Below are 70,579 nucleotides of genomic sequence, written 5' to 3'. Positions count from 1 at the left end.
CCCCATCTCTCCGTTGCCCTGGCAGCTGCGAGGTACGACCCGGGCCAGAGTTCATCACGCGCTCGTACCGCTTCTACCGCAACCACACCTTCCGTGCCCACCAGTTTTACTACGCCGACAACCACTGCACGACGCCAGCCTACACGCTGGTGGTGCGCGGGCGTGTGCGGCTGCGCCAGGCCTCCTGGATCGTGCGCGGCGGTACCGAGGCCGACTACCAGGTGCACCGCGTCCAGGCCGTGTGCCACGCTGCGGGCGCGGCAGAGGAGCTCAGCCGGCGGCTGGAGCGGAACTGTGGGGGCCCGGGCCCCGGCTCCTGGGAGCCCAACGTCAGCTATGAGCTGTGGGGCGAGGCGGGTGGGTGCGACTGCTCACGGGGGATCAACTTCGCCATGCACGAGCTGCAGCTGCTGCGGGTGGAGAAGCAGTACCTGCACCGCAACCCTGACCACCCCGTCGAGGAGCTCTTCCTGGGGGACATCCACACGGAGCTGGCCCAGAGAATGTACTACCGGCCCTCCAGCTATCAGCCACCACTGCAGAACGCCAAGGTTGGTGCAGGGGGTGGAACAGCAGGGAGTGTGCATGCGTGTGTGTGTGTGTGTGTGTGCATGCGTGTGTATGTGTACATGTTCCATATGCCTGCGTGCCGTTCCATATGTGTATATAAAAACACTGCAGGGGAGATGCTTGAACTCCTTAACTCGGCATTACTTGCACATGAAATCGTTTTAATATTGCACGTAAGATTGAATTCACATGTATATATGTGTGTGTGTGTGTGTGTAAAAGTGTTGCTGATGAACAGCCAACCAGCTACACTCTGCTCATGGTTTGTTCATAAATGGGCCTTACTGCAATGTGGTGCAGTGTGGCCGGGTGTGTGAGGACTCCAGAGCCCTATTCCCAGCGCAACATTACTGACAAAGTTCCAGTTCTGATGGGGGTTTTTTTTGTTTGTTTGTTTTTTTTATGATCCATTACATGCTGTCTTATTTAGTCTGTTTACATCAGTACATTTATAAAAAGAGGTTTACAATGAGAAATCTGGAGATCAAAGACCTCCAGTAAAAACATGGCCAATCCTGGAGTTCTTTTAGTAGGTTCTATAATGTGTCTGTTTTGAACAAACAGCACATCATGTCTGGATATTTTGTGTGTTTATATAAACATATTATATATATATATATATATATATATATATATAATGGGTCTATGCTGCATTCACAAATACATTTACAATGTAGACGTATATTAAAAGCACACAGCTAACACTTGCTCTTCGCTCAAGACCACGTCCCTCGGGAAAGAGGTTAGGAGCGGTCAGTTACAACTTACAACTCACTGGAAATGTATGTAATGTGTATGGCAGCCAGTTGGCTACAACTACAAAGTGGTATCTGAAAAAGTGATCGCTCAGTGTACACTGAACTTGGTACACTGGAACTGGTTATCCTTCAGGACTCCCAAAAATGAACAAATTGGACCTTCATTCGACATTTAAGATTCAGCATTTAAGAAGCATTTAGGACTTGGGTAGGTTTGGAACGGCAGATGTAGAACATGGGTAGGTTTAGGACTTCAGATGTAGAACATGGTTAGGTTTAGGACTTCAGATTTAGAACGTAGGTAGGTTTAGGACTTCAGATTTAGAACTTCAGCATGATTAGAATGTAGTCTCCATCCTTCCCGTGGGTGTGTTCGTGGCCAGCAGTTGTCTCTCAGCCCGTGTCGCTGCACACACCACTGGTGTAAACGGCTGTCTAAACAAACCAAGCCTCATCTCGGTGTGTAAAGCGTCTGAGCCGATCTTCCGCCGGTCAGCCCGGGGTGAGCAGATGCTCCCGACTGCGGAGGGCCAGTGCTCATGCGTCACAATGCCGAGCCGCTGCACCAGGCCTATCTCCCCAAGTGATCAACACGTGCTATTCCCAGAATTCTGAATCACGCAGCCTTCTGAATTATTCCGACGAGCATGTTCGAGATCTGATTTCATGCATGCCTGAGGGACTATGGGAAAGTTCAGATGAACCGAGCTTCTCTGTTCCTTAGCCTGTCAACAACACTCAACAACAAAAGCATAGCAACAGCCATTCAAGTTTACAGAACAGTCTTCCATGTGTTCGGCAAGAAATCTACAAATGGCCAGACTGTTATTCAACATTAAGACATTAAGACCCTGTTTTTTAACACGAAGAAAACTTCTAAAGAGAGGTGTAATTGGCATAATATGATTTTTCATTTAAGTTGCCACCTCTCAGAAATTTTACCCTGCACATTTGCTATAATTACATGGTTCTGCTCGCGCAAGGCCATAAAGATTTTCACAGCCCATACCCTCCTTGCTAATAGTTCACTCGAAGACCCGCTATTAAAAATAAGTGCACGAATCAGCCACAACGCGACCCCAAGCAAGAGCGCTCCGAAGACCAAGAAGCGGTTTGCATCCGAGCAACATCAAGAACAACAGCAAAAAAAAAAAAACACCCACAAATCACTACCGCATAAATGAGCTCCAAACTGTGTGACACTCATTTTCGCTCTAATCAAGCCTGGATGCTCCGTCTACGCCTTGATGCACGGCGACCGCATCAGCCAGGCGTGGTAGGGCCGCGAACGAAAAAGACATTTAATTAACAACTCCGCCCATACGCGGGAGGCGTGATCCTTCCTAATTTAGATGCTTTATTGCTATGATGACAATTCCATCCAAACACTGGGGATAGCGCCCCGGCTCCTGGGCCGCTTCCAGCGTGCCCGCCGAGTGCCGGACTTTTCGTTTGTGGTTGCTGGGTGGATCATCAGACGTGGCTGCTGCTTTGTTTGTTTCCTCCGTTTCCAATTCCAGTTTTCCATCCTCCCTACCCAAACCGGTCCAGGCCGGTCCGTGGCAGCAAGCTCTTATTGATTTGGTTATCGATTAGTACAGCAAGGCGAACAAACAATCCCAAAGACGGACGATTTGTAATTGTTTGGCTGGTTTCTTTTTTTTCGATGTCTTTCCGATCACGACGACCGCGATTCCAACAGCCAAACCACTTTGGATGGGTTTGGTTAAACGGAATAGCCAAGAGGAGAAGAGAAAAAGGGGGGGAGAGAGAGAGAGGCGCGATGAAGAGTAAGTTACATTTCCTAGCCTGTGGCTAGTCAGAAGGTCAGGTATTCATAAACTGAAAACTTTGCCAGAGAGGATGGGGTGAAAACATCTTGCAGTCATATGTACACATGCAGAGTCGAGCCTGCGGTGATACTGTAGCGGCGTCTTGTTCCAGCGGATAATTAAATATTCCCTCTTAACCTTAAGCACCGTTTTAACCATTACTATCCACTTGGTTGATTCATTCCTCTCACACCTCCTGTCTCTTCAACAGAGCTTTAATGCACATACAAGGAAAACCTTCTCAACCCTTTGTGGAGAAAGACAACCACGTCTAAGTGTCGATTCATTAAATCGCTTGATGGATGTGAACCCCAGTGAAATGTTTAGCTAAGGGAAAGTTCCAGAATGAACTAGAGACACTAGCGTGGCAGGATAGCGTGCACTAAGGAGCGGACATAAATACTAACATGGGTCAGAAGTAGAACAGACGTGAGGCCCCGCAAGCTTTTCCACTTCTCCGGGAGACTTGTCGAAAAATCAGTGAAAGCACATCAGACTTTTCTTCTCTCAGACTTGTTACGTATTCCGACAGCGTGGCCTGTGGAAGCGGTTTAGCCAAAACGGGGCCATTCCACTTCACAGGGTTAAAGTGTTGCCTGCCGTTTGCAGATGCTATCTGGGGCCCCTTGCTGAACATGTGGTCCGTTCAGTTCGATCCAAATCTGCATCTCACGCTTGTCTGCTCTGCTGCTATAATACATGGACCTAATAAAACATCAGCGAGAGACATTTGTGCCGATATTTTTAAAGGTATACATTATGCCCGTTTAATTTATTTATATAATCAGTTTCTTCCCAAATCAATAAGGGAACTAAAACGGTGCCTTCCCATCGTGAGGTAGCCTTCTTGCTAAACTGACCTTGAACCGAAAGCTGAACCAGGATTTGGGCCTACGATGGCCCATGATCCGTCTCATCGTGCCTGCTCTCTCCACCCCCACCCTCCCCAACCCCCTTTCAGAGTCACGAGCAGGGCTGCATTGCGTGCCGCATCATCACCCGCTCCGACGAGCTCCACCCCCCGATCCTACCACCGCGGGCGGAGCTCGCCGTGGCCCTGCACGGGCAGTGGGTGTCGCAGCGGTGCGAGGTGCGCCCCGAGGTGCTCTTCCTCACCCGTCACTTCATCTTCCACGATGACAACAACACGTGGGAGGGTCACTACTACCACTATTCGGATCCCGTCTGCAAGCACCCAACGTTCTCCATCTACGCCCGGGGGCGCTACAGCCGTGGCATGCATTCCACCCGCGTCATGGGTGGGACTGAGTTCGTCTTTAAAGGTGAGCGTTTTTTTTTGTACGTACTTCTAAAGTGGCGTTTACTTCCAGGCGACAGAGTAGTGGTGTCAGCAGTCCCGTGTCGGGGATGTGACAGGTGTTTCATGTCTTCTCGGGAGACGGGACATATTGCCTTCTCTCTGCGTGGTGCACAGCCAATCAGACTTGCTCCACCTTATTACAAAACTAAACAGGCCTGACTCCTGACATTGCTCTAGACAGGTTGAATTCTTAAGCCACTATGTTTTGCCAACATATTTTGCTTGCATGTGAAAGTCGGCGAGCTTTTCAAACATCTAACCAGACGAGCCTGGGCTGAAATACGGGACTCGCCGGAGCAAAAATGTTGAACAAGAAACACCTGCTGCATGACAATTTACTGCTGCCTCCAAATGGAAGCTTCTACTGAAACCAACTCAACTGCATGTGTGTGTCTCTGTGCATGTCCATCTTTCTGGCCTCAGTGAACCACATGCGTGTGATGCCGATGGACCTCGCCACCACGTCGCTGCTCAATGTCTTCAGCGGCGACGAGTGTGGCTCCCAGGGCTCCTGGCAGGTGGGCGTGGAGCAGGACGTGACGCACACCGATGGCTGTGTGGCGCTGGGCATCCGTCTGCCGCACACGGAATACGAGCTCTTCCGTATGGAGCGGGACACGCACGGCCGCTACCTGCTCTACAACGGCCAGAGGCCCAGCGATGGTTCCAGCCCCGACCGGCCAGACAAGCGCGCCACGTCCTATCAGGCCCCCCTCATCCAGTGCTCGGCCAGCAGCCACAGGCCAGAGGGTGGTTCGGGTCGCCGTGCCGACCATCCCCTCAAGCTGAGCAACGGCTGGCGGGCCAGCCGCCCACAACAGGCCGCAGAACTCATGGCCTTGAGTGCGATCATCATGCACCTCATTGGCTAAGTGGGCACAGGGAGGCAGGGTGGGCGGAGTCCACAGTACCTTATAAAACTGGAACGACGTTTCCGAACATTTCTGTACATAGACACAAGGGGAACCGGGGAAGCTCAGCAAAGCGCTCTGGCTGGCCGGGAGGAAGTTTACTTGACGACTTGGGCATTCAACTCGCTCATTTTCTTTCCTGGTTTCTGTCGTGCGGAAGCTGGATGAAACGGAAATAGAGAAACCAGAGGAGATACAAAGGTGAACTGCTATCCCGACTCCAAAGAACTCAACCTGCTGCACCACACTAACTGCACTTTAGTAAAGCATGACTGAAAATGTTCGATTAGATTTTTTTGTATGATTCTGTACAATTTTTACACCAGCCTTGGACAGCAATATATGCCAATATGCTTGTTCTCCAAGTCTTTTAAACCGATTTAGCTGTTGAGAGGTTTTTTTTTTGTTTTTTTTTTTTTACGATATGTGAGGTGAGTGTGCATCCAAAATGACGAAATAAATTTTCTTAGGGCTATTTAGAAAGTAAAACAGAATGACTTATCATCATCACTAACAATGTCTAAAATAAATTTGGCTGTTAAAAAACCCCATTTACATGGTAAGGGCCCTTAGATGTCTCGTCTTCTTAAAGCTGAATGGCATAACGATCATGTGTAGTTTGGACTTTGCCAGAGGGAGTTCTGCTTTCCTGGTTTCCTTCTCAAACATGTCCCTCATGTGAGCTGTAAGATATCACTTCTGCGTGCTGGATTGTGCTACAACGTGCAGAATAATTCAAAGCAATTGTGGTTTCGTATCTCCCACCAGGAAGTGCTGTTCTCCGTGCCAAACCCCAGTCTGCCCCAGAGCTGGACTGGGAAGGGTATGGAAATGCTCATTTCCTCCAGCGGTGTAGATTTCCAATAAAACCACGAGGGGAATAAAACGCAACACTGTGTGAGGGAGGGAGAGGTCATCTGTTTGTGTGTGGCAGCAGCTGTACGAGGGCGGGGCTAAAATCCATGCAGATGTACAGCTGGACCAATGGCATCATTGCCTGCAAGTGTCTAAAGTTATGCTCCATTAACTGGATTGTACAAACAGAAACTAAATATTGTAATAACTGGATTGGCTTATATTTAAGGAGCTTTCTGTATTTCTGACAAATGACTCTACAGTGCCATGACGAAAGGACAATAAAACAGGTTTACTGTTTACCCTAAATCAGATGCAGTAGTTGCTTCATTTCAGAAGTCTACCGCTCCTCCCAGTCACTGACATTCTGGTGATTTTCTGCTGGCCATACATGCTAGTCGTCACCGCTGGCATGGAAACCCCAGAGCAAGAACAGCTTCGGCATGACCCCAGCACTCCTCCTGCCAGTGCCTGTGGGCTTAGAGTGCCACCTACAGGCTCTACCGCAGAGGCGAGAGCAAACGCAGCAGAGCCTTCTGGACGCTCCCGCCCAAAGTGCAACACGGTGGTTTGTGCATTTGAAAGAAAGAAAAAATACATTTATTATTTTATATATATATATATATATATATATATATATATATATATATATATATATATATATATATATATATATAAAACAAAATACAAAAGGGAAAGACAGCTGTACAAACGATTCATTTATTCATTCATTTATTTATTTCTTCAATGTTGAATAGCATGGGACAGGACAGGAGAGGTGAAGACTCGAACTTCAGTCATCGTTTGCCTCAAGAGATAAATGCTTTGTACTGAGGGAAAATAAAGAACATTAATAATATTAATATGATAACGGTAATAAAAGTCTGCATTGGTGTCGTTAGGGACAGAAAAAAAGACATGTACAAAAGGCATTTTCTTTCCCAACTGTTGACGTTCCCGTGGAGACAGGGATGCAGCAAAGGGGAGACGCATCTGCCAACGTTCTGAGGCTGCCAGGCGCAAAGGTGACGAGGTCTTTTTTTCTTTTGGATATTTGTTTTGATGGAAGTTTCTTTTCCTTCACTTAAAAAGGATTAAAATTACATTTACAAGACACCTAACATTTCACTGAACTCTTAATAAAACGAGGAAGAGAGTGGTTGGTGTGGGGGAAGGGGGTCTAAATGTTTATATTACACCTTTCTAGTGAATGTCTCAGAGACGTGGCTCGCTCGTCTTCCTTTCATGTGACGGTGCATCACTCTGTCTGAACTGCTGCCCTCTTAAACCCAGTGCTGTGCAATAAACCTGCTTGATTTATCCTTCTGTCCATCGCACAAAGAAAAGAACAAAATGGAAAAAGACAGAGAGGGAGAAGGGAGAAATGTTATCTCCTGTTCTGCTTCTCTTCTCATCTTTCTCCCTCCCCCTCCTGTCGTTCTAACCGTGTGTGAGGCTGAGGAAGGTAAGGCCCACGCTATGATCCCACACAGATGCGTGCGCTGCCACTGGCCCAGCTACCAATGATTATGGCAAAGCCAACAGAAAGACATTCTCCTTTCATCCAGACCACGTGATGGATCACTCCCTCTCCCTTTCTCTCTCTGGAAGCGGTGGACAGGCTGGCAGACACGCAAGACGTCCCCCCCCCTCGCGTCCACCTACAGGACGAACTTGCCGAGGAAGAATCCGATGAAGATGGCTGCTATGACGACCAGGAGCGAGGGGAGCGAACTGGCGGACACCTCTCGGCCGATCAGAGAGCTGGAGTTGGGGGCTGTGTGCTCGGGCCGCTGGGCCTTTCTCAATCTCAAGCCGTCGTCCTGGCGGAGAGTGGAAAGGCACGACATGACCCTCACGCCTACATCTCCCACAACTCTTAAAGCCTACAGAGATATGGCTGTGATAAGAAACCAAGGAAGCTGCGATTCGGCGTGTCCGGCGTTACCTTGAGCTGCCGGTTCTCGTCTTGTAGCTTGCCCACTTCCACCTGCAGCCGCTTGCACTCCTCCATCACCTTCTTCATCTCCGTGTCGTCGAGGGCGGAGCTGGCTGGCTTCGCCGCGGCCGGCCCGTCCAGCTTGGAGGAGTTGAGCAGGGGCCCGGCTCTGCCAGTGGTGACGTCAGAGTCGTTCTGTGACGAAACACAACGTTAGCACATGTCGGGATGCCGAAAAGCGTGAACTCAAGCCCTCGACGTGTGACTGATCGCTTAACCACCAATCATAAGTAGAGGACGGCCTCTCGCCAGAAAAGCTCACCACACCACAGGGCTGAGAGCAGAATTCTGATGTACTGCCATTAGCAAGGGAAGCTGCGGTCGTGGCCGTTACAACAGCAGGCTACTGGGATGTGGAGGAGACGGGGGGGGGGGGGGGGGGGGGGGGGGGGGGGGTGTCTGAGTACACGTCGGGAAGCGTATGGACAGCTGGAGAGAAACTGGTCCATGACATCTGTCTGCCGCTGACTCCAAGCCGTTATGTCAAGCCCAATTATGGAAACGTCTCTTCTGCTTTTATAGCTGCTTAGTGAGGCAGAAAAACATGGCAGCTAAAAGAAACAGCTTCTTAGCTGCCCAGGGGCAAAGCACGAGTTATATTTAGTGTACTGTGTACACCAACTTACCCAAGATGCATAGTGGCTCAATGGCATTAGACGCATCAGGAAGGAAAATGGCCTTAAAAGATCCCACACTGTGGGGTTTTTGTATTGCAGCCAAGTCCTTCCTTTTCCAATGTGACTACCAGAGGATATTAAATGACCTTTGACCTACCCTGGAGCTGAGTCCCAGCTCAGGCCCTGCTGCCTGCCTGTGCGTCTGACCCTCACACACCTGCACTTTCCTGATCTTGACCTCGGAACTGGGCGCGGTCTTGAAGCCCTGCAGGTCGCTCCTGTTGCTAAGGCTGCCAGGGGTCGGGGGGAACGGGGGTCGCGCTCGGAGAGGGGTGCGGAACTCGAACCTGCTCGGGGTGGGTGCAGCCAAAACATGGGAAAGCAGGCGATGGGGCTTCTCAGTGCCAGAGTCCCCACACGCAAAGGGCACGGGCTGGCTCACATGCATGGGGATGCCAAGGCCAAACTGCAGGGGTTGGGATTCAGAGGGCATACTAAAGGAGATACTGAAAATGTGTAGAGTGAATGAGTGGGTGAGTGGGTGAGTGAGTGAGTGTGTGTGTGTGTGTATATACATACATCTACAGCATAGATTACAATTTATATTTATACTGCATTTCAGAATCATGACTGCAACACAAGTAAGACTGACATTAGAACATCCCTCCCTCCATCCCAGCATTAGTGTCGTACCAGCTTATCGTTTTCAGAAGGCAGCTCAAACACGCATCTGAGCTTGGAATCCATGAGCTCATCGGGCTTTGCGTCTTTCCACTGTAGGGATGGGGAAAAAAAACAAAACAAAGGCACGGAGTTGATCAGCCTCAACGACTAGCAGCTGGTGTTTCTCTCACACAAACACACACACAGCTTTACAGTTCGAGTGCATGTACAACGTAACACAGAGGCGCCGTACATTTACATCCAAGCCAATGCACAAAAGCGCATGTCGACATGCCCCGTGTCTAAACTGTGCCTGATGAACAAACAAGAAAGAATGACCACTGTCCACATCCACGTTTATGGTTTAAACACTGAGGTTGGCTTCAGGAAAAAGGTCCTGTAGGGACTTTGGTAAGGCATGTGCAGGATTGACCTGAGGAGCACCAAGCAAGCCCCACTTCTAATAAATCCATTTTAAGGCCTCGCTGATCCCAAACATGTGGTGTGGAAGTTTCATAAAACATCCCCAACCACAAGCAAACCTGAAGTCCAGAAGTTGCAGCTTAAAAGGGTCGGGTTAACTGACCCTTAAATAAAGTTATTAAGAGAAACACTAACATTTAACGCTAGACATTTATCTGCCTACTATACTCCAAGTAGGTAAGGTTTCTGTGAGAGGTGCTGTTTTACATATATTTTACATATATTTTAGCCACAAAAATATCATTACATTTTTTGTATTACCAAATGATTGTCCGATAACGTCAATATACATTTTATCTATAGGTCTTCTGCAAATAGATTTAAAGCATTATTTGTATTTACTAAAGTGTACATGAAAATCAAAATACCTTTCCTAAAACATATTTACCTTTATTTTAATAAATTGGTTTTGGTTTTTGGGTCAAAACCTTACCAGGTGATAGATCTCAGGAATTAATGAGCGTTATTCTTCTTCTGTGTCTACATAAAGCACTTTGATTTGCTACTTGACAAAAAGTGCTATACAAACAAATTTGCCTAAAACGCATGACCTATGGCAACAAGACCAAGCTTTGCTGCCCTCTAGTGTCTCAAAGAGAAAAGTGCAGGTGCAGGCACAGGGCAGGTGGCCTCCCGCAGTCACACGAAAAGAGAACGGCTTTGACCAGCACTTATGCTGGTGAGTCTGACTCTTACCATCGTCTCTGTGTCTGTGACGGCGCTGGGCGCAAAGATGGTCTGCACCATGAATTTGTGTTTACTTTTCTCATTGGGATCGTAGTCGAACGGCTGTAGCATAACTGCAAAACAAACAAACAAACAAACAAATAAACAAACATCAACGAGAACAACAACAACAAAATCATCACGTTCAGGGTTACATCACCGCACCTCAAAAATGCTTCGGTCTTCGCATGAATTTCAAAATGCTTCAAAAGTCATTTGCATCCAAAGGCGTTCCTTACTGTTTGTGAGAGAGTTATATCAACTGATCGGAGGTCAGATAGGAAATTTTAGTGAGAGCTGCTGATGGATTCCCAGAGGTGGGTTAAGGCAGAACTTCGGAAGCTACACTACTGCCCCGCCCTCTCATTCAGGAGACAGCTGTGGCAAAGGGTCACTCATGGCTGAATAACATTATTAACAGGGCTACATTGTCCAAAATGAGAAACCAGAGACAGGCACTACGATACAGGAATTTTCCCCGTAATGGCTGAATTACATGAATATGTAATTTAAAGTCATATACAAGTTAGCAACGATTACACAGTATAAACTTGCTATTCTCTTTAAAGACCCACAATGGCCTTAGTCAACACCGATGAGGGTGATATGCCCTATAAATAAACAGAAGCTGTTAGCAATTTCCTAGATGAGAACCTTACTTAGCTTTAGGGAACATACTTATGGCCACTCTACCTCAAACAGATTTTGTACCAAAACCCGTTCCTCAGGGCTTCTGAGATCTTGTATTTTACATATCCAACATTGTGACAAGAAATTATAAATCAGTTATAGTCAAAGATTAGCCACATTTGTGCACTATTCTAGTAAATGCACAGCAGGGCAGCTGCTGCACCTGTCCAATCACCACAGGAGCTCGGACCCAAACCGTTAGCATCGGCCATGGAACCGCGACTGACCCAGCTGCTTTACCAGCTCATCTGCATAGCTACAGGGAATCCTGGGATATGTAGTTCAAATGAAGGAAAGCTAAACGGGATTAAAGCGCAACACAGGTGCTGAATGTGGGGCGGCCACTCACCCGAAATGGTGAGGGAGGAGCCAGGGTCGATGGAGCCACTGTTGGGCCGCACACAGTACCTGCGGGGCGCTGTGGTCTTCACTTTGAAACACACCTTCCGGTCTGATGGGTTCGTCAGCTTCAGGGTGGCCGTGACCACGTCTGTGAAGGGACCTGGGGGAGACAGAATGCGGTGCATTTGAAACCAGGCCGGGCTGTAAACCAGGCCGGGCACACGTGAGCATGGTAAAGGTGGGGCTGATGGGGGATTCGATCCGTGCGCCAGCATGATTCTGCGGGTTTCCTCCATCCTGCAATCCATTTCTAAGACACAGGAACCAGCAAGTCTGGTGAGACAGGTTTGGAATAAGTTACGGTCAAACTTTAACCACTCCCTTTTACCTGCCCGGTCTTCCGGCTTCTCACACACACCTGGTATGACTCCATCCATGACAACAGAATTTAGCTTACATTAAAAGTTTTGTATGTCACGTGAAAAAGCATGTTTGTTTCTGAATACAAACATGAAGCTGTGTTCTGTGCTGGAAAGTTTTACAACAAAAATACAGCCTCAAATATTGTTGTCCATGTATGTAATTACATATTTTACCACCAGATTTGATAGAAACCACCACCACCTCCATAAAAAGATAGAAGGGGGAAACACCAGATTTGTGGGGGCCTGGAATCCTTTACCTCTAAGAGTTCTAGTAACGTCTAGGTGATGGCAGTCTCTACTTTCTGTAAGGTTGTCACGCAAGCATGCAGACCCTCCAAGGAAAAACCAGGCACTTCCAGTTTAAGGCCACTGACAAACGCACAGCCACACTGCATTGGACTAAAGCTACAGTACCAGTCAAATGTTTGGACACACCTGACTGAAGAGGTGTTTTGATAGTCTTATAGCCATTTTAATCTAATGGTTTATGCTTAAATGTATTCCCAAGACAAATATAAATAGTGAAGGCTGATGGCCTATATATCTGAACTGATTTACAAATTAAGAAAATAAAATTCTCAAAAAAAAAAAAAAAAAAAATCCTCTTTTTTAAAAATAATAAAAAGTAATCATTTTGAATAATTTTGTTGTTTTTTTATGTAGAACTTTATTCTCTAAAGCTTTAAGTACTCAGGATGTCTCAGCAGAATTTCATCCGGTCTGATAATGCACCATGGTTATTGGACAGTTACTCTGAAGAATCTAAAACCTAATAAATATAAATAAACAAGGAGTAGGTGTGTCCAAATGTTTGGGTGGTGTCATTATGCACTGCATGGGTATTGCAGAGAATGTTGCGCATTTCCATTTGCAGCCTTGGACGAGGATGTTTCCACCAGGCACACACCGCAACGCACCTCTTCTGCCACTCGGTGACCTGAGTGGTGGGTACACTGTGTTGGCACCACGCAAAGAGAGTCTTACATTCAGGACGTGATTTAATCACTGGAATTCCAGGCATATAGCATTGTGCAGGGAGAGTGACATCAGAATGCGCTGTCTTTGTAGCATGCGTTACTTGACACGCTGTCGGAGAATGTCCTTAAAAGTGGACTGACCGCAGACGTCGACGGTTGAGACTTAAAGTTGAGACTTGTGAAATACAATCCAATACTGGCTTCAGTAACACATCAATTACACAGCATTGTTGTAAAAACTGTTAGTCCCTCCTGTGACATGTCATGTTTTACTAGCTGTACATTTAAACATCAGACTATTTCAGGTCTGCTCATACAGGAACATGAGTTAATCAATGTGCCACTATACATCAGATTTTAAGATCAATTATAGTAAGGCCTAATATTAAACTAGTGCCTATACCATTTAAACACCTGTCATCAATTACCAGTGCTAAGAAAATAATTTAATAAAATTGTCCACCCTTTCAATACGGGCTGTGAAAGATGCTAGCGAGTGGTTCAAGCATCCAGTAAAGATGGCGGTATAGGCTTCACCCAAAGGTCGAACTCCGTTTAAAACACGCTGGCGGCTTTGTCAGGTTACAGACAAGGAGATGAGAGCAGACCAGCAGACCGGAGCTGGGGATCTTATGACTGGGTATGCGTGACATTGGCATGGCCGCCAACAGGAGTGTTCCCAGGCCATAGAGGAAGGCCAGGCTAGGTTTGGAAACACAGATGTACCCACAGACCACATTGTAACATCAGAAATGACAGAGATCAGAGTGTCATACGAGACATCCTACCTATAGGAAGGATAACACAATCAACTGAACATTAGGAGAGGCAATTAGTCTTTGTTAACTGACCCACTCTACTCAGTTTCATTTGATAATACTTTTTTTTTTTTTATACTGCACACCTATAAATGGCTAATTTCAGCTCACATAACCCATTTAATAAGATATACAGGCATGACCAAATAAAGTATGGAAGACTAATGTTTAAAAGAAATATATACATTTTGAGGCTGAATGTTTCTCCAACTCCGTGACAGAACAGTTAAAAGGTGCCTCCTGAACAACTTCTCTGGTGCTGGACCAGACCACAGTACGGTCATCTCCTGGATCAGATGCTCTGGTGCTGGACTAGGCCACAGTTTAAGCGCACCTCCTGGGAAGGTTGCTGGACTTGTTGAATATAGGCAGCAATTCAGCAGTCAAGGGCTCCAAGCTTGTAACTAGAGGACTGCCTGCTCACATTCCAGGTGTGGCAGAAAAGAGGCTCAGATCAAGTTTCGGGGTGCTGTCCAGGTCGCTGCTCGCTGCCCACCTCCTCCACAGCCCTCGGGTATGGGTGCCATGCGCACTTTCTGCCACCTCCCCATCAGACGGTCAATCCTGACCATATTTTCCACCATGCACCATCAACAGGGGAAAAACAGCTACAGAGAAACCATGTTTGGTAAATGCTCCCCCGAGCTGCACAGGTGCCTAAATAGCATTTCTCAACCCAGTCTACATTTTTGTTCCCATCTCAGCTGAAGCAAGTATTCAGTGTTTCTGATTACCTGGCTCAGGTGTGTTGGGAGCTGAGTCAACCCTTCCAAGAGAGTCCAAAAGAGAGGACTGGGTAACACTACCCTAAAGAACAAAAACCTTCACAAACACTAGGAGCTTTAAGAGATACAAGTGTTGTTGAAAAGGATACCACAAACCTTTTAAATTGAACAAAGCCTACTGTCATTTTGCAAACAAAAGAATTAATACAAGTTCCTTCAGAAGTGTCCTTTTCATGAACAATGCCAATTAAACATGACAAGTTGTGCTATCTTCTCAAATCAGGAATCTCACTAAAATGGTGCATTTTATATATACACAAATAGTATTCAACCCCCTGCAGATTTTGCAGGTTTACACATTTGGAGTTAACCTAGCATTGTGAAATATGGACTGTAGATGAGCCTGCACATGTGAAATGCACTGAAGCAAAAAAGAATGTTATTTCTCTGTTTATTTTAATTTTGCAAAGTTTTTTCAGGGGATCAATTATTATTCAACCCCTCAAACCACCACAATTCTGTTTGGTTCCCTCAAGTATTAAGAAGTAATTGAGGTATTAAGAACAATGAGCTTCACATGCTTGGATTAATTATGTTTTTTCCCCCCACCTATTCTGACTATAAAATCCCCTCCCCAACAAGTGAACACTCATACATGGTCAACATGGGAAAGACTAAGAAGTATTACAAGGCCATTAGAGACAAAATTGTGGAGGGTCACAAGGCTAGCAATGGGTACAAAACCCTTTCCAAGGAGTTGGGAGCATCATGCAGAAGTGGAAGGCTTCTGGAACTACTGTTAACCTTCCACAGCCTGGACACCCTTTCAAAGTTTCCTCTCGTGCTGAGGCCAGGCTTGTCCGAACGGTCAAGGCTGACCCAAGGACAACAAGGAGGTAGCTTCAGGAAGATCTCATGGCGGTGGGGACATTGGTTTCAATAAATACCATAAGTAACGTACTCCATCGCAATGGTCTTCATTCCAGGCAAGTCCATAAGGTACCTTTATTTTCTAAGCGTCATGTCAAGGCCTGTCTAAAGCGTTTGCTCATGATCACTTGGAGGACTCTGAGGCAGACTGGTTCAAGGTTCTCTGGTCTGATGATACCAACATCGAGGTTTTTGGTGCCGACCACACCCGATGCGTTTGGCGAGAGGATGACACTGCATACGACCCCAAGTATACCAACCCTACAGTCAAGCAATGGGTGGCAACATCATGCTGTGGGGCTGCTTCCCAGCCAAGGGCCCAACCATCTGGTCCGCATCCACAGGAAGATGGATAGCACAGCCTACCTGGAGATTTTGGCTAAAAACCTCCGCTCCTCCATCATGGAGCTTAAGATGGGTCGTCATTTCATCTTCCAACAGGACAACGACCCCAAGCACACGGCCAAGAAAACCAAGGCCTGGTTTAAGAGGGAAAAGATCAAGATGTTGCAGTGGCCTAGTCAGTCTCCTGACCTTAACCCAATTGAAAACTTGTGGAAGGAGCTCAAGACCAAAGTCCACAAGAGATGCCCAAAGAACCTAGACAACTTGGAGAAGATCTGCATGGAGGAGTGGGCCAAGACTACTCCAGAGGCCTGTGCCGGCCTGATCAGGTCTTAGAAAAAACTATTAATATCTGCAATTGCAAACAAGGGTCATTCCACAAAATATTAAACCTAGGGGTTGAATAATTCACCCTAATTTGTATGTTTAAAATGTATTATAATTTAAATGAGCAACTTGTACTTTTTGTTTGGAATATTTAGGCATCTGTTAATAAATGCTACTCTTGTTCAAAGTTTGAAGGCTCTAAATTATTTGCAGCTTGTTTAATTTGCAAAATCTGCAGGGGGTTGAATACTAATTGGAGGCACTGTGTGTGTGTGTGTAATTATTTTTATTTTATATATACATACACACCCACATATATATACATACACACACACACACACACACACACACACACTATATAAAATGTGCGTGTGCCAAGACTAACAGAAATTCTTTTTTTAATCGAACTAACAGAATTAAGTAGAAAAAAAGGGAAAAAAGAGAAAAATAAAAAAGTTAAGATGTTCACACTCAATTTTTTGTGTTCGCAGCAGTTTTAAAAGAAAGGCTTCCATACAAATCTGCTGTTTTATCAAAGAAAGCATGAGATTCTGATCAACCCATGGACATTCATTATGTGCTGAAGTAAAACCTTCACTAACTCAAGGTGATGCAGGGCTGGGTTCCATCTCAAAAATGTCTGAGGCTGGCAGTGCACAGTTCACACCAGTTGCCACTAGGGGCACTATGCAATTTTTTTTTTATTACATATTTTAAGGAAAAAAGCAAAAATCAAAGAGAGAAGACTTGCCCATTTTTCAGTTTACTGCCGCTTTCAGTCAGACTATGAAAATAACTGAGTTCTGAAACATGCACCTTTCCTAAATAGTCATCTCAGTCATCCTAATTTCTAATACAATTCCCATGTGGGGCCATACGTGAAACCGCTTTATTCAACACGGACAGAACCCACGGGTTGCTTGAGCTCCATCTAGCATCCTTGCTTGGAGTGTGGGTCTGAAACGCATGAACAGGACACAGGCTACCAGATCAATCAATTAATAGGCAGCAGATGAGATACTGATCTGAGCCTCAGATGGACTTCAACCACTTTAAAAGCTCTTCCGTCTCGGTCGTAAGTGCAAGAGGATGAATCTAATTTTCCCTCCTGACTTGTAGACTATGGACGACATGCACAGCACTGGAAGCCATTATTTTCATTTAGACTCACAGAGGAATGACCAAAGGAGGTCAGCATTACAAAAAGGTTTGTTCTTGGAAGCCTGTATCCTCCGTCCACTGTTGCCCCTCCCCACCCGAGGCTCCGCCACTTTCTTTCTGTACCAGTCTCCCAGGCCTCCCTGCCACTATAAATAACAAGTATGCGGGGTGGGGGAGCGAGGAACAAGACTGAGGATGAGAGAAAGCTTGACAGACTAGTAGGCAGAGAGACTGATAGACAAGGAAACAGAGAGAGGAAGAGAGCGAGCGAGCGAGCGAGAGAAACCTGTAGTTAGACAGGGATACAGAAAGAGAGACAGACAGACGTGGATAGTCTTTCCTACAGTGTAGGGACCCCAGCTAAGTTCGAGAAGCGGAGCGATACCCTGGTTCTGATGGCGGTTTTTAGCTCAACAGAAACAGGGCTCCGGTTAGCCACTTATAAACCTGGAGCCTTGCTGCCCCACGGCAAACAGGTATGGGCGCTGCTAGGATGGAAGAAAAGTTGAGCAGAGAAGAGGCTGCCCGAGTTTGCGTAATGGGGGTGAACTCCGTACTGTGCCAGTGGGTTGGCGCTCCTGGATAACACGGACACGCTTGGGTTGACAGGTGGAGGTTTACTAACAGATCAGGTGATTAGAGGAAAACATCACTGTAGCTCAAGATGGATGATGCAAGTTAATGTGTGACCACCAGGAAGTGCCGGTATTTTTCATTAAAGTTCTCTTTGCAGGAAGTTGTGGTGGACTCACGTCATAAGTGTTATGTCTGCCATATCTCTCAGAACTACAGACAACACAGCTTAAGGAGTACCTACGGTTTCAGTGCAACCTTTTAATTTAGGCTTTCACCATGTGCTCGGTACTGTTACTGTTTTTCGAGCACAGACACATTCGGCAGATGAATGCAAGCACCTCGTAAACTAGCTGCTGCCTTTTGTCGAGGAAATGGGAGTAGGCTAGAAAGCATAAAATAAGAGCTGCCCTGCATGCAAGTTCAGATGCAACGTCAACACCTTGGGAAGATGCAGCCGTCTTCGGTTTCTAATTAACTCATATTGACGACAGATGAGGAAACAAGCCCTCAAAATGACTTCATGATTTATATGACCCTCACAGCACATAGAATAAACCTGTCCTGCACTGTTAGAACAATGATGCAAAAACTGCACGTCTGGCGACATAAATACGGCTGGCAGGCACTACCAGCCTAGATGGCCTCTCAGTGCCTGTGGAAAAACAAGAGGCAGGAGCACAGCCCTGTCTAAATTATAGAATTAGTTCCGTAATAAGCCGTTATTGGCTCTGCATTATTGAACCGCACAAATGCTGCTAATGCCAAAGAGCAGGCCGTCTCACGGGACGCGAGCACCATCATAAAGGACATGTGCTGACTGTGGGGACCAAGATGCCGAACCATGTGATCGGCAGCCTGAATGAGACAGTACAGAGCATAGAAATCTCACGTTATCTGACATATGCTTAAATATCACATTACCGATTATTGATAGCCGCTGGCTTAGACTTTGGACCTCTAAAATCGACAAGGTCCCCTTTGATAAGGGGTAAGTAAACACGTAGCCTACACACACTTTGTCCACTACTTGTCATCTGTGCTGTATACATCATGTCATTACATGTACTCTGCAAGACGGGTCAATAGCAACACAGCACGTTGCAAGTACCGTGCTATTCTCGCTATCGAGCAAAACCTTCCACCAAGGGGATGCATTTGAAGCAAACTAAGATGTTTCTGCATTTATGCAAGTTACTTTAGACATCCACTTGCTTATTAGTGTGAAGACCTCCGCACAAAGTTTGATAAGGCGTTTATTGCGTGCGGGTTTGTTTGCTTTATTCCCACAGAAACCCACGTTTTTATTTAAAACTAAAACAAAAAAAAATGTAGCATCGATTTTTACATATGCCATTTATCGAGCTAAACTCCCATCTAGCTGGCGAACCCCGCCCTCCAACACGAAACAAGCCAGCCAGCCACATCAATGGGGCGAATGTTCACACCAAGCACAATTCCGAACCTTTTTTAAACAAGTCGTGAGACATAGCGAACAAAAAGCAGGCTTTCTAGCCAGCTAACTTCCCAAAGTTGGACACACAGCCGGCAAGGAATAATGGTTAGTTAAAAGGCTGCTCGTAGTGCACGTTGCTTATAAATCATCAAATATTTATCTAGCTAGCTCTACCCAGCTAACGTCGGCTAATATCCTAGTCATCGACCAAGTAAACCGTCCGCTGAACGCGCCGTGTTAACTGAAACTTGCGCGGTTATATTAGTTAGACGTAGTTTGGTGTGTAACGTGTGCCGCTAGCGAGTTTTACGAGTAAAACCTACGCCAACGAATCGGCTAGCCAGCTAGCGAACTCCAAGCAGACTTGCTAAAGCTAGGTTATCTAGCTAGCTTATTGCCAAAAAGAAGCCGGTCACCATAGTGACCGGTCCGTACGCGCTTTCCCAAAAGTGATAACGTTAACTCTACTGACTGGAATGAGGCAAAATGGGACAAAGACATCCATCAGTACCTGTGTACAATTACAGCCGGAGCGAAGCAATTCGCGGTTTATCCGTGGACGATATAACATGCAAACTATGTGGCTGGATATTCAAAGTAAGTTGTGTGCATGTCTGCAGATGAACGTCACTCTAGCACGGGGATCCGCAATGGCCCTCATTCCCCATCTCAAAATGGCGGCGTTGCAGTCGGTGTGGAATCTCCGCTTTCTGCTAGTTTTCAAATCGGTCACAAATGAATGTCAGCCACCGACAGCGCAGTTCCCTTACCTCGGAATTTGAGATCAGTTGGAGGATCGAGGACGAGGACCTGCTCCAACTTGGACATGTTTGCTGAGGGGATACGCAACGCTGGACCGCGAGTGCACAGAAATCCAAAACCTCAACTGACACAAGGACGTGGACGCGCGTCAGGGACGAGTTCACGGGTCCATACTCTGGAACGCACGACTATAAGGCGCGCTCACGATGGCAATATCAATGATCCACCTCTTAGTGGTGAGTTTGAATGGGTCATACTATGTCTAAGCTACATTTATTTATCCTTGAGCCATAAAATTCAGTATTTACAGCCGATTAATTATATGTCTGTGGGCATCATGTGATTAGTACTATTAATCCACATAAAAACAGAATTTGTTTCAATTTTCCAAGAAATTCTCAACACATGAGGCTCTATCCCTTTTTTGAGATAGCATTCAGCAAATCCATTTGTTTATAGACTGCTTTGCTTCATGTAGATCAATTTGTACAGCTGGCAGTAAAGAGACATGACCTATCTACAAAAAAAAAAAAATTATATATATATATATATATATATATATATATATATATATATATATATATATATATATATATATATAATTTTTTTATGCATTTTTTAATATTTTTATCAAACATGGCACCTCTCGCCTTCTTCAGTATTTAAATTTGAACAAACTCTGTTCTAAAGATGCCACTTTGTTGTTTTTAAACTCTTTGTTCTGTCTTTAAGGTGACAAAGTAGTCAAGCTGTCCCATGCACTATTTAAAAAGCTTTTTGATGTGAACAGATGGTGCATGTATTTTTTTCTCCTTTGACACATAGAAAACAATACAGTGTTGCTTTGATCATATCAGACATGGCTAACATCCAATCTAGACACTGAAGACAATTAAGAGGCATTGGCTGACATCCATCTAGGCACCGTACTATGGGGCTGTTCTCCTTCCTGTAAACAAAGCATAGAATTGTGGTCAGATGCCTTTGATGTTCACTGGATATAAAATTCCCCTCAAACCTATTTTGAGAACCTTTATAAGAAGGTCATCTTTTTGTATGAGTATGACTACTCATTTATAATTTACGACTCATAATAGTTTACTATTCAATATTGAATAGCAATGAATGTTTGCAAAAAGAAGAGATGAATTCACAACTCGAACATTTTCTGTCCATTTAATTTGGTTGTTTCCCTCTTTTTCGGAAACTTTGCTAAACCGCTGTTTTCAGTAGTTTGGGCAAAGCCATTTTATAGCCATTTATATGATTGTCAAATAGAGTAAAAATAAACCCAGTGTCACATCAGCCACTGTATTCTTCTTTGCTCCTAAATTTAATGACTGAACATCAAACCTTTAAGTTATTTTGGGGTATTGCAAGGCCTGCTTACATAGTCTTTAATATAAATACAGAAGATCATTGCTTGACAAAAAAGTATAGTAAGACACGGCTTAACTGGGTATCTAGTAGTTCACTAATGAAGAGGCATTCTTATGGCAGGTAGCATGAAGCACAGAGAATGCTACTGCTAACTCATTGCAACAGGACATACCGTCATTCCAGTGGCATATGCTCACCAGGGCAAAGTCTCAGATCTGTAGTCACTGTTCACCAGACATCTCCAAAGATGCATGCGCAGACGTAGAAGGCTTGGCGCACTAGAAATATGATAATGTCCCACAGTGTCAAATGCTTGCTCTCTTTTGTAGAATCAGCCCCCATAGCAGCATCATTACCCTTTCTTATCCCACATCACTTGGGGTTTTGAAGTCGCATGTCTATCCCATGATTCCCTGCACATTTGGCCAAACATCTTCCCTTATGTGCCACTAATGGTCTGCATATAGAGTGTCATGTGGAGTCCATCTGGCCCAGTGGAAGTACGGTGAGGACTGAAGAGTCTTCATAATTGACATTGCGCTATTGATTTTTATTTTTTCCTGCACAATTGCCAGGATGCTCTCTGAATATTCAGCAGAGACATTTGAGTTTGATCACTACTTAGCACTGCTTATAACTAGATAGCCTTGATTACCTTGAAGGTATTCACTGCATTAACTAATTGTATTAGCCAACTGCAGAGACCAAAACAGTGGATTTGAATGGAAGGCTCTTAAGAGTGATGGACTGTGCAGCGCTGCTATGCTCTCCCCTTACTGCGCCTGTAGCAGCTCCTAAAACTGACTATAAGAGACCCTGTGGAATGTGCTTCTCTCCAACATCTTTCAGCTATTTTCAGCAACCACACAGATCAACTACAGCTAACCTACGACCACTGGAGGGACAACTTATTGTTATACAGTCATTATTATATTGTATATGATAAAGTGTCACTATCCGCTCTTTGTTTACAGTCGCAAATTTTTACAAATCGAATCCATTTGTTTTATGGGTTGTCTGTTTGTTGTAAATAAGATGATCAAACTGTATTAAGCTAGCAAATATGTTTAAACATAGGTATTTATTCATCACTGGGAAAAGGTTATTGATAAATTGAAGAAAAGCAGCCCCAGACAAAACACAAAAAAACTCCATGTGAAAAGGATGTCAGACCGCATATTTCTTCCCTGATCTTTTAAAGTAGATGTCACTGTAAAACAGAACAGCAGGCAATAAAATGTCATCGCTTCTCTCATGACACTGAATCACAAATGCAAGTTGTGATCTGAAAGGGTCTTTGTTGCATTTCTATGCAGCCAAAGGTGTTATTAGGTAAATGAAAAGTTACTGAGCTACTGGGTGAACAGTGAGGCGGTGACTGAATTGTCCTTGTGCAAGGCTGACCGTTTACCTGCTGGCCACCTACACTCAATCGGGTAATTGCTCTGTTTAGTCGCAGCGCACAACGTAGTTTGTGTGAGAGGTGAAATACATGCTTACAGGCTCCCCGGTAGTAGGTTTAAACGGTCTTTGAGCATTTATTTTCATATGCAGTGAAATGTCTCCATCTAGTGAATACTCAGTTTTGAAACTGGATTAACAATACCTTATCAATTGACTTTTTTCTAGTAATAAAAATTGAGCATTTGGAATATTTATTAGGAATGCATAGATTACACATCAGAGAAAAGAACTATCAAGAACAACAAGGCGAATTAACTCACTTGCCCAAAAATCATATCAGAGTACTCATAAATGAACACCACACCCGATATTGATATCTGCTAAATATGTAATGCAAACATAAATTCACCTTGCATGTAAAAGGTTGATTAGAAACAGATTATTAACAGCCCATGAGATGTTATGGCAGGTACAAACAAAAAGATGCAGTTTGCAAAAGGTTGTTTGTTCCTTTGAGCCAAAATACATGACATAGATAACTATGAAATAAGCCAGGCTTCCCCTTTCTTCATTTTCATAATTACAGAATAACCAAATAAATGCAAAGATATTCAAATGTACTCTTACGTGCATTTTCATGCAGCCTTTCTTTTGTTCTGGCTGCAAGAATGGCAGTTGTTTATTTATTGAATTTGTTGGGAAAACTGATAGCTAGATTTTACAGTATAAGAGTCCCTCTAAGCAGCTGCTGTCACAGACTTTGTTACTGTACTGTAACAGTCATTTTACAGGTACAAAAATAATGTAATTTAATGAACAGATGCAGTCTGCTTACCAATGTTTTGAAATAAACTACAACCATTTCTGAGTATATGAACCGTGACTTTGTAAAAATTACTATTCATGATTTTTTCATTTAAAAAGAATGGGATTTAACACAGTAGCCTAGTTCAGTTCAGGCTTAATTGCCTAGAATTTTCAAAAAGAATATCAGGAAACTTTGTATAATTTTTAATCAGCTTGATTTTGCAGTGAAATTCTATTAAACATGTCAAGACTGAATTCATAATTGGGTCACACATCAACTCATCACTTGCAATGTTTAAAAAGATATGTTATATCATATTGCTGACGTGGGTTTGGCATTTATTGTTTACACTGTAGCCGGCACAAGAAATAACTTCATAGACCCTATTAAAAAGATTTTCAAAAGATTTTTTTCTATAGTACTTTAATACCCCAAACATTCTCAGTTCCTCATCATGATGTAGACTATGGATACAAAGCATATGTCCAATGGGCGTAATGCTTTCGTCTGGTCCAGACACTAGAGCAATAACACAAGATTCAGAAGTGAGATAAGCGCATCCTTTTACTCCAAGCAAGCACTGTTCTACTTTATACCAAAACCATGGGCAGATAAAATGGATGCAGCGACTCCACTTTCAATCAATGTGTTCCTGAATGTGGACAGATTCATGAGACCCAACAGCTTCCTTCTGGAGACATAAAACAGAAATAAGACACCAATAAGCAAACATACATATGTTCATAGAATGAGGTCCATGCTAACACAACCATATCAGACCTTAAAAGGAGTGGGTTTTCTCTTCACAGACAGTTATATCCACCCGTAACGGGTACCCAGACCTGGCTTTCTCCTGTTATGTCTCTGTCTTTTAATTTTGCCATTCAAAAGCAGAAATCAGCTTCCACTGAACCTATTCAACCTCTATATAAAATGCTGTATGAATATCATATAATTGTGTATAGTTATTGATATATGCAATAAAAAACACACCCATCATCTTATTTTTAGCTGCTTTGAATTTCAAAGGCAATCTGCCACTAGATTAATTCATATTTATATTCATACTAGATTCATAGTAATGTCTCATTACTGTAATGCTTCCAGAATATTCATGCTGTATTTCAGAATCATTGTGTGTTCTCATGTGAAAATCCTTTGACCTTCAAAAAGATTAACAGCTAAGCATTTCATTCCATTCACCAGAATGGCTGACTAGCTGGTCTCCTGCTCAGGATGGCTGTGTTTTTCCTAAGCGGGTCCGCCTGTCCACTTATTTGGTGCACTTCTTTTTCTGATTTTCTTTAGGCCTGTTTGTTTATTTCATGCATTATTAAAATTTTTGTCGCCAGCACTAGAGGGAGACAGACATGTGAAAATAACGTAAGGGGAAAGTTCTGCGCAGGGCAGATTGCCTGCTCCTTTGGCATGTCCCCTTTCAACTTCATTTTTAAAAACTATTTTAAAAGATTGAACATTAACTTTGGGTAACAGGATTAATTACTGAATTGTAGCTAATTCTTAGCCCAGTTACTGGCTACATCAGATTTTGCTAAGACAAACGTTACCCTGTACTAGACCTTTTAAAGGCTAACCAAAAGTTTTAGTAAAAATAAAAAATGTTAGTATCAAAGATTTTTGTAAAATTAATAACTAAGGAAAATTCCGTCTTAATCAAAGGCTATTTACAGCTTGTTTTTAAACTATGTCTCAATCATAACAGATTAACAAAATCTATCAAGGAAATAAATAAATGAATACATAAACAAGGCTTTTAATATTTGTAAATCCGTGAATTGATTTGCATAACTTCTGGTGTAAACTGATCTTAAATCAGCCTGTTTTGGGGTCAGTCCAAGAATATACTGCACCACGTGCTTATGCCAACTGACCAGCAACCTGCCCAATGGGAGCCACAGTTGAAGTCCCTGCTCCCCTAGTCTGAGATGTATGAGGAGAGGGGGGACTGGTGGGGCCTGTAACTGGAGCCTCAGCTTGCCATTCCCCAGGGTTTACATGTGTTAAATATAACCCACATTGGCCAGCTAAGCAAAAGAAGACAGAGTGGGGGTCTGCACAGTCATCCAGGACAAGCACTGAGATGGGAAGTTAAGAACGACAGGGCAAGTCCGTCTTAGTAGATGTCAATACCTCTGTTCCAGTCACCTGTCGGAATGACGCAAATTGCAATGTATATTTGGCAAAACAGCCAGTTTAATTAAAAGGCTTTTTATCTCTGCAATCATTTTCACTTCATGCATCCATTTTTGAGAACTTAATAACCAAGCTCAGGTTTGTCGAGTTTGTCATACACGGTATAGCCCGCAGTGAAATGGTTTGAAAGTGCTCTGTCCAAACTGAGGGAAAAACAGGGGTACATAAGGAAATATGTGTATGTGTGTGTGTGTATGTATGTATATATGTGTATATATATATATATATATATATATATATATATATATATATATATATATATATATATATATATATACACACACAAAAATATATATAACAATGTATGTACAATATATGTATAATATGTATATATACACAATGTACAATATATATATGGATATGTGGATATATGTGTATGTACACAATGTACAGAACATACAGTTCCGTCTTACAAATTTACATATTTACAGTCACATGGTGGTGGTGGTCCCCACAGTTTAGTTTCCCTGATTCAAGGCCCGAATGGCCTGTGGGAAGACGCTCCTCTTCAGTCTCTCTGTCTTGGTCTTCAGGGAGCAAAAGCGCCTCCCTGACCTCAAAAGAGAGAAGAGCCTATTGTTGGGATGGGTGGGGTCCTTCACAATCCTCCTGGCCTTGGTCTGACATCGCTTGTAGTAGATGGTCTGCAGGTCAGGAAGTTCCGTTTGAGTGATGCGCTCTGCTGAACGCACTACCCTTTGGAGTGCTTGTCTGTCCTGCTTGGTGCTGTTCCCAAACCAGACTGTGATGTTCCCCGTGAGGATGCTCTCGATAGTGCAGATGTAGAAGTTCCGCAGTACCTTGGAGGGCAGTCTGAAGTCTCTTAGGCGTCTGAGGTGGTAAAGACGCTGATGAGCCTTCTTTGCCAAGGGAGTTGGTATGGCGGGACCAGGACAGGTCCTGCGAGATGTCAAATCCAAGGTACCTGAAACTATCTACTCTCTCCACCGTGGTTCCACTGATCCTCACAGGTTGGTAGTGCCACTCCTGCTTCTTGCTGCAATCCATGATCAGCTCCTTTGTCTTGCTAACGTTTAGGAGGAGAGTATTTTCCTGGCACCAGTTTTCCAGGTGTTTAATCTCCTCCAGGTAGGCCCTCTCATCGTTGTCCGAGATCAGGCCCATGACGACGGTATCGTCAGCAAACTTGACAATGATGGTGGAGCTGGAAGTGGCTGTGCAGTCGTAGGTGTACAGTGAGTAGAGCAGGGGGCTTAGGACACAACCCTGAGGAGCTCCAGTACTGAGGGTGAGGGTGGATGAGACACAGTTGCCCACCCGTACTGTTTGTGGTCTGTCTGTTAGGAAGTTGGAGATCCAGTCATACAGGGATAGATGCAGTCCTAGATCCTCCAACTTAGTAGTGAGTAGGGAGGGGATGATAGTGTTAAATGCTGAACTGTAGTCGACAATTTAGATAACAATAAATAAATTCTTGAGATAACAATTTAGTTATCTCAAATTTTTGCCATCTTATTCAAAGGCCAAATGATTTTTCCAAAATAATAAACATTCATCACCAGTAAGTCCTTTAATGCTAAATAGATCTGAAAGGTTATGGATAAAGTGTTTCCCAATAATCGGGAATAGAAAATAGGGAGAGAAATTCAAGAGTCGGAGACCACTGTGAAAGGTAGTTGACGTTAGAACCTGTTCAAGAAAGCGGGTGCAGCCAGACCTTAGATGTGTGTGTGTGTGTGTGTGTGTGTGTGTGTGTGTGTGTGTGTGTGTGTGTGTGTGTGTGTGCGTGTCAGTCACCATAGTGACGTCAGAGGTTGGCATTTAGCGCGGTGAGGGGGGGGAGGTAAACAAGATGGCGGCAGCCTTGAAGCAGCTGCATCAGTAAGACTAGAGCAAATATTATATATATATATATATATATATATATATATATACACACACACACATACATACATGTGTATATATATATATATATACACACATACATATACGTGAATGCAGTGACAACACTTAGAGGAGAGGTGAATCGGAATAAAGTCGAGTCTACACTTATTTGTATCGCAATGCTGAGGTAAGATTTCTACATAGTTTAATGCCATGGCTTTTTACGTCAAGGACCCTAGCTAAGCTAACTGGGCTTGTGTTCCTTGACAACACGCCGACTGGCACTAATTTCAGCTGCTTGGCTTGTGTGTGATGGTAAGCCGTCGTGCCAGTCCGAAGATAAATTTAACCTTAGTGAAATGTACAGGCCGTAGCTGGATACTGCGGGGCGGACACAAAGCCGTATAAACGGGTTTGATGGTCTGTGTTCATCCTCCGCCGTGTAGACTTGAACTCGGACTTGTGGCGCGACGTCGACGTTTAGCGGTGCGGTTTACCCATTGAACCAAACGTGAAGGATTTAACTTGGAAAAAAACCTCCTGGGTGTATTTGTTATGCTGTCTGACTAATTTAGTGAAAGACATTGAAGGTAATAATAAACCGCTAGTTAGGTTAGCTATCTGTTAAAAAAAAACAAAAAAAACTGCGATGTTTGTTAGCTAGCTTACTACCTAATTTGTCACTTAGGGTTAGCTAGCTGTATCTTCACACAGGTAGTTATCGCATATAACCTTTTAATACGAGTTATCGTATATAACCCAATACTATAATGTATCGTATCTAACCTATTAATATGATTTGCATGTGACATTCAGTAAGATATTCTAGCTACTCTAGCTGTAGCTTGTTGCTAACTTGGCTAGCTTGTTAAACACTACAGTCTTGCCAGTATAACTGTAGACAGTTGGTTAAATTGGAGAAATTAAAATACTTTAGTTCTTGTGCAGAATAAAGTAGCTACTGACTGTCTTGGTATTCTTCGTATGTTCTGCTTGTACATTTTGTCGGTCAAAGCGCAGTCACAGATTGCTTGTCACAGATAACTTGCATGTTAGCTATTCGGTTATTTCAATATAACACTCCATTTACCTGTTCGCTATGGAAAAAGTGCCTAAATCGTGAGTTATGACTGGCAGAAGCTCACATTGGCTATTTTTATTTTGTTTATCGATAACATTTTCGCTTTTGTAAAGCTTACTTGTCCTTAGGTAATTATGAGGTGTCATTACTGTAACTTGGTGGTATCTGTCCTTCCGTCTTGTTTTAACATCGCTCACCATTTCCTATGGTTTTCCCTATTGCAGGTGTCTTGAGTTTCCCAAGATGAGCACTGGTTGGGGTTTGTTTTGGTCATAACGAGCAAATCATCTTGAAAGTGCGGTGTGCTATACCAAAGAAGAGCTGCTGTTGGTCTGGACTGGTGAAGATGTGTCCCAGTTGGTTACGTCTGATGCGCTAGAGCATATCACCTTGTCCAGAAGGAGAATACTGTGAAGTCTGGGTGATCTTGGAGACTAATTTACTTTGCACTGGATGTGTTGTTGGAGATGAATAGGAGTCCAGTCATACCAAATGTAGGATAGTACGAGCCTGCCTTCATCAGGACAGAATCTTTTAATTACAAAAGGCCTGTGCTCTGTGATTAAGAAAACTTTTCTTGTTTGAGTTTAGGATTTTTTTGGGTTTTTTTTTTTGTTTTTTTTTTGTTTTTGTTTTTTTTGTTTTGTTTTTTTTTTGGGGGGGGGGGCTTGTTTTTGTTTTTTGTTTTATTTTATTTATTTATTTTTCTTCTTATTTGCACTCAACATCACTGGCTCCTTGCCCAGTCTGAACTCTGCTGTGGACTCCTGGTTGCCCCTTTGGCACTTTTGCTACTCATGTTTACATACCCCTTTGATCTGAGCCCGTTTTCTTAGCAGTGCTGCCGACCTTGCCCAGGTATGATTAATCTCTGATACCTTTCTAGTGGGTGCCCCCCCCCCTCCCCCCTCCCCAGTCAAAACTGTGCCCCTGTTGCCCCGGGATACAGACCCCACCCCACCCCACCACCCCCCAAGTAGCACCAGCAACCACCCCAGGGTTGTGTTGCAGCCAAGTGAAGGAGAGGGAGCGCGAGCAAGAGAGCAAAGGGGTCTGGAGGGAAGATGAGTGTCGGGGAGCTTCAGCATCTGGACTACCTGACCGAGAATGAGCTTATGGGCATGGACATTTTCATCCACCGCATCGACTCCACGGAGGTGATCTACCAGCCACGACGCAAACGCGCCAAGCTGATCGGGAAGTACCTGATGGGGGACCTGCTGGGTGAGGGCTCCTATGGCAAGGTGAAGGAGATGCTGGACTCAGAGACTCTATGCAGGAGAGCTGTGAAGATCCTCAAGAAAAAGAAACTAAGGAGGATCCCCAATGGAGAAGCCAATGTGAAAAAGTATGTGGGAAATTGGGGAGGGGGGGGGGGTGGCGTGGCTCGGGTAAGAGTGCACAGTTCCTCTTTCATTCTGCCAATCTGTCCATCCGTTTTCCTCTTGCTCTGTCTGCATCTCATCTTCCTGTGCTATGCTTCTTGATGCATCTTTAAAAGAAAAACACAGTTCAGCAGTAAAATCCAAAGTGGCCAGCTGCACTGTCTGTCATGAGAGAGGAGCGGCAGGAGGTAAAACTTTTAAAAGGGAAACTGGTGTATTGTTTTGTCGTGCCCCCCTGACATTTCAGCGGGCCAGACTGGAAGCCAGTTATCTTCAAGCTGTCATTTCATAATGCAGTCCTGAGCAGTTTTAGCACATGGAGAAATGTAACAGCCCTTGAGATTTTAACCTGATCATAAGGCTGGAATAACGGCACATCAGTATTTCTTTTGCTGTCCTTGAACCCAAACGCAGAATATGTAGAATTTTCCACACAAGTTTTTGAAATATTAAGGAAAACAAAGTATTGGTGTAATGTGAGTAGATATCTAGTGGTATCTAAACTGGGAAGATGCTTCTAAAAAGTGTGTACCCCACAGCAGTGCAGTGACCTGCAACAGCAATTCATGTAGCTCACAGGGAAACTGTGTTTTTCTAGAGACAGTGCTTCTCTTCTTTCTCTCTCTCTCTCTCTCTCTCTTACACACTCTGCTGCATCTAATGTAGGCCATCGCGATTTCATTTTCCTACCCTTGTTTCTTTACATCAGTCTCTAATTCCTTTTACAGGGCTGCACAGGAGCTTTATTTCCTAAGGAGTGTGACGTCACTTTCATCCCCTCCTTATTTGGAGGGAAGCAGTTGAATTTTTTTTTTTTTTGTTTTTTTAATCACACCGTGCGGCTTAATTAAAATGCGGCAGCGTGCAGCCTGGGGGTGCCTCTTTGAATAGCGTTGTGGGTTTGGACCTGCTTCAGAAATCCTCCCCAGCTCATGTGTGTGAACGTCTGTTGTGTGCCCGCGTTTGCTGTTTATCCGTAATGCCTCCAAGGTGAGGGAACGTTTGTGGACTGTCGTGAAACTAGCCAAAGCTGGCCTTCAGAACAGTTGTGGCTGTCAATGTGTGACTCTTACTTTCTCATAAGTGTCCTCAGAAAATGCACGTGATGCAGTAGAATAACTCAATAGTGGTTGAGTTATTGGCAACTGCTGTTGTAAACTCACTTTTTCTTGTTTATTTGTGCCTTTTAAACTGTTTGGAAGAGTGTGTGTGTCCACATTGTAGGTATGGCTACACGATGCATCATTTCTTAATAATTATTGCAATGGTTTTTTTTTTTTGTTTGTTTTTTGTTTTTTTTGCAGTCTTGATATTGCAACAGGCTGCATGCTCACATCAAGCATTATAATCACCATGCAATATTGTTGCCCATGTGGTGCACCCCTATTCAAATCAAGGGTTTACTAGTTTTAGTCAAATTCAAGCCATAAACCAGTCAAAGTCCACAGCAACGTAGGCCAAAACCAAATACTGTAACACTGCTCATGTTGTGCAGCTGCTGTTTCAGGGCCAGGGAGATTGCGAGGGCGCGGCGAGACAGTGAGGCTGCGAGAACACGGGGAGGGGAGCGCCCGCTCTTCCACTGGCCTTATATGGCTACGGCTGGAACGCCATAGTGGCCTCCCCATTCACAGCAGCAATTAGCATTCCTGCTTCTCTGAGGCAGCATGCCCTGGCTGGTAGATTCTCACACACATGCACTAGTGGAGAGGAACTGGAATTGCATAACACACTGCTGTTCCCATGGTCATGTGTGTGGAATGCAGCAGTTGTACGTTTTCGTGTGTGGGGTGGGAGGGTGGGGGTGAGGGGACGGCTTGACCTCTGGGACTGAGGTCCATAGACCTTCATCTGGGCTCACACTGCTCATTATGACTTGAAATTGCCATTTTTAGTTTTGTGACATAGAATACAGCACTCCTGCCTCCTGAGGTAGTTGTGTGTTAAGACCATTAAGCCCTGTCTTAAGTTTGAACTGATGGGTCTGCTGATTTCACGGAGGTGGGCTGTAGCAGTGATTGGCCACTGTCTGCTAACCAGCTTCATGTCTGTTTGTGCTAGATTTCCAGTGATGGGAACAGACAGAGCTCAATAATGCCGTTCTGTGAGAGTGTGCCTCAACACCTTCCTCTTATATTTGGAGCTATTTTTGGCCTGTGCAAACACGCTTGCTCTGTTGTGTGAGCTGTTCAGAAAACGACAGAGATGCTCTTCCTTCTCTCGGTCTCTCCTTCCCCCCTGTCCTCCATGTCTCTGCTCCTCATGGCATCGTTTAATCCCATTTTAGGACTGTACGCCACACAAGATGCTGGTTTATATGTGGCCACGCGGGAGCTTTACCAGCTCTGATTTTAATCAAGTTACGTTGCTGCGGAGTTATTGTCTCTTCTGCCCTGGGCAGTGAGACTGTGCCTTTGTAATGCTCCCTGTCTCACAGCTTTCACTGCAGTTTACTTTCCGAAAGAACCGAGTCAAACTCGGGGCACTAATTGACTTGTCGGTGACCTTACGTGGCCGTGCTGAGCATCAGAGTGCACAGGCCCCATGACTTCTCCACGTGCTGCAGGTGTCTGTAAACAGGTCCTGGTTCTCGCATTTTACAATAAGAAGCAGCAGCGTGGAACTGAGCGGGCCAAGTCGGCACAAGGCCCTCGTTGTAGGTGTGCTATAGTTCTCTTTTCTGAGCTAGACAACATGCAATGTGCATCAGAAATAACTACAGGCAAATTATTTCTTAAATTTCTGTACAAGTGATTTTAAGAAGACTTGCTGCATTTACTAGTGTTTTGAATTTTTGCATACTTTTGTACAAAAAAGGTTAATTTGAGAATTTTGCTTACTTTCTGAATCTAACTGACACAGTAATAACTGACTTTATGGGGGGGAAAGTAACTAAGGATTAGAAATTAGGGCTGCATGATAATCATATTCTCATCATTATTGTGATATGGGTTTTCATTTTAAATATATTGTAAAGGACCATAACACAGCAATAACAAAGTGAATAGCAGCTCTACTCAAATTGCATTACCTGCACGCTGAAACAAAGTCGACTTTTTACTCTGCAGGCTACGTACATATGACTTATTGAAGCCGGAGCAAGAGTGAGGCAGAAAGCTCTAACCTTGGGCTGACCCATAAATGTATCAAATTTTGGGACAACTTAAATGTGACGATATTAAGCAAATTATTGTTCTATTGCTCTGTCACATACCATTGCCATGCCGCTTTTTAATGACTTGGCCTTTATAACAGCCATCCACCTTGTACCACAGATCAACCTGTTTGTTAGTTAAAAGGAGATGAACACTGGCATGTATGCAAAAGAAACGCAGAAACTCTGGTGCTTTTTGCCTGCTCTCTGGTAGAGAGAATCACATGTCCAGAAGAAGGCTGTCCGTGGGTTGGATTGGCACGGAAACTTTAGATGTGGAGGGTGTTAAAATTAAAATAGAGTCTCAACACAAGTAATCTACCCGATGTCTACTGAAACTTAAATTGCAGTTGTGAATAAGAGAAATACTATTTGACATGAATGGCTGAAAATGTAAACAGATAATGATGGTAGTAGGTTTGTGTCAGAACCAGCATGTGCTGATCAAACCTTGAAGTAGCCGACTAGTGGGGATCTATACACGAATCAAACGTGTTTTTCCTTAATAGCACATTTGTTTTTGTATTCTCCTCCCCCTCAGAATTAAGATTCATTATCTTTTTCTTTTTTTTTTTTTTATCACTCCCTAATGAGGTCAAGCAGTTCACTTATGTAGTAACTACAAGAAAAAGATTAGCTTGAGGGAAAAGAGAGGTGCTGTACACCTCACATGGGGTACTTGTCAGAATCTGCAACATGTCACTATAGGTCCACTTGCCAAAGAAGTGGAGTTTTTTGCCAGTTTTGGTTCTGTGATGTTGAGCTATATGATAAAGCTTTCATCAATTCCAGGAAAGTAGCCTTTTTTTTTTTTTTAGAGTCTTATTTAACTTGTATTTAAATTATTTACTGATTATATATATCTTATTGTTGGTTCTAGGAATACACCCTTACATTGTACAAAATGGAATTAATCTGGTTTTACTTCACACTTAAAAACAATCTTTTCCTTCTGAATGTGCTGCTATGTAGATATTCACTGGAATTCTGTTTTAGTCATAATTTAATATACTTCACATCAGTATCGGTATATCCAACATATGATGGAGTTATATTTTTAAAAAAAATAATAATTCGATACCCATGCCAGTCATATTTTCACACCAAAGAAATCAATGTGTGTGTGTGTTTATATTCATTATCAGTCATTATATATTTAAGCGATATAGATAGCAGTTGTTAAAGAAGCCTTTAATAAAATTACCACTATTTAGTCTTTGGCCTCCAGTCTACATACACAGACTTGGTCTAAAGGGAGATGGAATGTTGTTGGGTGTTTTTTTTTTTTTTTGCATGTCCAAGACTGATGTTGCACAACCTACTCTGACATCAGGATGCAATTTCCCTTTAGTTTAGACCACTTTTGGAATGTAACTAAATACAATATTGAATCATAAGATGGATGATAATGATGGAGATGTGCTTTGTTTATAATCCTAATCCCCCTGGTGAAACATCTTATTCAATCACATCAGAACTTTGTTATTATTACACACAATCACAACAGTAATTCTAATTATTTTAATTGTCGTGTGTTTCTTCTTTTTCTTGGAAATGATTAAAGTGCTTTGGGAACTATTAAATAATTAAGTCAGTTAATTAAATTACACATTGCAATAAACAAACCAATAAATGAATAAACCAACACCCCAGTCAGCGGCACATAGTTCAGTTTTTACTGTTCAGTTAGACCTATTCGGTACTGTAGCCACACCTCCTTTTGATTGCACTGTTGTGTGATTCGCCCATGTTATGCCAAGGTGACCGCAATAGTGACCTGTGAAGGAGACATGAGTCATTTCCCTTACGCAGTACAGAAAGACCAGCTGCAAATGTGCTGGGTTTTGGGCGTGCCTCACTGTCCACACTTTCTTCACTGGCTGCAGTGATGTCTGATATCTGCAGTCTTGCAGTTTGAGTCAACGCTTTACTGCCCATCTCAAAAGTTGCATGTTCATGATCTACTCATATCTATGGTTCAGCGCACCGATTTGTGCAACTGTGGGGAATTAATAACACCGGTAACCGAATGTGTACATGTAAACATTTGAGCGGTTCTAGTATTGATGTGGTGTTTTTACTGAATGCTACAAAATTAAGAATTTTGTGTTACAGTGCAACATGGTGTATGCTGACATACTGACATAATGAGACTGCTATTGTACTGACCCAGTATGGTTGTTGTTTTACATACAAACTAAAAATAGTGTTTGTGTCTCTCTCTCTCTTTGTTTATTTTTGTATAACTTTACTAGAGCAATTCAGGGTTTTTGAACATTTTCTGAAGGTCTGCCAAACAGTATGTTGAACATTTTTAAGCTGAACAAAGATTTTGTTCCCTCAGAGTTCCACTGTTAAAGGGGAGTCTGGTTGCTGACACTCACTTTAACTGTGGACACAAGGTCCTCTTGGACCAAAGTTTTTGATTGCAACAGGTCCTTCTGCATTCTTTGGGCTTTGACTTACTGCTTCATGAGCTAATTAAGCTAAATCTAATGAAGAATTAATTATATGAATCATAAGTATATTATTATAGAAGTAACGCGTGGAGAAACAGCTTCTGGGGTTTTTTTTGGGGGGGGTTGTTTTTTTGGGTCATACTTGTAGGTTGGTTCTTATTGTGTGTGTGTGTGTGTGTGTATGTGTGTGTGTGTGTGTGTGTGTGTGTGTATGTATGTTGTTTCTCCCTTCTTAGGGAAATCCAGCTGCTGAGGAGACTACAGCATAAAAATGTGATTCAGTTGGTGGACGTGTTGTACAATGAAGAGAAGCAGAAAATATATCCTTCAGAACATGGAGACATTTACGTCTGTCACGCCTGCGAACGTGAATGCGACCACCGTTCTCTGCCATACACACACACACACGCTCTGGTGCTCATTTAGGACATGTCCTTAGTTCTCATCTGGAGTCTGGCTATATATTATATATGTTTCAGTAGGAGAAAATGTAAAAGAAAAGTAGGAGTTTCCTTGAACTATGCCATACTTGTCCTGTGACAGCACAATGTCAGTGTGATGTCTTATGACAGACCCATTTCTGCCATTACTGGGGGAGTTGCCCAATTGTTGGACTGTCGCTAAAGGCATCAAACTGTAAAGAACAGCATGTCTGTAGGGCATTTTTGTCAGGTGAGAGATTTATTTATTTATTTATTTATTTGATTTTTTTAACTAATCGCTGGCATAACTTAACACCCCAGAAACCTCTGTGTTTATTTTATTACAAATATAGGTTTTATTACGAAGAAATGGACCAGGGTAGTGTATTTGTAATGAGAGCTGGCAGTTCTTTATAGTCATTTCCGTGTGCGTTTGCTGGCACAGTGGCTCACGGGCAGACCCTGCCGGCTGACCTAAGGTCAGGGTGCATGTGTCATATGCCTCTGGTTAGCCGCTGTGGAAGCGATAATCAGACCCACAGAAAAAATACCCACCCTGGGCATTTCCTACAGGTCCGTTCAGGTTATTACTGTAATTCATCACGCCAGCCTTCAGTTTAAACCTGTTAAAGGTATGATCAGTCTCTACGTAGATCAGGGCAAGCCAGTGTTTCTGCATGCTTTTGTGTCAAATGGTCCTACCCCAGTTCGAGGACTGGCGTGCCCAGGTGAGGGGAGCCTACGCTAGCTGTCCACCACGTGTACACAGCGACGAACACCTTCGTCACTGAGCACTCTTTCCTATCATGCCTAGCATCTATGAGCATAGCTCTCTTTTCAGGGGAAGGCTTTTGGGAAATTCTCAGACTCCTCACCACTAAAGGCATTTTGTGGGGTGTGAGCAGTGTTGCCCAACTTGGCTGCGGTTCCAATCTGTACACACACACACACACACACACGCCCCACACCTAGGCCGCCTGCATTAAACCACCCCCAGCAGAGTAATTCTTCCCCGTTTCCCTACGGGCGGCTAACGAAGAAGCCTTTGTCTGAGCATCGAGTGATCAAGTGCTCGGTAAAGCCGAGTGTGACATGGCCGCACCTCCTTATTCAAAACATTACAAGTTAGATGCCTGTTTACGCTGTGTTGATGCTGATGCACGGCTTCAAGACGTTGCAAAAGCAATTCTGTAAAAATATCTGCAGTTTGTCACGGAAGGGAGGTTTCACTACCTTGACTGTGGTTGTTGTTGTTGCTGCTGCTGCTGTTTGTATGTGTTTGTTTTCTCTCTCGTTTATGACTTACACCCTGGTGCTGTTTGATTCCTCCTTGACCATGCTGCACGTATATGGTAATGGAGTACTGTGTGTGCGGCATGCAGGAAATGTTGGACAGTGTGCCAGAGAAAAGATTCCCTGTGTTTCAAGCTCACGGGTAGGTTGCCTTCGCTGTCTCTCTCTCGCACACACGTGCACACACACACACACACACACACACACACACATACATGCGCGCGTGCATGCATACATGCATATCAGAAAGTTTTAGTTGACGTGGACTTCAAATTCACTTTTAGCATCTTAATTTGCAGCACGTTCCAGCACATTTAGGGAATTCCTGCCATTGTAACACGCACCACAAGTAAGAGCACACGGGATGCGTGAGGAGAGGAAGGAGATGAGGCTGACCGCTCTTGCTGCGTTTCAGGTACTTCTGCCAGCTCTTGGATGGCCTTGAATATTTGCACAGCCAGGGGATCGTTCACAAAGACATTAAACCAGGGAATCTGCTGCTGACCACAGATGGAGCTCTGAAGATCTCAGACCTGGGCGTAGCAGAGGTGAGACGACGACATCGCACACAGCCACTGCCCTGGCGGTTACGCTTGAAACATTAAAACTTTCCAAATAATTTAATCAAAGATTGAATCAGAATTTTGTAGAAAATGAATGGGTCTTTAAAGAAGATATTAGTCGCCACCTGTTTACCAGCATTACAATTGATGTGATGCAGAGAAATCCACACACACCAAACACAAATGTGCAACACATCTGCACTCGTACAAGTGCGTGGTAAGTATGTCCAGTGCCCAGTGACCTTTCAAACAGGGAACCAAATAACGATGGTTAAGGACAAAGTCGCTTAACAGCTGGCATTTGAGCAAACACGAGTGACCCACGTAGTGTTAATTTCCTGCTAATTGGTGGCTATGCAGCCCAAAGAGCTCCAGATGCGTCTTCGGTCCGTTTCTGGTGTGATTCACTTCCTCTCTCCGGGGGCAGTTTTCCCATCGTGTCACGGATCGAGACACCCCTCGTTCCCTAGAAGGCGCATTTCCATGAGTTTATTGATGTCCATGTACCTTTGTGACCTACTGACCTTCGGTTCCCCCTCTGCCCTTAGGCTCTCCACCCGTTTGCGGAGGACGACACATGCCGGACGAGTCAGGGCTCGCCTGCGTTCCAGCCGCCGGAGATCGCCAATGGGCTTGACACGTTTTCAGGGTTTAAAGTGGACATCTGGTCCGCGGGGGTTACGCTGTGAGTAGTGCCAGTAGCCACGGTGGTTATCGCTGCAGTCAGTTATCGCTGCTTCACGCCATTCATCTAATGAATGGGATTACCGTGCGGCATGGTAGAAAAGCAATACAGTGCAAAACTATTGACCCAAAAAGTGCCTTGATTTAAATTACATTTAATGTTCTTCATGTCAGACCAGCACAAAATGTAATTAAATACATATTTCAGAATGTCTAAGGGGCGACATGGCTGCAGCTTTGCTTGCACGCTGCTTGCTGAGGTTCGCTCAGCTGCTCTAACTGTGCTGAGCGTCTGGCCCACAAAACAGCCGTTGCCGCCACGGTCACGGCTCATTTTGAAGTCAGAGCCCGAAACTGATGCCAGGTCAGTGTGAAGGCGTAGGAAGCGTGTGGGCGCGGGGGAGACGTGCAACGCAATCTGCAGATGACCTGTGTGTAGGGCATACGCTATTGCAGGGCCTGACACGGCACAGAAAACTACGTCGGATTGCAACAGTGGGCTGAATTTCAAATGCTGGGTTTCTCTCTTTAGAAAACCACTCGGAGGACAGATGGGGGGGGGGGGGTCCTCTTTAAATTAGGCTGTCTGATCAAACTTGGCCGAGTACTAAATCAACTCGACATGTTGCAGATTCGTCCGAAACGGTCAGATGTGCGCCGCTCTGAACTCCTGCGGCGGATTTAGTCCTGAGGAAGCATGTAAAACTAAAGGACGCAGAAGCAGTACGCACGGTTCCGTGGCCCTCACCTGCCTGTCTCTCTCCCCCACAGATACAACATAACTACAAGCCTGTACCCGTTCGAGGGCGATAACATCTATAAGCTATTCGAAAACATCGGCAAGGGAGATTACACTATTCCGGAGGAGTGCGGTCCCTTGCTGTCTGATCTGTTAAGAGGTATGCAGAACCTCCGTCCTGTCTGATCCCACACAGCGTCCGCTTAGTAGTTCACGTCCCGAAATCTTTGCGCTGGGGACCGGTTCTGCGTCAGCCACAGATTTTTTTATTATTATTTTTTTTTTTTTAATGAAGTTTATTAATTTTGAAACAAATTTGAGTTGTAATGAAAGAGTTGAGCACTAAGACTTTAGGGAAAAATTGTGCCATGCTGCACTTCACCGGTTCGTCCAGCAGAGGGCGCTGGTATATCACGTTCCAGCATGAGCGTTTGCTCACTCACTCAGTTGTCACGGAGCTCTAAGCACTCGCAGACAGTCTCGCACTTGTCCCGCATGGGACTGACCTCTAAGGAGAGGAAAGCTGAGATCTGCCAACTCCTCTCTCCAAAACGCTTTTGGAATACAGAGCACAAAGGCCGTCTTAAAATGGAGCGAGCTAGCATTTACCTATTTTGGCATTTTGATTGAAGCTGTGTGTTAACACTTTGAGCTGCAGGTGTCTCACCTGTGAACACACCCTGCCTTCATTTTGGTCTCTCTCTCTCTCTCTCTCTCTCTCTCTCTCTCTCTCTCTCTCTCTCTCTCTCTCTCTCTCTCTCTCTCTCTCTCTCTCTCACACACACACAAACAGGTACACCACAGCTATGGGTACCTTCTACATCTCTCTCTCTCTCTCTCACTCGTCTGATTACTGCACCTCGACGACTTTCTGACTTTGCCTGCGCATTTTACCAGCGGAAGAGCTACGGAAATGCCCCTCTCATTCTGTCCCCTTGTGTTTGTGTTTCGTAGGGATGCTTGAATACGATCCTGTGAAGAGATTCTCAATACAGCAAATTAGGCAGCACAAGTAAGTCGAGCACAGCTGTGAACATGCAAGGGCCGATTCTCATTCATCGCCCGTGTTGCCGCCGCAGCGAATGCACAAGCGCCGTCCGAGAGGAGTGAGGCTGGAAGAGGGGGTGGGGTGGGAAAGTGCTGTTGGTGAGGATATGAGAGAGAGTAAAACAGTGGGACTAAAAGGGCATGGCTAGGAAATGGGCAGAAAGATTGAGGTGTGTGTGTGAGAGAGAGAGAGATGCAGAGTGCATCACAAGGGACTGCTAACTAACTGAGGTGTGATGAGGCAGAGGAGTCATGGTCTCTATGGTTAATAATAACCATAGAAACCAGAGGGAGTGGGAGGAGGAGGAGAGGGAGCGACTGAGTGGGAGTGAGTCATAGGAGTGAGGTCACTGGGACCCAAATGAGTAACTCCATTTGCACCAAATAAAAGTAACCAATTATGCACTTCAACAAAATGCTAGAGTGTAAACTGTTTAAACTGGAACACTCCATTTCGCCTGCTTAGCTGTGACTCTTTGAGCAGAAGCCCCTCACCTGAAGTTCCCAGTCTAGTCCTGGGGGAGCTTGCTTCTAACCAATAAAAGTGGGTCCCTTGCCTGAAGCCCCTTCTCTCGTGTTTTGCCTTGGCACAGTTGGGTAAGGAAGAAACATCCTGCCTCTGAGCTGCCTGTGCCCATCCCCCCCAGCGCCGAGACCCGTGACATCTGGCGCAGCATGACCGTGGTGCCCTACCTGGAGGACCTCCACGGCTACGGCGAGGAAGAGGATGACGAGCTGTTTGATGGCGAGGACGAGATCATCTACACTCAGGACTTCACAGTGCCAGGTAAACGTTCGCTGCCCATCCGCACGAGGGGGCGTCGCACCTAGACAAAGGCCGCGAGGCTGTAGGGAAAATGCCAGGAAGACTGCGCGTGCGCCCGTCGCCGCTCCGTTAACGGAAAGGAGGCTGTGGATGCGGGAGACGTCTCACTCCACCTTCATGATGTTTCGGGAAAGTTTTGGTCACTACTAGCGCGGCTGTTGGCTCATTTGTTAACAGAACGGGCCGAGCTGAAGAACCTGTATGCATCGGGGGGAGCGGCACCCGTGCAAGCACACGATGTCGTTTAAAAACTTGACTAAAATCAAGTGTAGTTGACTAAAATCCATAAGATGTTCTGTCTACAGGGCAAGTGGGCATGGAGGAAGAGGATTTAGAAGAGGAAGAGGAGGAAGAGCGCGGTCCGGAGCAGAGCCGTGCCGCGCCAAAGCCGCAGCTGTGCGTGAACGGGACGGAGGCGGGCACTCTGAAGTCCAGGGCAGAGCGTCGCTCCAGCTCCTCCTCCAACCCCTCCCGCAAGGGCGTGTCCAGCTCCTCCTCCAACCCCTCCCGCAAGGGCGTGTCTGCAGCTAGCAAGATCCGCAAACTCTCCACCTGCAAGCAGCAATGACCTCATCCCCTCTCCCTCTGCCTCCCGCACCTGCGTCTCGCTCTGTACAGGTGAGCCAGCAGGGGGAGGAGCCCATCAGACCTCGCTTTGTCATGTCTGCTCCTTGAGTTCTGATTTTGTGGTGACTTGATGATAAAAAAAAAACAACAACAAAAAACATTCATCTCTTGAAACGACTTCATGATTTTGCGCAGCTCTCTCACTTGAAAGCAGAACTCTTTGTCCCTGTTCATTCGTTTTCACTTAGCCAGTCCTTTTGGTTTTTAGATATTTCAGATAGATAGTTGTGTGTAAGCTGTAAAATGGACACGTACAGTCCAGCCACGCACTTGTCGTGAAGCGAACCTGTGTCCAGTGTCTAATGGCCCTGCAGGTTTTAATTGCGTGGACAGTGCTGATATTTATCTAATTAAGCACATAGTGTTGGTGGCGTACTCTGATTGGTTCCTGGAGCTGGCGGCGGGGGGGTTGAGTCTGCACTGATGATGAGTGACTCTATCGCATGGGAGCACAATGTCCTGCATAAGGCCTCCGAGCAGCCTGGCGTCTTTAACACAGGACAGGTCCTAGGCTGCTGGTGCTGCTCTGACGACAGGGTCACAGCAATCATTCTAGTGTTGGGGGAAAGTTCCAGGGGCGGTCCACTTCTGCCATTTTGAGGGGGGGGTTGTCAGCGCGTGCGTGAGCACAGTGTTTGGGGAAGTTGGGCCTCTTCTCCGCCTGCCACAGCAGCGGGTCCCGATGACTCACTCCCATGTCTGTACCACACCCTCCCCCTGGCCCCCAGGGCTTCTCCCACAGGCAGGGTGTTCGTGAGGCTGAGAGGGGTGGGCACTCTTCTGATTCCGCTCACACCCACTGCAGAGAGGCAGAGCATTAGCGTGTTGCGTGCTAGCCGGCGATGACTCAGACGCTTCACAGACGGATAAAAGGTGGCTGTGGTGAGCGAGAAGCAGGCAGAAAAGGTTTGATCTCGAACAGTGTTCTAAATGCAGGAAGGAGGAAACGGGGGGGGGGGCCCTGCTAAAAGAGACAGCCTAGCTGCATGTCCGATAGGCTAAATATAGGGCAGAAAATTGCTTTTGTATTTGTGCACTTTTAAACTGGACGGTTTCATTTAATCCGAGCAGCATACAAAAGAGGGGAGATGGCCAAGTGCTGCTTTGATATCATCAAAGTACAAATGCAGAATTAACAACCACGTCACATCCGTTTTGTTCGGCAGTGCGTACTTAAACGTGAAATGCCAAAGGTTTGGTGTCCCACACAACTATTAATGATGCCGTTCTGTACGTGTGAAAGCGTCTCTGTGATACTTTGTCAGAAGCTAATTTTCAGGATGGTTGGTCATTAACACGTTCTCTCTGGTCTGCAGGTTTGTTGTTTTTTGCTCTCTCCTGTTTTGGATTTCCAGACATGAACACGAACCACAGCTCCTGACATACATTTTGCCATGGACTATGAACCCTAACGGAAACGATGCCAGGAAGCGTGGATATATTATTTTTTCCCCTGGAAAGGACTGACTGGGTTGGGAATGCTGTGAGCAGGAGGGAACTCCTGTTTTTTGGTTTAGGTTTTTTTTTTTGTTTTTGTTTTTTTACCCCCCCATTTTTATCCTCTACTTTCTCTTCCTCTCATGCACTGTGAGCCTATCACTCCATTTATTCTTCTGCATTCTCTCTCTCTCTCTCACCCCACCCTTTTGTCACAGATCATCACCTGAAGAGGCGGGGCTGGTTTTCTGCTCCTCCCCCTTGTGCCAGAATGTTGTTGCCCCACAGATCTGACATTTAGTTTTAGCGGATCTTTAATTTTATAGTAACTGCAGTTCAAGATTCACATTTGAGGTATGTAAAAGAATAATGAACAAGACATCAGTTACTATATTGGAGTTGCCTCTGGTGAGAATGCTAATGATAATTATATACCCATATGACAAAAAAAATGCATGTTGTGAAGAGCTTTGGGGGAAGGGGGGGGGGTTGATCTGTGCAAGACAAACGCACCGACACCTGCTCTAGCAGGATGTCTTGGGTCTTTTTTTTTTCCGTTAGCTTTGTTTTTCGTTAGTTTTCTTTTTTTTTTTTTCCCCAATAAATGTTTTTAATTATTATTTATATAAAACACATCCCAACCAAACCAAAGTTGGTGATCCTGTGTGTTTGTTCACCTCTGGAAGAGGGATTTCCATTTCTGAGCTCGTCCCAGCGAGGGGTGACTGATTAAACCGCATCCCACGTTAGACGTGAACGCGGGCTGAATTCTCTCCCCGTCCTTCGCTGTTCTCAGAACAGTATGAGCCACAAGAAAAGACTCCAGAACTGCCCTTGTACGTGCTGTTTGTGCATAAACGCTACCGGAGCAGGGCGTACATCAGCTGCAGGTGCATCACTGAATAATCTTTAAAAAAAAAAAGAATTTTGAAAGAAAGAAAGAAGAGTGTTAGGCTCTCACATACTACTTCTTTTTTTTTTTAATTTGGTTGGCAAAAAAAAATCAGTAAAAATGTACATCATTTGGGTCGTTTTGTCCTTGGAAAAAGCCCAGTTTTATAAAGTGACATGCCAGCTTTACATACAAGACAGCGAGGGCATTTAGACTGGAGACATCGGATTCAAAACTAACCGCTGAACAGTGAAGTACCAAAGCTTAATCACTCATTTTGACTCGAATGCTATGAATAGCACCGGAGCCGCGGGGAAGCGACATTTCCACGTCGTTATTTCTCTTCACATGCAGAAGTGCGCAGCGCAGTGAAATCAGTCGGCCAGTGGCTGCACACATCAGCCACAGCTGTAAACTCAGGTTTACAGAGTTTAAATCAACGTTAGTACAGACACGATGTGCAAATGTCCCATCCCATTAGATGGAAGAAACGCAGAGGCGTACATTAATGACAGAAATGGTAGACTATTGCTTCAAATATCCGAAAATCCTGGCATGGGATGACAGTTATAGGAAGCTGTACTAAATGGTAAAGTAGCAGTTGAATGATTGTCAATGAACACCACAATATGATTACAACAAAACGCATCTGTAACAAATCTTGAACATCATAAACCCTTACTGTCCTAAAGGCTCTAAGATCACGTTTGGCGTGGTCGCACCTGTAAGGTAGTAGGCCGCCGCAAATGAATTTAACCTCCGCCTTTGGGTTTCTGCTCAGAATGAGAAATTAGGAAATCAAAAGCCGAAATGCAAGGGGCTCGAGTCGCATGTGTTCGCTCGGCAAAAGCGGGGTCCTTTCTCTGGCCGAGAAGCTGCGCTGTCCGCCATGGAGGGCTTTTCACTAGTGAGAGCTGCGTACAGCAGTCACGTTGTTTTATTTATGGAAAGCCAAAGTGGTCAGAAGTCGGCTTTCCATATTTATTTCCGTTGGCACAGCGTTAGCCGCTTTAGCCATCTCGACGGTGACGCCTTTCACACACATCTGATTTCTGGCTAGGATGCTGCGCTTTTGCTCACTGATTATGTAGCAGAAATTCAAATCTTTTTAAACTCCACGTCTCATTGGGATGAACGGTGTAGGCCTAATCTTGTGAGCTTGTGAGCACCTTATGAATTATTACATAATTGGTGTAATTTTAGGCCCACTTAATGATTGAAATTGCTACCACTGCATTATTTAAGAGTTACACAGTAAAAGACACATCTCTGGCATTCTGCTGTTTAAGGCCATACATCCCTGCATTCATCAATGTGTAATCTGAGATCAAAAAAGCTCCAAGAGGCTAACGAGATCTGGGGAGGTTATCAATCAGTGACTGGCGCGTGTACATCCACAAGGACTCGTGCTCAGTCTATGAACTTGTCTGAAATGTACTCGACATATTCAGGTGTTTGTTATAAACAGCAAATTCAGTCCTCCCTTGTAGTGGACATATGGCTACCTCTGCCATACTATGGTGCACAAGGATTGCACAACAACACAAGTGGCACTTCGATACTGGTCAGAAAACATTTGGTCTGGAAAACCAACAAAAATAGATGCATCATAAATGGAAGCTTTTTTTGTTTCTGTATCCAGTTGAGTCAGTAATACGGATGGCGTTCTACACTGCCTGGCAACGGATGAAGGACTGGGCATGTTGGCAGTGCTGCTGACAGGCAGTATCTGAAAAAAGGATTTCGTGTGACCTTTATAAGCAGTTTTGGTTCTTACTAAATGTGCCATATTTACGATTTTATGTGAACCCTAAAATGGATGGCGTTTGATGATTTAACTTGACTCAGACAATCAATATCACAGTGTTCCATCCCTCAGGGCCACTGAGTTACATGCCCATTCACTCAGCTGTGGTGTGCTGGCTCCTGGTAGTGCTTTTCATAGAACATATGACCAAAAAACCCCAAAAAACAACATTTTACACATCTGAAAAATGAAATCACATCAATCAATACAGAAATGATGACCAAAACAATCAATAAATAACATTAAGATATAAAATCGAAAAGTGACTTTGACTTGTTCAGATCCTTCAAATGTTTCGGATACGGTTACCTCCCGGTATGGATCACGGCATGGTTTCCCTATCATACAGACAAGGAGACGAAAAATGAGAACAAGGGAATTAATCACATGGACCAGCCGAGTCAACTCCCCTGGATCAGAAGTGCAGCGCTGCTGTCACTTTCCTTCCCGCCACATTCTGAACGCGCTACTGACACCAACACGAGGCTGTTCTCCGTTTACATCGCCAAGGCGAAAGCAGATGACGACGGAGACACCGTTAGCGGCCTGTTCTCTGAAGAAACTGGATTTATGAGACACCGAGCTCCATATCCACCCAGAGAATTATTCCAATCCCAGACAAGGATGAGAAAAGAGGTTTAAGGATTTTTTTCAACACTACTGATGGAATATCGGTCTGATAGGTAAGGAGTATTCATAACGGGGAATTTGGTGATTCATAATTTGTCTTTTTTCAATCATAACCGAGTCACTGAGAAACTACTAACTTCTTACTTATCCAAAAACTCTTATGAGAAGGGTTTAAGGTGTGACACAATTCCTTACCAAATGTAGTACTTAACAAAAGTGCAGTGTGACTTCTGTGGTTATTACTTAATGCAAAGATACTTGCAAAATTTTCCCCAATCAATCTACCTTACATTATTTCACAGCGCACTTTGCAAGGTGTGCTAACATTTGACCTCTTTGAGAAAATATTTTAAATAACCTTTTCAATGTTATCTGCAGATGTTTGACTTTTTTTTTTTTTTCTTTTTGTTCTTTTTCTACTACATTTCCCTAGTTTGAAATTGCAGCCCACTCAGTCAGCCCTGCATAAGGGAACAGAGGGGCTGTCAGTATAACACACATGCATTATTTATCTGAGGAAAGCTGAGGTTATGGTGGAATGGCCCAGCCGTTACACCTCCGACTTGCACGCTCATGTGATTCCACTCTCCCATACTCTGAGATGTCCTCCTGATGGAAGCCATCCACTCATGTCCCCAGCCAGTCAGAGCTATCGCTGCTCAACATGCTCTTAGTCCTCGTTGAGATCTGGCGAGATGTGGGTCACGGCCACTACGTGTTCCTGGCCACCCCGAGTCCTCCTCAGGCTGGTGTAGAGCCGTTCGTCCAGACTGCTTGCCAGTTTGTCTGAAGGTCTGGTGTCCGTAGGGTCTTCGTCCATGTGACGTTGCACATTTTCTGGAAGTTCAATGACGGCGTCTGTAAACATGCACCATTCCCCGCTACCTGTCTTTAGGGGAACGGTGTCTGTGACCACCATCTGTGACCCTCTGTGAGCCTCCATAAGATGTTCTGCACTTCTGTGGTCTTCCGGGAACCCAGAGTGTTTCAGGGTGCTAGAAACGAGCAGGGTGGCATGAGCCTCCTCTGTCAACTTAAGTGCAGGTGTGCTGTTGTTGCTGCTGTTGTTGGTGTTATCCTCTGGCCCTGGACAGGCATCTTGGGCCCTGGGTGAATCAGTGGTACTGCCGGTGACCTCACTGGCCCCGCCCTCACTGGCTCCGCCCTCACTGGCCTCCTCGTCTGCAGCACTAGCAATCCGTGGCAGGGTGCTGTGGAAGCGTGTGTCCAGCGGGTAATTGGCGCTGTCTCCCCTCCGCAGCACGTAGCTGCGCTGTCTCTCCAGGGAAGGTGAGTAGCGCGCCGCTCCGGGGTCACTGTACTGCTTGGCGCGCTGCCACTGCTTGCGTAAGTGGATCCGCGAGCGGTGCCGATGCCGTAGTGAGGGTGACCCCTGCTGGTCAAACTGGGGATCGTGGCGCAGGAACTCGTTAAACAGCGCCTCCGTCTTCTCGTCGATGCTGTAATCCCGCCGACGGAAGCCCGAGCGAGCTTTGGCTTGTGGTTGCGCTTCCTCGTCATCTCTGGATGAGGTGCGCAGCCCCCCGTAGGGCTTGTTTCCGGTTCCCTCCAATTCCACGCCAGTGCTGTTCACCGACGCCTCGCCCTCCATCTCCTCTTTGAACAGGCGAGTCTCGAAACTCTCGCACACTGTCTCCTTCCGGCCCGTGCTCGTAAAGAAGCGGCGCTTCTCCGACGCCGTCTTTCCTGAAGAGCTTCCAAACAGCCTCAGCTCCTCTGGAGCCCTGCACGGAGCCTCGATAGAGGCGTAGCCACTGTCCATTTGCAGAAGCTTCCGACTCCCCGACTCACTGTCGCTGCCCTTCTCAGAATCCACGCTGTCCCTGCCATTCCGTCTACCACCCAACTCCCTTCTCATGTCGTCGTACGGCAGTTCGCCGTCGCCATCCACTTCATCATCAATGTCCTGCGACTGGTAGCTAGGCACACCGGTTCTGGAGGCGCCGGCTCCCCCTAGTGAGCAGATGCTGTCAGCGTCGCTGCGGGTCGAGTCCCTGTCGTTGCTGCTCAGGTCTGAGGAGGCGTACTGCTCCAGCGAGGCACGCAGGCTCCAGATGTCCCGGTACAGGCTTGGCTGTTCCAGGCTCTCTTGTCTGCTTACCAAGCCAAACTCTGTACCCCGCTGGGTGCTAGTGCCTTCTCCTCCGGTCGCTCCCTCTGTGAGCTCCCCATCCTCCTCTGCCTCTTCCCCTCCCCGAGGCCCAGTGGATTCTGGGAAATTGTGGGCTGCTTGCGTCGGACTCTTAGCCTTCACCACTAGCCTGCGGGAGACCAAAGTTAAAGTGAATGATTCTACAGTGGGAGCTGAGTTATCTGTGACAAGGCATCTATGATAGAGCATGAGTTGGCCCCACCAACAGTGGCCTTTTAAATGGAAAGAGGCGTCATGACTATCGATTTATTTTCAGGAATCCAGTCTGCTCAGACCTTTTGGTGCATTATTGCAGTGTGTAGCCTTTCACCCACTGAATAGGCTCACCCTCAAAATAAACTTTGCTGAAAACAGATCAATTAATTGTTGAGATCAAATAGACAGTTCAGCCTCGTCTTCGACACATCAGGAGAACATGATCAAGTGATGATAGTGGTGGTGTCAGTCGGTCCTTATGCTCACTACACAAAAATATATAACAAAATTATTGTACCATGATTATCAACATAGTGACACAGGACGTTCTAAAGGCATACAGAACAAGAGAGAGCAACAAGTAAGGAAAGGAAGTGGTATGTACCTGCTGAGAGGCGGTGGGGGTGCGAATGGGGCCCGTGGCACACAGCCTGTGGTGGGTGGTTCCAGAGAACCTGCTGAGAGTCGTCTGGGGGTGTCTGCTTGCGGCTGGGGGTGCAGGGCGCATAACAGGAAGTCCCTGCCTCCGTTTCCTCCAGGTAGCTGGAACTCCTCTCCCTGGTCCAGAGTCTCGCTCGCTGCCCTCTGCCTCTGAAAGGCTCGCCTTCGTGGAGAACCTGAGAGAGCAAAAACAAGACCCACAAAGCTGTACGTTTCAGCCGTTTTTTTACTGATGTGAGGTGGAACGGCGTTAATTCCTCCACTCGTGTAAAAACAGGCACTGGAAGGAAAGTGACACGAAATGAGAAACAAAGCAAAAAAAAACAAAACCCAAAAGCACGTAGAGGAGGCAGGGAGTGCCAGAGGTCAGCGCGTCCGGGACGCGTGGTCGGGGGCACTCGCATGCCACAGTAATAACAGGATATAATGGGATCTCCAGCTCGTTAGGCGGAAATGAACATCCCAGGCTCGCTGACCTTTCGCGTCAGGTGAAGGATAAAGCAATTACTGCATCATTAGTTTAGCAGGCAGGCTCTCTCCATCTTCCACCATCTGTCTGCAGACCCTTCACTGTCAATCAGCACCAGCCCACAGTCAGCCTTCGCTCAGTGTTAGCAGCAGGGCTACCCTGCCAACGCACTTATTGATTGGGTATCGATCGGTCTCCAAAGGCTTGTTCATTGAGCTCTATGTAATGCTTAAGGCTGGCTTCCCTGTAGATGTCATGTGCTGCTTTAGAGCAATCACTGGTGAACTAAGAGCAGCAAAAGAAAAATGCATAATTACACGGTACTAAACTACACAATTACGTTACTTGAATGGTTCCTGACAGGCTTGAATGGAGCATTTAACCAACAAACATGAAAAGCGAGAATAAGCAAATAGTAATTCAAATGTCACCTTGTATCACCACCAGAAATAACTGGTGTAAAAACCTGAGCCTGGAGTGACTTCTCTGATCGAATCAATTCCTAGTTATGGGTGTTTGAAATCAAGTTGCCACTGTTGGGCCCCTGAGTCCCTTATCCCTCAATTGCTCAAATTGTATTCAGTCATAATTGTAATTTGCTTCGGATCAAAGCATCAGTTAAATGCTGTAAATGTAAAGCTATGAATGTTGCTACGCATTACAGTGGTACTCCAGATGGAAATGCTGGCAGAGAATTGAAAGTCGCCAGATAAAAACTGGCACCATCGAGTGTGACCAAAAAGGACTGCTCTGTTGGAAGAATGCCCTTGTTCCCATCAAATACAATCCAAAGCCATCACTCTTGTGTAAAGAATGTTCTGACCTCAGTCAACCGGAACCAAAAAAACCCTGCTCTTCGGAGCATGACCCAGTGCCGCTAGCCCCTTCACCTCTCATGTCCAGACTTGCTGCTCTGTGGCTGCTGTCGAACTTCCACTTCTTGATGGTGAAGTAAGGGCTGGCTCCCTCTAGACTGGCGTGCCGTCTCAGCCGGGACAGGAAGTGCAGCACGGTGCCCTGCCCTGAGGTGGAGCCTCCTTCTGCTCCACCCCCTCCTCCAGCTACTACACCTGCTCCTACTGTCAGGGAGGAGCAAGGATCAGTCTCTGTCCTTGGAGCAGAACCTCCCATCGCCTCAATCTGAGAAGGACAGGAGAGGGAGAGAGAGAGAGAATCAGAAAATGGAAATAGTGAAAAGGAATGAAATGAAAAGGAATTCCCATAATTCCCATTTTATTGTATTGTTGAGATGATAAAAGCAGTTGATGAGATCGCTGAGATAAAGGCGGATCGTGGGTAGTGTAGTTTCTCAGAACACAGTTCTATATTTAAGCCCTGGAGAGCTTATGATTCATGATGAGTTATACTCAGCACCAATCTAACATATGGATAAGGGACATTTGTGGGCCATAGTGTTTAACTACTACAGATATTCTAATTATACTACTGTCTGGGTTCTAGTTGCTTGTTATCCTTAGACTCTGGCCTATTGTACTAACCTAAAGATCATATCATATCATGTCAACAAAGTCAAGAAAGCACTTTTGTAAATTGGTCTGAACAAGAGGGAATGCTAAATAATAATAGATGTCTTAATGTGCCGGTATATGTGCATGCGTGAGTTTGTGTGCACGTGCGTTACTCACCGTCCTTGATCGAGGTGGTTCAGAACCATGTTCAGCAGAGCAGATAGCAAAGTCGCTATCCAGTACGGAGTTCAACGTGTCTCCTGGCAGACCACCACTCGGGCTCTGGCTGTTCCAGGACACCGGGGACTCGGGCAGAGCACTCTCGGCAGGCTACGAAGACACACATGCTTGCTGATTACGCACATACACGCACACACATCCAACTCAAGGGTTCACGCATACACTCGTTAAAGAACACCAGGGATAAATAAAGATATAGACCATGTAGCACAACATTCTAGCAACACCAAGGTCATGGGATCAATTCCCGGGAAGCACATATGCTAGAATACAGATATTAATTAGTTCTGGATAACAGAATCTACCAAATGCTGAAAACATCAACACCACTTTCATGTTGTTCAGTGTGTTTTGCGATGGTTTATCGAAATCCAGTGGGGCTCAGTCAAACATTTTTTCACAATGTGTAAAAAAAACCAAACACCTGTAACAAAACAGCAGGCTAGAGCCTGAATCTCTGTTCTAGATGTCCATATAGTGTGTTAGACTCCCAGCACTAAAACAAAACAACAACCAAAAAAAACAAGAAAACAGTGATTTTTATAAAAACTCTTCAGGAGTCTGCAGACAAAATCCAGTGTGAGTGCAATGCTACTTCAGAACTCATATATTAACTGGACACACAGGCTTCAGAATGTATTATTATGATTATGGTCTGAAACTAGAAAGTGTGCGCGTGTGTGCTGAGTCTGTATTCACGCGGTACCTGAAATATGGAGAGGGAGGGATTATGTTGCAGCTGCTCTCGCAGGATGACGCTGTTCTCTGGGGAGTCGCACTCCATAATGGTCAGGATGTTCGTGGCTGGAGAAGAGATGTGCAGCTGTGTCAGACGAGCCTTCTTCAGGTGGTGGAAGTCGCCCTCCGTGAGAGTGTACCTAGGTTTGAGCCAGCAGGACAGGGAGCGTTTGACTCGACCCCCCCACCCTCCTCATTACACGTCTGCTTGGACTATCGGGCAACTTCAGCTGCCGCCTCACTGAGCTTTTGCAGGGGGTGCACGTTCTGGTGACGCTGCTCAGTTCAAACGGAGACTCTGAACTTAACATGAAGGGCTAAGCTTGAAGAACTGATTCAAAACCGGAGAATCAACGCAACACCTTAGAATATGCAAATGCTCTGCCCGGCAGAGGCCACGTAAGCCAGCACGACTGCTATCATAACAAAACAATAACAGACGAACAGAAACAGCCCGCTCAGTGAAGTAAACATGACGTGTAGTTAGTCATGTCTTAGTCACACATGGTCATTCAGGCTTTGTTGCTGAGAAACCCTTGCCAGTTTCTTGTTCACACCACCAAAACTATGGATTTCTGTTTTGCTTTTTGTTTACAGCAAGCTTGTTATACATAGACCAGGTGCTTCTCTGTGTTTGCATGTTTGTCTGGAATGCCAGAAAACTGGGATAAAAGCATGTCAGGCTGGCATAGGTCAGGCGAGTGTTTCTGATAAACACCGTGTTTATATTTTGGTTTGTTTTATTTTGATTTATTTAGAAGGATCTTACAATGCTCCATTTCCATCTCTGGGGACTTTGACGTCTGCCTTGGTTTAGCACAGCTGAGTGAGCCACATATAAGCCATGCCCCCCCCCCCCCCATGCCTGACCCCGCCCACGCCCTCTGACCTTCGCCCTTTCTCCTGGCTCTTTTTGCTATGCTCGTAGATAGCAGTCTCGTTGAAGGAGACGCGGCGGCCTGTGTACGCCGACGCCTGAAAGCGCTCCGTGTCACCGTCGCTGTGGCGACTGGGGGCGGAATGCACGTCGCTGCTGTCCAGCCTGACGGCGATGTCTGCTGGAGTAAACAGAAAGGAGCTGATGAGAGAGACATTAGCAAATGCCCAGATTTTTCCCACGCTGTGTGTCATATGACCAGGATGCAGAGAGCACCTCTACGTGCACATAATCAATCAACTCAGGACCCAAAACGAAGATACGCGCCCTGGCCGTGCGCACACACCCATATGGGGGCAAATGCTTGATAAAGCCCCTTTGCTGTTCTTAGTAGTTACCCATTCCAGGCTGGCTCTCCTCCACATACGTCGTGTTAGTTTTCTCCAGGTCATCGCTGGCTCTGTGAAGTCATACACACGAATGAACGCGAACGTCAGAGGCAAGTGGTTTTTACGTTTGTGGGTCACAGATTGAAAAGAGAATCAGACACAGACTGTGGTCACTATGGGGGTAGTGTCCCACCACAATGCTAAAGGTGCTTAGATTGAACATTGTACATATGCTGAATATCTGGTGTGTTGGAGCTGGTGGGTTTTGTGGTTTAAAGCGTGGACTTTTGCTACAACATGTTGTCTTGTGAGCCTTACTAGCGCTTATTTGGATCTTTGAAATATCAATGCATTATCAAACTGTGAAATTTGTTGTGTTCACCATGATTTTCAAAATCATCAACTACAGTTGAAAAGTTTTCATGCAAAAAATAGCCCACATATCTTTTTTTATTACACAGCAAACTCATAATCCATAATTCCTCTGGTTAAAATATCTTCTAATTACACTCTCTGGGTCAGACAGGTTGTCCTTGGCTGATAAAAGCAGCGTCATCTTGGGTTCACCCCTGTGAGAGCCAAACCACTGCTCAGAACACCCCGAACAACATGACCACGGCAGGTCCATAACATGTAGTTCAGTCCGGCAAACCACTTCTGTTAAGAGGGTTAAAATCTAACAACGTCGGTTCACCTTCACTGAAAGTTCACTTTATTTTCCCTGCGTGGGTGAGACGGCTCGCAGCCGAACATCCAAAGAGAACATCTGAGGTTAGTGCAATAACACACCTACCTGGTGACACCTACATGAGTCAGTTATGTGGGTTCTGTAAGGTATGAATGCTTTTTTGAAGCTATTTGTGAAGCACTTTTGCGTGTTTCCCGGGAAGGGGCGCTTTGATGACGCAAAATGTGTTAACAGATTTTTCCCCTCGATGTCTGAGAACATAAAAACATGCATGTTTGCCTCTTTTTTTTTTTTTTTGGCCTGGAGAGGGGGCAGGGGGAAGAAAGCGAGGCGAGGTCACCTGGAATAGCGGCGTCCGCGCTGACAGCAGCGGTGACAGAAGACGAGGAGGAGGGTGAGCAGAAGCAGAGTTCCGCCAGCGAACACACACATCATCACCAGCAGGACATAGTTATCCTGCCTGCCCGACACCACCGGCACATCCTACACACACGCACGCACGCACGCACACACACACACAAAGAAAGAGAAGAAAACCCCATTTTGTAAAAAAATTAGTGTCAGTATAGATTGGATTCATGTTATGAATTGCAAAATTATTCATACTGCTGCATCAGAATGAAGTCAGAGGATGAAAAGAACACAAACACAATGATGATAAATGTCCCAGCACCACCTACGCACGCGTACACACACACACACACACACACACACACGCATACACACACACACACACACACATGCACGCACACATACACACACATACACACACACATACACACACACACACACAGTCCTGTCTGTAAGAACAGACCATTATGCAGTTGCAGTCTATCAGCGTGTTTACCCAACACTTATCCTGTGACAGCACATACCAGTCTGGGGAAACACATTCCAGGTACACAGTGTTTGTGTGTGTGTGTGTGTGTGTGTGAGAGCGAGAGACAGAGAGAGACAGAGAGAGAGAGAGACAGAGAGAGACAGAGAGAGACAGAGAGAGAGAGAGAGAGAGACAGAGAGAGACAGAGAGAGAGAGACAGAGAGAGACAGAGAGAGACAGAGACAGAGAGAGACAGAGAGAGAGAGAGACAGAGAGAGACAGAGAGAGAGAGAGACAGAGAGAGAGAGACAGAGAGAGACAGAGAGAGAGAGAGAGAGAGAGAGAGAGAGGGGGGGGGGGGGGGGAAGTCCCTGGTTCAGAGTGCAAAGGACACCAGGCAATACACACGTCACACGCCACATGAGTGGCAGCCGTGGAGATCTGAGGTTGGCTCTGGCAAGAAAGGACAAGTAGGTGGACTCAACCCCCAAGCCCACAAAACAGAGCTGCACTGGTGGAGCCGCCCTGGTGGCTGGCTGGGGGTCCCCCATCAAATCACGGAGCGAAGAAATCGGTCTGATGGAAGGTTTGTACCGGAACACCAGGCAACAAGGGGCCGGTTGTGTGAACCGTTACAGAAGCAAGATCACTTCACAGCAATCCATAGTGATCACTTCAACTGTCAGGATTCGGAATGGTCGCGGCCTGACCCTAACGGTACCAATGATGATGGGGCATTTAAATTCAGTGTCTGCACACAGACCAACACAGTGGCTCAGGGCTCAGCTGCGTCTTAATGGGAGCAGACTGCCCTGACTTCAGTTTTATATTACTACGCAATTACTTATTTTTGTTTTCATTTACATTACTATAACAAATTGTAGTTGTAAATATTACATATTTCATTCGTTGTAAATATGCTGGTAAATGTTATGTAAATGTTATTATGCATTAATAATGTTATTATGCATTAATGATTTTGTAAATATGCTGGTAAATGTTATGTAAATGTTATTATGCATTAAGTTGTTTTAAGTTCACTTTAAGAAGTACCCTTAAGCTAATAGGGGACAGCAGCTGTTATCTTGGGTGCCAACAAGGCTCACTGTAGCTAGGAGCAACTCTCCATTGGCCATTTCTCACTGTTCCCAGGTTGCTGCCTCTCAAAAGAAGCCGAAGAGAAACACTTTATGTAAAAGCTCCGATAGTCCTTTATTTAAACCAATTAAACCCTGTTTGAAGCTCTCTGTCAAGCAGTCGGATAAACAGTCCCTAATAGAATTTTGACAGAACCAAACTAGCATAGAATGGCCGTGTTGCCCGGCCACGTTCGGTTTAGGAGTGACGGAGTTAAAAACGCACAACATATCTGTGAATAAGGCACTTTTGAAGCATAACGGTACAAAGAGCGTCAGTAGCAGGTAAAACACGCTTTAATTGTTTTTAAAACCATGCGGTATGGTTCAAGAGAAGTATCCTCTATGCCTTGATTCAGTCGTGACCTCCACTTTGACCTCAGTGTACTTTCATTTTTCTGGCGCACACACCCTCTCCAACGCAAAGCTACTGGTAGCTGTGCAGAAGCTGTAAAGCAAAGGGGATTTAATTTACCATTGAATAAAAATGGCAGGGAGAAGAAACACCAATAATCAAATAATCAATTTCTTTACATTACATTTGTTAGTTACTTGAACATGTAGTTAGAGGGTATAAAGGCTAACATCTTGACAGCACTAAAACGTACAATTAACATTGCGCAAGATGGTCAATTACTAAGTTCTGGCTCAGAAGTCTGAGCCTCTGGTCCGTAATCAGAATGGCAATGAGATCCTAAAATTCAATTTCGGAGCTCGTTTAAATGGGAAATGACGGCAGCATCTGCTAAAAGGAGCTGTGGGCTAAAGGGCTTTCACTGGGAAGAGGCCATTACCAGTGATGCCACAGAGCAGGGCTAGGAACATCAGTGTCCTGGGCTCATTCCCTTTTAATCTTCTCAGGGATGTGCATGTGTGTGTGTGTGTGTGTGTGCGTGTGTGTGCGTGTGTGCGTGTGCGTGCGTGCGTGTGTGCGCGTGCGTGCGTGTGTGTATGTGTGTGCGCGTGTGTGTGCACGTGTGCAAGTGCGTGTGCGAGTGTGTGTGCGCGTGTGTGTGTGCGTGTGCGCGTGTGTGTTTGTGTGTGTGTGCGCGCGCGCACCCAGGGCTCAATTCAGTGGCAGCGGGGAGACACTGGAGCACAGGGTGAGTACACGACCCAAAGCTGTCTCGTGTGATGGTACTCAAACTGAACAGAAAATGTGCAGTGCAGTGGTCAGATTTCCACATGATTTCTCATCTAATGTCCCCAGATTTACAAAGGACACTGTCATATATTGCTAAGTCTGGATCTTTATATACATGCTTTATCCCACATGTAATCAGTGGATGGATTGCTTTACTGTGCACGCGTGCGTGTGCGTGTGTGTGTGTGTGTGTGTGTGTGTGAGAGAGAGAGAGAGAGAGAGAGAGAGAGAGAGAGAGAGAGAGAGAGAGACACTTAAAGGGAGGTGCTGTTGTGTGTTTGTTACTCTGCCAGTGAGTGGCAGTGACTCATACAGCGGTTATTTTTTCTTTTCCTGATATGGAAACATTCAAGGCCCTTCCTCCAACACCTACACAAAACACGTCAGTGAAAAGTGCTGCGGCTAGCCTCTGTTCCTCTGGACAAAGCTTCCGTGCTTTCTGCACCAAGGCGAAAGAGCTCTACTCACCTACAGCCACAAAAGCACATGGTATAGTCTCCGGGCAACGGTCCCCCCCCACACACACACAGAGCACATCCTCTAGCTAACACACAGACGAACCGTATGCTCTGCAAGAAATATATCCAGCATCCAAGAGTTGCACGGGTATGACAACAAACAAGCACTTGTGTGTTTCTCCACATGGCGACACACAGGTCGCACTCTCTTACTGGACTTACTGGTTCTCTTACTGGTTCTGCGTTAGAAGACTGTGATGTACTCTGCTTTGCTCTACTAACACAACCTGGGCAGAAATCACGATATGATCGATCTAAACCTCACATGTGAGAAGTGGAGTACCTCCCCAGCAGCAGGGGCAGGGCTAGCTTTCCAAAAACAACGTGCCGTGATGTTTTTGCTGGTGATAACGATACTTGTCACGTTTTAACCTTCAACCTGAATTAAGTCTGTATATTAGAACATCAGGGAGGGGTGATGATTGCGAGTTGCTGACCCATGGACCTAGCACAGATTCCGCATGGATTATCAAGCGTGGATCCAGCATGAAGGATTGTGTCTGGATTTGGCCAACAGCTTCTGCCCTTCACCTCACACTCTAGGTGAGACCTCCCTATATGAGCGATGCTCTTTGCGGTCTTCTGTGACCATGGGCCAGTCCAGTCTGGTTCTTCTGCAGCTCCTGACCCACTTGTACAGCACCCCAAAGGCCCCTATTCCCTAGTTAGACATTTGAGAGCATGGCTAAAATAAAAATGTGCGCTAGTCTCGTGGACCTAGACGGCAGCTTCGACTGGAAGTGCAGACGCCCCCTTTGGCGTGTACGATGGAAGAATGACGGGGGAGACGGCAGCAGATGGAGGGCGTGGAATTCTTCCAGGCCATTTTCCAGCACTCTCTCGCTGCACTGCCTGGGAGTAATGCAGCGCCTCCGTGTAGCATCGGAAGACCCTGAGAGCAGAGAACTGGGCCGATTAGGGCGGGGAGCAGGGGGCGGGGTTGGGGGGGGGTAGGACGATCCTGGCTGCAGGGAGTTGCTTACAGACAAACATAACACATGGAGTCTTTTGGCCCACCGAGCCAGCACTGCCTAGAGGTCCGGAGCCCTGCGGAGCTCAGCTCCGGTCCTGATCTAGCACGCGGGATACAGCTAATCGAGGCCTTCAGGAGTGTCTGGAGATTAGAGGCCGGTATCTTACGCCAGTGCTGCGCTGAAACCGTGCGTGAAAGTTCGACGTCCAGAGGTCTCTTGTCTCCTCCGTCTTTTGCCCTGGAGCGGAACCCGGAGTACTCACTGTGGTATTCTCCATGAGGCTGGTCAACCGAGGCAGCTCATCGCTCATGGTCCCAACCGGGGTCTTCTGCACTTCCTGGAAAGGAGATATGGATATCAGACAGACGGCTGCACTTCATTCACTTGGCGACCGCCCGACCTCAAAATGCCCCCCAGCCTTCCAAGCTGACTCGGCTAAACCATGACCCGCACCGTGCCAGGGATCTGGCTCACGCGTTCTTCCCTCGGCGGTCCCACCCAAGACGGATGCTAAAAGGTGGAAGAACTACCAAAATGTTGGCAGAATGGACTGTGGATGGCACAGCGATGGCAAGGAATGAGAGAGTGACTGAGGAAGGGAACGGGAGAGAGACTGACAAAGTAAAGGAATGAGAGGGAGACTGAGGAAGGGAACGGGAGAGAGACTGACAAAGTAAAGGAATGAGAGGGAGACTGAGGAAGGGAACGGGAGAGAGACTGACAAAGTAAAGGAATGAGAGGGAGACTGAGGAAGGGAACGGGAGAGAGACTGACAAAGTAAAGGAAGGAGAGGGAGACTGAGGAAGGGAACAGGAGAGAGACTGACAAAGTAAAGGAATGAGAGGGAGACTGAGGAAGGGAACGGGAGAGAGACTGACAAAGTAAAGGAATGAGAGGGAGACTGAGGAAGGGAACAGGAGAGAGACTGACAAAGTAAAGGAATGAGAGGGAGACTGAGGAAGGGAACGGGAGAGAGACTGACAAAGTAAAGGAATGAGAGGGAGACTGAGGAAGGGAACGGGAGAGAGACTGACAAAGTAAAGGAATGAGAGGGAGACTGAGGAAGGGAAAGAGAAAGGATGAAGTTGGACAGTCAGACAGCGGTAAGACAAAACATTCCTCAAGGAGACCCAAGAAGACCTTGAGGGCCAGTCACTACCCCTCGGCTTCCTATCAGAGAGTTAGGAGGTGATTTCATATCGTTCATAAGTATGTGTGCACGTGTGTATGTGTGTGAATGCGTGTGCGCGCGTGATCTGGTTTACAGTATTTATGGGGACTAGAAAAGTCTTTATGATATAATCATAAAAATATAATACAATATAATCATGAAAAATGCTGCATTTCAACATTTTTGCTGGTTGTATTTTGGTAGTTCAGTGGTGAAGGTACTTGACTTGTAATTGGAAGGTTGCTGGTTCAAGCCCCACCACTGTCAAGCTGTCACTGTTGGGCCCCTGAGCAAGACCCTTAACCCTCATATTTGTAAGTCGCTTTGAATAAAAGTGTCAGCTAAATGCCGTAAATATAAATGGGTGCAGACATTGTTTAAGGACAATCCTCAAAAAAGATAGTAAGAGTAGGTACTTATGGAAAGAGTATAAAAAGCTAATGATTGCTGTCTTATTGTAAATAATATTATACTATATAATATTATATATTATACTAATGTCCTTATCTTCAACATAACGTGCAGTGCAAGGTGCATTTTAAGAGAGGACTATCTAGATCTCTCATTAGTACTGTATGTGTGTGTGTGTGTGTGTTTTCTATGTTCACACAGCACAGTCTGGTGCAACACACTGGACTGTAACCCTGCTATAATGGTCTGTATTTGTGATAGCACACAGCATGAAGCATCATCACGCACGCGTACGCACGCACATGCGTAAACACCACTTGCACACAGCAAGCCTCGCTAACAGCAGAAGCCTCCACACCAGAGTGCTGGCATTGTGCTGCACAGATTAATCATGGCTGCTTACAAACGCGCACGTGATGAAATCGTCACCACAGGGTTCATCTCGGTGGAGCTGATCACGCCCGGTGAGAATTTGTCTCTGCACAACCTCATTTAACTGTCTTTGCTGGGGAGGAAGACAAAGCTCTGTGCAACAAGAGCACCTCACCCTCAGCCGTCCTGATGAAACTCCTCTCTCCTTCTCTCATCTCTGAACTGAAACACGCAAACACACTCTCGCCCCTCGCATTCTCTCTCCCCTCTCTGATACCCCCTCGCGCTATTGGTATGTGCCTCCTTTTAGTTCTAGCTCTCTTTTCTTCTCATCCTCTTATCGCTCCTCACTCCTCTTGCCTCCCACTGTCCCTATATCTATCTATCTATCTATCTATCTATCTATCTATCTATCTATCTATCTATCTATCTATCTATCTATCTATCTATCTATCTATCTATCTATCTATCTATCCCTTTTTCTCCCTCAGATAAGCCACTGAACTGACTGCAGTGCTCTGAAATCCCTCATAATAGCACTGTTACTGGTTCACTGGTTTCACTGTTAAAACCTTTAGTGAGGAAACACTAAAAGTAAGAAGCCACACAGTGGCAACCTGACAGCCAAGTAATTTAAGAACTCAGTTGTTTTTGTTTTTCGCCTTTACTGCTTCATGTAGTGTGTACTAGCAGCCTTTGTTTAAACTTAAAGAATGTCATACAATACCAGGCAGACATTGCTAATACTTCCCCTCTATGCACTGATCAATCTTAAGTGCTATGAAATCTCTTCAAATCTTGTTAGATAAGATCGATCCCCATTTGAAATATCAGTCCATGGCTATATGACAACACTGAGCAATTCTAAGCTCCTGCCGGTCATCTACAACAAAGCAGATCAGTCCAGAGGCAGTCTGGGGTTTAGCCTCTTAGTGGCAGAGAACTCCGCCTAAAGAAGACAGTTCATCACTTCCCAACACATCACCCATTCATTCTGGCAGACGCTGTGCGTCGGTGCAGGTTATATAACACAGCGAGCACCCACACAGGCCAGCCTATAGGAGGAAGCCTTACTGCTAAAGGGTGAGAGCCACACAGAACAGCCTATAGGAGGAAGCCTTACTGCTAAAGGGTGAGAGCCACACAGAACAGCATATAGGAGGAAGCCATACTGCTAAAGGGTGAGAGCCACACAGAACAGCCTATAGGAGGAAGCCTTACTGCTAAAGGGTGAGAGCCACACAGAACAGCCTATAGGAGGAAGCCTTACTGCTAAAGGGTGAGAGCCACACAGAACAGCCTATAGGAGGAAGCCTTACTGCTAAAGGGTGAGAGCCACACAGAACAGCCTATAGGAGGAAGCCTTACTGCTAAAGGGTGAGAGCCACACAGAACAGCCTATAGGAGGAAGCCTTACTGCTAAAGGGTGAGAGCCACACAGAACAGCATATAGGAGGAAGCCTTACTGCTAAAGGGTGAGAGCCACACAGAACAGCCTATAGGAGGAAGCCTTACTGCTAAAGGGTGAGAGCCACACAGAACAGCCTATAGGAGGAAGCCTTACTGCTAAAGGGTGAGAGCCACACAGAACAGCCTATAGGAGGAAGCCTTACTGCTAAAGGGTGAGAGCCACACAGAACAGCCTATAGGAGGAAGCCTTACTGCTAAAGGGCGAGAGCCAGGCCTTCTTCAGCTCTGGCTAAACCTCACATCCAGAATGTAAATAGTCATTTGGGTGATTGTGTTAAAGCAGTGGAATGTTTTTCACCTGTGTGTGTGTGTGTGTGTGTGTGTGTGTGTGTGTGTGTGTGTGTGTGTGTGTGTGTGTGTGTGTCTGTACACGTATTTGTCATTGGACCTTGCATGCCATTGACAAAAAAAACAAACACTTTTCCTCTCTTTCAGATGCCCCTGAAAACAGCTTGCGACTCAAGCTAAACATGCCTTTGACTGTCTGGTAACATCTCACAGACGTTACGGGCCAGCCATAACACCACTGCACACGAATACACTTCACAGGTGCAGTTTATTTACAGCCCAGGCCATTAACAGGCATTAACATGTTTCTGCCATTGCACCTGTGCATACATTTAGGCCAGTGCTGCTGTGAGAACAGTACAGCACAAAACAGTACAGCGCAGAACAGTACAGAACAGTTCAGCGCAGAACAGTACAGCAGAGAACAGTACAGAACGAACAGTACAGCAGAGCTAGATCATGTCTCGCTTGTTCCTGCTTCCTGTGGCTTCATTAGCAAAAAAATAAATAAAATAAATCAACAGCTCTGTAAAGCACCTTCAGAATATCCCCCCAACCAATACACACACACACACACATACACGTGCAAATGCCAACCAACCTACACAGGTTTGGTGGGGGGGGGTTTGGTTGTTGTTTTTTTGCTATTTCCGAGGACCTGAGGCATTGTAAAAGCAGATAAAAGGAGTGAATTACCACGTGTATTATTCTGGGCCGAAACTGGCCTTTGGCTCTCGCTCAGGTGGGAGGAGACGCCGTGAGGGGTGTGATTATGTCACTGGGGGCATGGAGGAGACTAAACTAGGTGTTTTACATCACTTCATCTCCACCTACAAACTTGTCTGTCATTTGTTGTGGTTTCGGCGTAGACCAAAACCTTCCCATTTTTGAAAAGAGACATCAGGCTACTGATTAAAACAGTGTAGTTGTAAAGTTTGTTACAGCACCCACATAAGGTCAATAATTGCTCGTTTGGATGATGCGTCCAACCAGTGTTTGCCAGGGGACACTTTTACCATTTTTAAATCCTGTGGCTTTTCTTGAATCGTAAAAATGATTTGAAAGCCGTTCGCTGAGCGTTCGTATACAAAAAAAAAAAATCCAACAAAACAACCAAAAACAACCCTTTGTTTGCCTCTTATAATAAATCTTCGCTCCTGGGTCTCTTGGTTAATTCGGAGCATGCTCGTGCAGTCAGCCGGAACTATCCAGGAGCATCTGGCAAGCGCGTAGCTCTGTGGAGGCGACGGCTTCTGTTCAACCCCACCGAAGCATCAGCAGGCTTGCACGTCATTAGTGGACTCGTTGCTTCATCGGAGCCCGTTTCGCGACGTCACGGCAGGATGAGAGACGACGTTCCACGCGCGGAGAATTGCCTGCGCATCCCCCGAACCCGCCATAGCGGTCGAGAGAGAGAGACGCTTGCAAAGGGCGCAAAAGGCAAGGGATTCTCGACGATCCAGCGCCCAGGAACCCCGACACTGCCGCGTAGCCGGAGACAAAGTGAGGTCCCACTGTCACATGCACTGTCATAACGGGTTCAGCATTGTAGCACGCTGGTTATGCACAGGTCATGTACAGGCTATAGAACGTGGCTGCGGTTGCCAACATCAGGACCGAATTAGAAATGACATCTCACGTGAGCCATATCGCAGCATCACTGAACACCCCGGCAAGTGAACATTGCGTTTTGGATTTCAGCGCTCGCGTCACTCGCGTCCAACACCGATTTTGCGAATGCATAAATTACTTGCCGTTTTGCATTTGGCGCAGCCTTCTATAAACAAAATGTAGAGAAATCCGTTTCACCAACCTTTAAATACAGGCAACAGATGGCGACTAAATGGATTTCTAAGCAAAACAAAAGCAAGGCAATCACGTGCACGAGTCACTCACCTATTTGTGATTATTGCGGTCCATGTAGGAGCAGGTTACAGCTCGCGCCACTAGCACGGTCCTTCACAGAGCGGTTTGATTTCCATCCCAAAGCGAGACGTAGTTATGAATGAAACTCGGTGCTTTAGGACACACCTACTGGCCGGTGTGGAAAACACCACGTGATCTGGGAAGGTGGCGCGAGCGGTGGGATTCCTCGCGCAGAAACGGCCCAGCACGACTCGCGATGTGCGTCAGAGTGAGCTACGTAACCAGACTCTGTCAGATGATGGCATGCACCATTGTCCACTGTCGAAGCAGGCTGATTCAGAAAGATGGATGGACTGAATGGAGGACCACTTATTTCTGTTTAATCCAAATATGCACTGGCAAACTGCGGTATTTCCAATGCAACCCCTTCTTCTAATCTGATATAGGCCTGTATGATCTGTACAACCTTTTTTTGTTTGTTTTTTCATCGATCACACGTTTTCCGATAAATATATTTCATGTGTAGACGCACAAATCTAATACTTATATAAATTTTATTTATTGTTAGACTACATTCTTGAAGTGGTTAATTTTTGTTAATTGCTGTCGACAGTATAACTTATAATAAGAAGAATAACAATAAGACCTATATTTTACTACTTATTGTAGGGTATTGTTTATTGCACTTATTGTTGTCTGTTATACAGTTTGTGTGTTTTGTACCTCTAGGTATCAGCATTGATCCCTGTATTCTACAGTATTCTAGTTCATTGATATCTTGAACTCTAACCTACTGTACTAGTATGTATTCTATGAGTAAATGACAAAGCACTTTTGTAAGAGCGTCTGATATATATATATATATATATATATATATATATATACACACACACACACACACACACACACACACACACACAGACACAGACACATATATATATATGTGTCTGTGTCTGTGTGTGTGTGTGTATATACTACTGTCAATTTCCCAAGGGCACATTCTAATTATTTACAGAATACGTAATTGAGAGGCGCTTGCACATGAAATCCCATAGATAAACGAAAGATTCACATATTTAAGAAGCATTTGGGGCCTCCGAATATTAATATCGAGACCAACGCACCATGCATCGACTTGAAAAGATTTTAAAAAGATTTTAAAAATGAACATCATTTCAGTCCTTTCTGTTTCTTTAGGCTTGCGCTAAAAATATGTGTTTATTACGTAAGATGAGTTGCCTCTAAAAAGGTCGGTCATTTTGCGCCATCGTCTGGTAGATTTTTTAAAACTCGTTGTCTCAAGCATCAGGGCTTTTTATTGCGTAAGAGAAAAAAAATACCCCATTGTAACGTTAGTAAATGTTGTATATCATAATACAGCACTGTATTAAATCAGAAGACAGTTAAGGCTAATACTGCGATGTCTTTGAAATACAATAACAACCCAAGACGCTCGTTTCAACGTAAGCGGGTGTTGTGTTCGTTATATCGATAACATTTAATACCGCATTGTTTTTAATCAATTGAGAACATTCCTGCAATATGGTTACAACAGACCTTTGTTAAGTGTAAAATTTTAAAAAGCCCAATAAATAATCCTGATATTCAGTGCATGTGAACCAGACCAGTTATCCATGTCAAATGGAGTTTGCGGTAATTCTTGGTATTACCAGATGGGGTCAGTGTTGTATTCCTTTTTAGGTACTGGGTTTTGTTTTTTTTTTTTTTGTTTTGTTTTACTCAGTAACAAAAAACAGCCAATTTATTAGCCAACCAAAACGGCTGAAAATACCACAGTGCTCTTCTGCACCTCGTCGTTCTTGCGTCAGTAACATTTGAAATGTATTATTATGAAATAATAGTAATCATTTTAATATGTAGTAAATTCCCAAAGAATGCACATAAACTACTTGTCTGCCTTTTCACTTTCATCATTCATATGGTTACTTTCATTTCAAAAGTTATTTAAGGTTTTAATCCTTTTCATTAGGTCATTGTACCGCTTATGATTATGAGTTATGATTGTATCAAGGATTTATGATGGCACAAGGCTTTCCTCCTAAGCAGATCTTGTAAGTTCAGGTTCTACACTGTGCCCAGAGTGGGTTCCACACCACACCCTGTTTCTCATTCTTGTGGATGATTACAGTCTGACTCATCAGTCTGTACTGCTGATCTGTTGATCACAAAGTCACAGACTAATTCCAGGAAGTTGTCCTGTCTGCTGAATTAGCCAGTTTCCTGTGAACTTCATGTGCCAGTATGAATGAGTAAGCTTAAAGACATGACATTAATTTTTCAAACCAATTTTTTTTATTTTCTCTTTTGTCTTTCACAAGATGTTCTTTCTAGTAATGTACAGACTCTCTTCCTCTGTCTTATTTACATGTATATTTACATTTAATAATATTTTATTTACATTTACATATTACATTAACTTTTAGCAGAGAAACTTCCAGAAGCGCTTTGTGGTCTTCCCGGAACTTCTTATGCTAGTACAATTAGGTCTTAGTTTAAGGATCCTGTCAAAATGCCCAAATAAGCGGTAAGTACAGAAAAATGTAATAAGTGCAAGAGAGGATTCTTTAGATATCCTGCAGGTACTCTTTGAAATATATATATATATAAACACACACACACACACACACACACACACCAGTTTGGGTCCTTTACCACAGGCCCGAGAGCTTGAGAGTCCTGAGTAGTATCTCAGATTTTCATGTTCTTTGTTCCTGATGTTGCCATCACTCGGGATCGCCACGTCCAACACTACAGCCCTCTGCTGCTGTTTGTCCATCACTTCTGTGTCTGGTTGGTTATCCATTTTGTCAGTCTGTATCTGGACCTCCCACAGGACTTGGTCTTTCTCGTTCATCTTCAGGGGTGTATCCCACTCAGACGTCCAGCCCGTACTCAGCACAGATGTTTCTGTATACTGTGCCTGCCACTTGGTTATGGCATTTCTATATATATTAATGCATTTGTATGCATTATGTAGGTAGACAGTAGAAGTTTGTTCCAGCACTGGTTGGTAAGTACAGAGAGGAGGCTTATGGCATGTATTTCCTGCTTTTGAGGAGCGGTGGTTCATATCAGACTGTGAGATATGGTGCTTTCTGAGATTAGTGCTTCCAGGTAAGAGGGCGCTGGTGCATTTTTGGCTTTGAAGGTAAACCTAAAAATTTTAAAGCCTGTGCGGACAACTACAGGAGGTCGCACAGAGAACAGATGGCTTGTTGAATGGAAAATTAACCTGATTGCAGACATCCAAAATCTGCAGTGTCATGCCACCCCTACCCACCCCCTGCGTGTACCTAGGCATCCAGCTTCAGAGATGTTCTGCCATCTGCCAGACGTGTATCTCATTTCAGCCTGAATTCAAACCCAGCAGGAACCGAGAGTCGTGTGCACATTTCATGGGTGTCAAAGAGGTTGTGAAAGTTGGCTTATGGCTGTAGAGAAAGAGAGAAAGTAAGTTGGCTGTAGCAAGGTGAGCAGACATTACAGGAATCCTGAAGATCTCACAATAAGACCTTTATACCTTTATGGGATTAGTGAGCACTCCACAAAATGCAAAATACACAAGGCATCCCAACAATGACATCACTCAAATCGCTGCACGACCACAAAGTCTTTTAACATAAATGCACAGAGGAAATTACCCTGTGGATAATCCAGATATCTTCCTATATTGTCAAACCCCACCCCATCCTTTTTGCATATCCCTTACAGACTTCCTTAAACCTCAGTCATTTTTTTTGCTGATGATTTAAATAAATTTTTTTCAGCATTTTTATTTATTTGAGTTAGTTGTAATAATTTTAACTTTTGATCAAGACTATATATTAAGCGTAGTCTACATGTCGTCTGTTCATTTGTGTGATTACTTAATGCTACAAATCTCATTAAAGGTGGATATGTAATTGAGCTACCAATTGCATTAAATATTTGTTGTCAATTCCATTTTTATAACCTAGATCTATTTAGACTTCACTTCAGCTCCATTAGCAGTGCTCAGTAGGACTTCAAAGTGGGAAATATTTGGAGTTCATGTCTGGAATATCCTCACACATTCCACACCTGTGATCACAGTGTATTAGCTTATTGTAGACAGTCAGTTTCACAACAAAAGAGTTTCTATTCTCATAAAAGATACAGGCCCACGTATGAAAGTTTCTGTAAGCATACAGCTCTATGTATCCGCACACACGGTGCCAGCTTTGACCTTCTGTGCCATCAGCAGGACATGTGGGTTAAACCTACATTCTGGAAGTGAGATACCGCTCAAACAACAGTTGCACAGCAAAGGTGTCACATGATTGGTCAGATGGACAAAGAGCTGAACATTCTCTTCCTCTTCCATACATAGCAGATCTCACACACATCCCGTGTAGGCACTGAAGAGAATTGGGACATGTGACCCAGATGCCAGGTTGGAGGATTTGTATTCAGCTCTAACTGGTTGCCTGCTAGGGAAGTGGCCCCTGTTGTAGTGTGTGCTCACGCTATTACCCCTGACCTTTCCCCATGTGGCCCTGTTCTGTCTTTTGTGGGAGTTCACTGCATGTGTGTGTGTGTGTGTGTGTGTGTGTGTGTGTGTGTGTGTGTGTGTGTGTGTGTGTGTGTATGTGTGTGTGTGCGTTTATCTAGTGTATTGTTTATCTAGTGTATTGTTTGTGTCTGCCTGTGTAATGGCTGCTCTTTGCATGGCCTGATGGTGTGTCAGACACACCAGAGTGTGTGATTCCTTTCACCTCACCTCACTCAAGTTTCAAGTGGTGATAGTACAAGCAATAGGGAATTGGGTTCAGAAGTTCCCAAATCCTGTCACACCAAAATTATTCATGGCGCTCCATCATTTCCAGTTATACATTCTCCACTGTATCGTAACATGGCGCTACAACAATAACATTTCCAGGATGGGATCCCCCCCAATAATTCCTGCTCACATTACTCATATAATGTGTTAAGTTGGGTGGTGTAAGCCGTGCCACCCTCCGGATCCTAACTGAAACCTACACGGCTGCTTCCCTCACTTTGGGATCTCCGCGGGAGCCCACAATGAGGAAACTTTGATCTCAGTAGGTTCTACCTGCATAAAAAACTATTTTTTAAAAAAATGTTGTGTTTCCCTCCACAAGACTGGCTTCTGTAATTAGTTCGCAGGATGTTATAACCCCTTCTGGAAGGAGTTTGTTTCACCCCAGGCAATGTGCACACACCTGTCGTTTGAGAAAAATTTTTTAAGTGTACAGAGGCGGTATAATTAGCCGCCAGTGGTCATTTCTGACCACAGCACCACAGCTGGATGGATTTATTTAAGAAGCGGTACGATCTCAACCCCGCGGGAAAATAATTTTCAACGATAAATAAAAAATAGTTCAAATATCTACTACAAAAATGCACTTCCAGATAGGTGTACCACCGAAAAAAGTGGCAGTAACTCGCAATTCGTACATTCGTTTTTATTGCCAAAGTTTTAAAAAGTATGATCGCACATCAAGGGACAGAATGTTGGCTTATATTTGAATTCTGTCCTGTCGATTACGATTGAGGCATATCTCATTTTTTACCTCAAACATTTTCACATGCCCCCACTCTTCATTTTAGCTTTCACTTTAAATACATTATCTTAAATATTCCCATTTGTATTCTGCTCTGGAATAATTAATTACGCGTTGCCTTGTCTTGCGCACTTGGCGGAAACGTGCAGGACTCCATCGTGCGCAAATGTTACACCACTGCCCGAGCTCGCCGGCCACAGCCC

At 45.1% G+C, this 70,579-nt stretch overlaps 4 protein-coding genes across 9 annotated transcripts in view; 2 read left to right on the top strand and 2 right to left on the bottom strand.

Moving 5' to 3' along the window:
• LOC113582879 (protein APCDD1-like) overlaps positions 1-6,529 on the top strand; it is an 11,292-nt gene extending 4,763 nt beyond the window's left edge. The window contains exons 3-5 of the mRNA XM_027018902.2: positions 26-551; positions 4,122-4,443; positions 4,905-6,529. Coding sequence (XP_026874703.2) covers positions 26-551; positions 4,122-4,443; positions 4,905-5,353 — 1,297 coding nt within the window. The 3' untranslated portion in view covers positions 5,354-6,529. The remainder of the gene's footprint in view (positions 1-25; positions 552-4,121; positions 4,444-4,904) is intronic.
• Positions 6,530-6,962: 433 nt separating this feature from the next.
• On the bottom strand, positions 6,963-20,428 carry LOC113582889 (vesicle-associated membrane protein-associated protein A-like). Of its 2 annotated transcripts, XM_027018927.2 has the most exons (7): positions 20,275-20,428; positions 11,775-11,927; positions 10,706-10,809; positions 9,557-9,637; positions 8,196-8,381; positions 7,926-8,070; positions 6,963-7,077 (listed from the first exon to the last, which is right to left on the bottom strand). In XM_027018927.2, the coding sequence occupies exons 1-7, from the start codon at positions 20,330-20,332 to the stop codon at positions 6,992-6,994; spliced, it is 813 nt and encodes a 270-aa protein (XP_026874728.1). In that variant the 5' UTR covers positions 20,333-20,428; the 3' UTR covers positions 6,963-6,991. The 2 variants fall into 2 exon arrangements, with proteins under 2 accessions (XP_026874728.1, XP_026874729.1); XM_027018928.2 differs by lacking the exon at positions 6,963-7,077 and having other exon boundaries at positions 7,292-8,070; positions 20,275-20,427.
• A 7,464-nt stretch (positions 20,429-27,892) lies between these two features.
• Positions 27,893-44,507, top strand: stk11 (serine/threonine kinase 11). Of its 4 annotated transcripts, none has more exons than XM_035528696.1 (11): positions 27,893-27,914; positions 29,223-30,346; positions 36,233-36,316; positions 37,764-37,853; positions 38,127-38,259; positions 38,823-38,959; positions 39,730-39,857; positions 40,652-40,709; positions 41,338-41,531; positions 41,876-42,188; positions 43,514-44,507. In XM_035528696.1, the coding sequence occupies exons 2-10, from the start codon at positions 30,063-30,065 to the stop codon at positions 42,136-42,138; spliced, it is 1,371 nt and encodes a 456-aa protein (XP_035384589.1). In that variant the 5' UTR covers positions 27,893-27,914; positions 29,223-30,062; the 3' UTR covers positions 42,139-42,188; positions 43,514-44,507. The 4 variants fall into 4 exon arrangements, with proteins under 4 accessions (XP_035384589.1, XP_035384587.1, XP_035384588.1 ...); XM_035528694.1 differs by lacking the exon at positions 27,893-27,914 and adding an exon at positions 28,002-28,104; XM_035528695.1 differs by lacking the exon at positions 27,893-27,914 and adding an exon at positions 28,210-28,232.
• A 121-nt stretch (positions 44,508-44,628) lies between these two features.
• LOC113582867 (voltage-dependent calcium channel beta subunit-associated regulatory protein) lies at positions 44,629-65,376 on the bottom strand. 2 transcript variants are annotated; one of them, XM_035527780.1, is made up of 10 exons: positions 64,843-65,376; positions 59,497-59,571; positions 54,983-55,125; positions 53,964-54,025; positions 53,578-53,746; positions 52,657-52,828; positions 51,888-52,040; positions 51,132-51,381; positions 49,717-49,948; positions 44,629-49,245 (listed from the first exon to the last, which is right to left on the bottom strand). In XM_035527780.1, exons 2-10 carry the CDS (start codon positions 59,542-59,544, stop codon positions 47,634-47,636), a joined length of 2,841 nt encoding a protein of 946 aa, XP_035383673.1. In that variant the 5' UTR covers positions 59,545-59,571; positions 64,843-65,376; the 3' UTR covers positions 44,629-47,633. The 2 variants fall into 2 exon arrangements, with proteins under 2 accessions (XP_035383673.1, XP_026874686.2); XM_027018885.2 differs by having other exon boundaries at positions 53,578-53,743.
• Positions 65,377-70,579: the final 5,203 nt, after the last annotated feature.

This window comes from Electrophorus electricus, chromosome 7 (genome assembly GCF_013358815.1).
Source record: "Electrophorus electricus isolate fEleEle1 chromosome 7, fEleEle1.pri, whole genome shotgun sequence".
NCBI classification, from domain to species: domain Eukaryota; kingdom Metazoa; phylum Chordata; class Actinopteri; order Gymnotiformes; family Gymnotidae; genus Electrophorus; species Electrophorus electricus.
This window is presented reverse-complemented; position numbering and strand designations above follow the sequence as displayed.

Bases quoted from the DNA above. Each gene is read 5' to 3' on its own strand.
- LOC113582867 (XM_035527780.1), bottom strand. From the start codon at position 59,544: ATGAGCGATGAGCTGCCTCGGTTGACCAGCCTCATGGAGAATACCACA. The intron at 55,126-59,496 runs GTGAGTACTCCG...GCGTGTGTGTAG, and splicing joins GCCTCATGGAGAATACCACA to GATGTGCCGGTGGTGTCGGG. The intron at 52,829-53,577 runs GTCAGAGGGCGT...GCTCAAACCTAG, and splicing joins AGCCAGGAGAAAGGGCGAAG to GTACACTCTCACGGAGGGCG.
- LOC113582889 (XM_027018927.2), bottom strand. From the start codon at position 20,332: ATGTCCAAGTTGGAGCAGGTCCTCGTCCTCGATCCTCCAACTGATCTC. The intron at 10,810-11,774 runs GTGAGTGGCCGC...TTTGTTTTGCAG, and splicing joins CTCCTCCCTCACCATTTCGG to TTATGCTACAGCCGTTCGAC. The intron at 8,382-9,556 runs GTACGACACTAA...GTTTCGTCACAG, and splicing joins CTTCTGAAAACGATAAGCTG to AACGACTCTGACGTCACCAC.
- stk11 (XM_035528696.1), top strand. From the start codon at position 30,063: ATGAGTGTCGGGGAGCTTCAGCATCTGGACTACCTGACCGAGAATGAG. The intron at 36,317-37,763 runs ATATCCTTCAGA...ACCATGCTGCAC, and splicing joins AATGAAGAGAAGCAGAAAAT to GTATATGGTAATGGAGTACT. The intron at 38,260-38,822 runs GTGAGACGACGA...CTCTGCCCTTAG, and splicing joins CAGACCTGGGCGTAGCAGAG to GCTCTCCACCCGTTTGCGGA.